This window comes from Fundulus heteroclitus, chromosome 16 (genome assembly GCF_011125445.2).
Source record: "Fundulus heteroclitus isolate FHET01 chromosome 16, MU-UCD_Fhet_4.1, whole genome shotgun sequence".
Lineage (NCBI taxonomy): Eukaryota > Metazoa > Chordata > Actinopteri > Cyprinodontiformes > Fundulidae > Fundulus > Fundulus heteroclitus.
Window position 1 is genome coordinate 15,278,977 of NC_046376.1, and position 72,089 is coordinate 15,351,065.

Consider the following 72,089-nt stretch of genomic DNA (forward strand, 5'->3'; position numbering starts at 1 on the left):
AAAAGAGGGATTTGATTGCTGTAAACCAAATAAAGTTTTTTTTTTTTTCCACTGATTTCTGAAAGGGGTATAATGTTTTTTTTTAAAATGTCATTTCATAAAAAAACAGCTTTTACTTGAAGAAAAAAAAAAAAACTAGAGAAACCCCTAGTGGAGAGATGCCTGTCTCATTTCCTAAAAGAAACACAGTTTTTGGTTGCATTAAATAATTTTAAATAATCTTTATCTTAGCTTTACCTTACTTTTGTGGTAATTTTAGCTCTTATTTTGCACTCTTTTATATAGCTTGATAATTTAGATTTGTAAAACAAAAAAACTATTGCCGTTAATTTCAAATAAACGCAGAAAAGACAATTAAATGGTAGGTTTAACGAGGGGAGTTAGGGATTAATAGTGTGGATCACATCCTAGTAATACTTATATTTGATTAAATATATACTAGCAAGTTGAAGCTTGACTACACACACCTTTGTCACCATAAAGAAGCTTTTTTGTATAAATGGCAAGTAGTTTGCCATCTAAATTCAACTTTTAACCACAACATCACTGTAGGTTAAACTGTAAGACTTGCATCATTATGAGCATGCCTGTATAACTGTATAATCAAGATCATGTTGATGTTCTGAAAACAGAACATTAACATCACGTTTATACCTATGCCAAATGTATAAAAGCTTCTCATGAGAACTGTATATATTATCTAAGACCTATAATAACTGTTAATTTTAAATGTGCCATCTAATATTTATTCATAGTAATCAGGTAGTACTCACTACTTCTGCAGAATTTCTTATCGCAGTAGACAATGTTTTTAAATCATTTTGAGTTTGGAATTCCCTAATCCAAGTTATAATGGATGGGTTTGTCAAAACACTGTGAAAAACAAAAAAATATTAGGCAATTTTTGCAATTTAAAATTATTCTAATTTGTGAATCTTGTTCCTCTTCACAACTGTTTGCCACGATAAGTGCTGACTGAATAGTACAGTTAGTAAAGAAGTTGGTAGGAAAAGGAGCCTGTATGCTTCCTATCGTAGTTCCTTTAACATAGGAACCTTGCAATGTCCCTTACTGGAGCTAAGGAGCTATAAAGAACCATACAATCTTTTTGCGTGACATTACATAAAAGCACAGCCCACATCACGGAAAATAACGAAAATGTCTGGAGAGAAGAGAGAAGTTGTAGTTCTTTTTTGGAAGGCTGCAGGCCCAGATTTGACTTGAATCATCCATGTGTAATTATCCATGTTAGTTCTCTAACATAAAGATCTTCACTGGATTCTTCAATTCCTTGAATCATTATTATGGTGATGGTTTTCAACCGTTTTTATTTGTCCTTTTTTGTGTACATAGTTCACTAGTATTTTTGATCTGTTTAGTTGTTTTGGTTACGTTTCACTAGCCTGGTAAAGATTGAAATATGTAACTAATTAAAGGTAAAAAAAAAAAAAAATTAACATTATTAATGGTGTTCTCTGGTGTTCTCGAATCACACTTTCACCAATCGTCCTAATGTCAAAGCCAATTGGGTTAATATTCACCAGACAACACCCAACAGACCGAGGGTTATTGGATTAAACATTAAATAACTTAAAAGCAAATTAAACCTTCCTCCATGCATTTAGGGAGCTGCTTGCATGCCTTTTGCCCTACTTAAAATGAGCCTTCCTATTTTTAACACAAAATAATGGCTCTTTTTTCCTAGCCACTCTTCCAATAAGCCCAGCTCTGTGAAGTGTATGTCTTTTTGTGGTCCTATGGACAGATCATCCAGTCTATGCTGTGGAGCTCTGCAACTCCTTCAGGTTACCTTTGGTCTCTGCACTGCCTCTCTGATAAATACTTTCCTTGCCAGGTCTGTAACTTTTTTCGTGGGCTGCTCTCTCTTGGCAGGTGTGTTGTGGTGCCGTGTGCTTTCCATTTGAAGATGATGGATTTAATAGTGCTCTGGGAGAACATTGGAGATTTTGATTTTTTTTTTCTAACTCCATCCTGACTTGTTCTTCTCAACGACTCTGTTCTTGACTTGTTTGGGGAGCCTCTTGGTCTTCAAGGTGTGACACCTCTGGCTTAGTGGTGCTGTAGCCTCTGGGGCCTTTCAGAAACGGTGTGTTTGTAGAGACAGATCATATGACACTTAGATAGCACACAGGTGGACTTAATTTATATAATTATGTTACTTTTAAAAGGTAATTGATCACATCAGAAGGTTTTTTTTAAGGCTTCATAGTAAAGAGGGTGGATCCATAGGCACATTTTCTTTTTTAATCTTCTTTTATTAAATTTTATCTATATTTTTCTTCATTTAACTTCACCAACTTAGACTATTTAATGCAGACTGATCACATAAAATGTAAGTAAAAAGATTAAAATTACAGCCACAGTTGGAATGTAACAAAATAAGTAAAAAGCCAAGGGTATAAACACTGTTGCTGTACTGTAACATTAATCTGTCTTCTGTTTTGGTGGCATCCTAAAAGAGAGGCTGTGGGGTCATGCCAAGATCAGACTTTGGTACAAATCAAACAACCTGTATCTTAATGTTTTGAAGGAGCTGTTGCTAATCAAATCCTGCAACACTTCTGCTCTACCATGCAAAAAACAATGAATCATTCAGCCATCAAGGTCCTTTTTTGTTTCTTCAGTATGCTTGAATTCGTATTGCTCTATTTGCAGAATCTTTTATATTTAAAATTAGTTTATATATTCAAAATTCCACGAAACTCTCATGAACATATCTGAATTGACAAAACTAATTTGTGGGAATTTGGTAAATGGGGCCTGATTGCAGTGACAGTAAAATGAAGCCAAAAAAACTTATTCAATTCCTCCACCGTGGCTTTAAGAATAAACGCATTGTTTCCGCTATCTGTTTTCCTCAGTCCTTGTCAATCACATCCCCTCTCAAATCCTCCCCCAAATCCCAATAAGAACTTTAATTGAGACTAGATTCCTCGAGGATAAAGGTGGTGTGTCTGCACGGATGACAGCAAATGAGATCTGAATATGTAGTGGGGACCAAGACGGATTTAAATATAAATTATGAATAGAGCAGAAATTCTGAGTGCTCTAAAAATTCCCCCTTACACTTCAATAATAGATACGGTTGAGTGCTCTGCCAGTCCATATGGATTCCCAGTTCAAACACTGGTGTTTGCAGGGATCTTATGGAATACTCTTTGTTCTTTTTCACATTAAATAAATCAAGTTTTTGATATAAATATTATTCCACAAAGAGGTGATGGTCTTCCAATGATGTGGTTTTGTACTCACAAGAAGAATATATACTTAATGAGATTTGGGAGCTCAGTGATGCACCTACTTTTTATGTATTGCAGGGTTATTTTTAGATAAACACATTTCCTGCAGTTTCTGTTTTTACAGTGAGATTCTCTGTAATAGCAAAGCCTCTTCCTTCTGCACTCACAGAACTCATAGCGCTGTGATGTCTGATGACCTGCAAGGCTTCTCAGGAAACTCTAAAATTACTGCTGAAGGAAGAGTGTGCTGTTGGGAAGTCTGTATCACATATCTTTAAAAATTCATGTACAGATAGGAACAGGTAGGTACTTTGCTCATCTCAATCACCTGGGTCATACCAGATGATATGCTCAGCATTTGAGATGGTAGGGTGCTGGTAAATTGTGCAAGGGAGAAAAAATTTGATGGACACACTCAGGGCTATCACTTATCTATTGAGGACACCTGATTAAAATGTATGCTGCCCGTAACCTTAGCTGCATGTACATTTTTGGATAAAAGTCATAAAATTAAACAATAAAATTCAGTGTCTATGTTTTGGTACAGTCTTTAAATTATTCTGCTCCCAGACTCATTTTGTCAAAACAAAACATACCTGACATGTTTCAAGTTGGATTCAGCTATGAAAAAAAAAATTATTCTGATTTGTTTTTATTTTTTTTATTTTATCTTAATGAATTGATTTTTTTCCCCTTTTGATGCTTTTTTGTTTCTGTCTTTGCTCAGACATTCTCACATCATGGGTGCTTTTGATTTTTTGTTTTTTTATCTTGGACTTTCAACAGTTTCCTGGTTATAATCTAAACAGGGTGGTTTACACCCTGTCTTTGCCCCATGCAGGTAAAAGGGACAGAGCTAAAATGTCTTATGTTCCAGCAATACCAACAACCAAAACTATGCCAACACATATACTATAAAAAGCAGGAATCAGAACCGGGCGTTATTTTTTATTTTTTTCTCTAGTGTCCTGTCTGGCAATGTGGCAGTAAGAATTATTGCCTTGATGCCAGAAAGAGCCCAACAGATGTTATTCTCACAAGTGGAGCATTATCGCTATTGCCATAGTACTCTGCTTGATTTATATATGTAAATAGTTTTATTATGATTTATGTAGGGAATAATTCATGTTATGTGGATACTACATTGAAATAGTAGAAGAGGAGAGAGAAATGAGAAAAAAAAGGGAGAAAAGGTGAAAGAAAGAGGAGACAGAAGAAAGAGATTGATTTGCCCCATGTATGTAAAGGGATAGAGCTTAAATGTCTTATGTTCCAGCAATACCAACAACCAAAAGTAATGCAAACACATGTACTAAAAAAAAAAGAAGCAGGAATCAGAACCGGGCGTTAATTATATACAAATGAATGCTTCTTTAAAAAAAATTTTATCAGTTGAGAAGTTGTCTTAGAATACCCTTAAACATGATGTTTCACAGGGCTCGTTTCCTGGCCACATTTAATTTGTACCTTGCATTATTTTCTTAGATCATATTTTATGGTCCTTTGTTAAGGTTTAAGGTTCATTGCTGGGAATATTGTATGTTAAAATCAAATATTTTTTTTAGCTGGATGGCGACAAAAGTGAGGCCCGTTGAAGTGTACCGGAACGGTTGACAACTCAGATAGTTGCTAAACATTTTTAAGCAGTTCTGTCATACCTAATGCTGACATAAAAATGTTTTTTATACCTTGATCTTATTCTGTATAGTTTGACAGTAATGCTATTTTTACTAGCCTCAGTTAAAGAAGTCTGCAGTGTCTGCAACTTGTCCAAAATGAAGCTGCTAAACTTTTGATTAAATCCTATAAGCGCTCCCATGTCACACCTTTGCTGATCTCTCTGCATTGGGTCTCTGTTTGATGCAGCATTCAGCACCAGGTTCTTATGTGAGCTTTTAAGACTCTCCGTGGTAACATGCTTTACACATTTGTGAACGTGTGCAGCCATAATTCACCCCCAGGCCTGCCAACTGTCCCTAATCAAAGGATTTTTTTTAAATTAAAAAGTGACAGAATCTTTGTGGTTGTAGTTGATTTATATGGCACATAAAAAAATAACAGAAGTAAATAAATAATATATAGACTAACAGAAAATTAAAATATAACCTTGTCTCAGACAATTTTGGAATTAAAGGCCAAAGAATGCAAATGAGTCTTGATCATCAGACTCAATGTTCTCATCTATCCTTATAAATATCCTTATCTTCCACAATTGGCCACCTGATTAAGCAAAAGCTTGATCAGCTTTACAGTCATATTCACTTAATTACAATATGCTTTTTTAGAGGATTGTTTGTCAGATTAAAAGTACCTTTTGAAGAAAACAACCTTTAAGCCAGCTTTAAACATACGTTTCATTAAGCCTCCATTTCTCCATGAACAACATTTTCTATTTTTATTAGTCTGATGCAATTTTCCCATCTTAAATGCTGGTCCTTGGGATATGAAGTTTAGACTAAATTTCAAACTGGAAGACTCACCCCCTGCACACCTGGTATCCACTGATTGCCTCGTCAAGCGCCCACCAGCCAGTCTGTGTCAAGTCCTCACCCTACCATCCCACAAGACTCTGCTTATAAGGCTCTCCACCTATGGATTCTCCTGCTCTACAGCTGAGCTTCAACTCTCCTCCACTACATCTCCTCCTTCAAGCTCATGAGCTTCACCTCACCATTTCTCCCCTACAGCCTCCACCATCAGTGTCTGGACCCCAGGGGGAAGACTTCACTAATCCTACAATGAATATCCAAGCTCATAGACATTCACAGCTTTCACGTCTACTGTTGGGGTCCGAGTGCCAAAGAACTTTCTCATTTTTGTCATTAGATCTCTCTAAATGCCTCTCTTGTCTGTGTCAGTCCCTCCAGGTTGAACTTGTATGGCTGTCTGTATGCAGTAGACAGTGTTGTCAAAATGAATGATTAATCGAAAAAAAGGGGGGGGGGAAATGAAAATAACATATAATCCTAAAACACTATGTTCTTCTACCTTTTGTTCTTATGTTTTTAGGGAAACAACTTGGTCCAGTACTGCCTCCAACCGCAATCAAAATCACTCTCTTTGGGTAGCACTATTTATCAGAATATGTTTTTTGTTTTTGGACAAGCCAGAATAAAAAAAGTTGAAATAAAATAAAAGACTATTGTGTAAGGAGTAAAAGTAAAGAGAGGCTAAATAATTACTCCACTAAAATATGACCAAAATTTCTACTTAAGTAAGGCAACAAAGTATTTGTACTTGGTTACTTGACACCTCTGAATGCAAATCCCCAGATTAAATAGTAATGGACCCTTGCACTGGCCAATACATAAGAGGAGCTGCAGAAGAGCAGCATAGACCAAGGACTGAAGAAACTTATGAGTCAAATTTGATTTTAACCGAGATTAAACTGTGTCCTTGACACTGAACCATCTGTTCAAGCTACCGTAACAAAGCATTATGGACAATGGAATCAAAGGCTGCAGAGAGGCCTAAAACCATTAAAACTGCAAAGTTTCCCAAATTAACATTTAAAAGAACGTTATTAAAATTCTCAAAAGGCCCGTCTCTGTTCTATAGCCAGATTGAAAACCAGACTGTAATTTTTCATTGATGCTGCTACCTTTCAAAATAATTCTTACCCTTAATCAAAACAAAATCTTGGAATAAAGAGGCTGTTTAAACATTGGTATATAGTGAGGCAAAAAGAACTTGGTCACTGCTCAGCACTCAGTGGTTTTCACACACACTTGTGTAAAGTATTAGCTCATACATATGTTGTTGCTACATCAGAAGAAACTCCTACTTGCATACTTTGAGTACTTTTATTCAAAGCTAATCTGTCACAGACAGGGGCGATCAGGAAGTTAATGTTGTCTCCTGTTTTATTCTCTTATCACTGTCCTTTCCTAAGATTATACCTTTCTAGGTCCAGAATAATGGAAGTTACTGTGCTTTGAAAATATAAAACTTCAGAAAATGTCTCATTCAACTAGGCGCTGGTTGACTCTAGAAACATTCTACAACTAATAATCAGCACTGACTGAATAAGGACATACTGCACTTCAGAGTCCTTGCTTTTCACCCCTATGATACACAAAGATGGACATTTTTCCCACCAAAGTCTGACATTTCAGACACATGAAATTCCTTTTGATTCCCCCCTGCTTAATATGCAGATTCGGATGACGGCATGATTAACAGAGGGACATTTGTAAATAAGCTCTGTTCATGTCCTCATGCTAATTTCTGTGAAAATTGAGTAATCTGCAGTTTTGCTCAAAGCGGAACATTGCCAAATTGAATATCCTCATCCTTGTTGGACATAAAAAGCTGCAAGACATTTCAATCAATATTTGTTGCTGTTAATTAACTCCTAGGGTCATAAATTAGACAAGAGGGAATGAAATATTGGAACATCCACGACAAGTGTGCTTTAAAGTACCAAGTCGTGTTTTAAGCAATTGATGGTTTTTATTTAACAGTGGGTTGTAAATATTCATTTAGACACAGTCAGTGTTGATTTATTAATTTTGAATTGGCTCACATCAAAGTCATAGTGGCAGCAACATGTTTATTTGCAAACAGATTTAAAAGGCCCAATGTCATTATGAGTGTTTTTTTCAGCCTTCCTTGGTTTGAGTGGTTTGGTATATACTGGCCTATAGACGAATAGAGAGGGTTCTCATTTCAGCTTGATTCAGGATTTGTGAGCTTATCGCTGTTTGTGTGTGTTTCTCAGAGTGGTGGCCATCTGGAACAAAGACGCCGTGATGCAATCAAAGAACACAAATCTGAGAGCCACTGAGAGGACATTGAAATCCACTTCACAGCCATCAATAAAATGTGTCGCATTTGGACCACAGGAACGGGGGTGTAGTCCTCTATATGCAGTGATCAATCATTGACCGACGAGACTCTTTGTTTGTGACACTGAGATCCAAATAAAACTCACAAAAATCCATCTGCCCTGTCGTTTGTCTAAATCAATAAGCAGCTGTGCTCCGAAGCGCCTGAAGAAAATAGATGTTTTTATTTTTAACAACACCAATGCTCTCCTCTAAAGGCAGCTGTCCATCATATGAGATGCTACATAAAAATAAGTTGGCTTTAAAGGAGTCACTAAAAATGTACTTATTGTATTTAGTCATTTAGTGTATACACAAAAACTTTAAAAACTGTAGTTTTTTAAAGTAATCCGGTCCATAATATGCTTACCTTTAAATTAATGTTTACTTTCTTTTGCTTTAATCAATATTACTGAATTTAATGCTGTTTATATTTGTGTTTTTTGTACAGCACGTTGGTCTCTGTGTGTTTAAAGTTCTTTCTAAATAAAATTGGATCAGGTTAGATATGTCGGAGAACGTGGCATTGTTTTTAAAAAATACTCTTCTTTGAAGTTACATTTATGTTAATTAGGCTGACCACTGTCAAAGCCAACTGTGCTTTAATTAGCTGATTGTTGTCAAATATTGAATGTTGCACCAGACAGTAAAAAAAATGACATTTTTGAATTTGAGTGCTGTGTTTTTTGAAAAAAAAAAAAAAAAAAGGAAATGAAACGCCAGACTAGTTTGGATAGGAAAAAACCCCAACACAGACAAAATGTCAGCAACAATTATCTGACACCATGGTTGACGAGGACACAGGTAACCTGCTGTTCAATGGCCTTTAGTCACTGTATGGCTTTTGTTCATCTTGTCTTTTCTGTACAGATCAGCAACTAACACACAGTGGGTACGAGAAGACTATGAAAGGAAGAAAACTGTGCCCGTTGAGCTTGCAGTGGCAATGTAATTCCTAAAAGAAACAATAGATATTCAAAAAAAGTATGGCATTTCAAAGCTTTCATAAGGGGAAAAAAATGTCTTGTCTTTCAATGATAAAAGCAAATGTTTTACTGCATCGTTAATTTTATTAAAATGAACACATAGTAAAATCCTGAGGCAACATTAATATGAGATGGTGTGGCAAAACACAATGATGGTTATCTGGACAGTTTTATTTTATTTCAATCATGTTCCTGCCACCATTCCAAGCCTGTGTCAATATACCTGATTTATTGGTCCATAATATATCAGGGAATGTGTTTACATTAAGTTTTGGTGGTTTATTTGGACTGGATTATTAATATATGACTTAACAAGATATGACCTGAATAAACATTGTGAGATTTCTTTAACCTGAACTTGATCTAAATTATGCACATACACCCATTAATATTTGGCTAAATGTGTCTTAGCAAACTGCACATAATCCATAGCCTTTTTGTACCCAATAACAGACTGGCAAAATTCTGGCAGTGTTTTTTTTTTTTTTTTTTTTTACTTTCTTGGCAGAATTAGAAATGTTAATCAAATTGGTTGATTTTGCGACACTGACATGCCTTGTAAAACATGTTACACTTATTTTCAGTATGATTGAGGTCTGGACTTTGGTCTTTCCAGAAGCTTAATTTTAGGCTGATTTCTCAATTCCCTAATATTTTTTATTGTATTTTAAAAATCATATTCCATCTTGTGTTAACCAGTTAATCCAGAATGTTGCCCTCAAAGACATAATATTTGTCTGGATCTTAAGGAACAACCCAGGAACCATCAACGCTCGTATCTATCATTAACTAGAAGCATGAAGTGCCTTTATGTTGTAGGGCTGCTCCCAATGCTATTATTGGACATTGTGGACATTTGGTCCACAAAGAGGAGTAAATAAGAAATACCTTCAAATTCTCCAATCTCATCTCAAATAAACAGCAAATGACTGAAACCAACAAGATTTGATGTTCCAAAATGGAATGTGATTCCAATAATTTATTTTCTAATGGATAAAACAGGCTACCATAAGTCAACAAGACTTTGACTTTGACAGTTCATACATTTTTGTTCAGAAATGAACTTGACCCAACTTTGCCAAGTAGAAGAGTGTAATGAAACATTTGGGGCTGCATGTGTATTTGTGATAGCCTCGTGAGACCATCCTGATCTCGCGAGCTTTCAAGGTTTCACTCGCAGATCAGTCTGGCTACTCTCCGTTAAAGAAAATTTGGAGCCGTTCACCAAACGAACGTCCAATCAGCGTTGGCTTTGAGGCGGGTTGAGGTGTGACGCAACGGGAAGCGCGTCAGTTCAGTCTAAAGAACATGGCGGCTTCAGCCGATGAAACTAGCGTTAGCGTGGCTATCGAGCAAGTTTTATCGGAATTACAGAGTATTTCTTTGCTGAGCTAACGAGCCTTTACCTGCAGCAGCAAGAGTAGCTTGGCTTGTGGTTGTGTTTTCGTCGTCGCTCGTAACAGAGCGACGACGAATCTGATTGGTTCATTTGGCCCGTCTATCACCAACATAGGCCAATCAGCTAACCAGTATTTTCGCCCCTTCCCAAAGTTACTTCAACGGAAGGTTTCCAGATGGATATGCGGAGCAAATCTATCTGGCGGAGTCAGGTAATATTTGTGAGCCTGCATGTGTGCCTTTGACCTTGTGAGGATTGGACACCAAATTCCTGTTACAGAAAGGCATGGCAGGTGTATGTGATGCAATCATTCCTCTCAGAGAGGGAACACTTCTAATAAATCACTAAAATTAGAAATCAATATAACATTTGGATTCATCATGAATTAATTTTAATGTTTTTATGATGTCATTCCAGCCCGATGTTAGAATGATAACCATGTTTGATTAAGTAAGCAACTTAAAAGAGTTCATTTTGAAAGGAGAAAAAAATAGATCTTTGTCAATGGATTTTGGGAGGCTTAGACTCACATGACTACTAGAACAAGATGGTGTTGTTTGTTCCAAAATGGTCTAAAACTATGCAGGAGAAGATTTTTGCAAAAAAAAAAGGAAAATCTCAATGCAACATAAAAGCTTGAAGGCACCAACATTTTTCGGAGCGCCTGTTTTATTCTGTTTTACACTGAACATTTTTACAGCTTTGACCGGTCTAAAAACATTTTAATCAGGTTTTTTTCCTACAAAAATATTTTCTCTATAATTTGAATCCATCTTTTTAATTCTGGTAAGTTTGTATTGACTTATAATAAAGGACATCTTTTTTGACACAAAATGTTATTGTCTTTCAGTTAACCTGCTTTTTTGTTTGTTGTTTTCTTGTTTGTTTGTCATGACAGACTTTTTATAAAAATTATAAAAAGAAATTTGCCATCTTTTAGTGTAAATAATATAAGAAATAAATTAAAATGTGTGGCCTGGAATTAGGGCTTCATTATCTCTCACATTTGTATTTTTCTCCAAGTTTATCTGCAAGCCCACACCTAAAATAATGCCAAATATTCTTCCCGTTGTGTCAGGTTTTCAAAACAGGGTGGGTGGAATAATTTAATGTTTTCAAGTTCTTAAATCACAGTGTAAATGTGATCCTACTGTCTTTTAGTAGCAATGAAGTAAACAAGAAGTGAAATATACTGATACTGATTTTGCTTTATTGGATGATGTGAAAAAGACATAAATATGCTTCCCAATGACAAAGTGCTCTGCTTGGCAGGGATGCTTATTCTCTGTGGTCCATAAGAACTTAAAAAGCCAAAGCATGTTCTCACAGGAAAAATTTCCCTGCAGGACACATGAGTTTTAGCTAATGCCCAGCTGACAGTAACGCCACACTAAAATGACAGTAAGCCGATGTGATCCTAATTAAAAAACAGCAGTCGGCGGTCAGCGCAAAAGGGTACCTATTTTTAAAGTTAGCTTTAAATACTGTTCTTATGCAGTATCTATTTAAACAAGTAGCTTTATTTAAGATGATGTTTAAATATGGATTTCTAATAGGTTTGCTTTTGCTGAAATGGGAACAAAAAGCAAAGCTTGAAAGTGGAAGTGATGCCCTGAAACTGTCATGTCTCATAAAAACGTCCTGCTGCAGAAACTATCACACATTGCAATGCAAACAGATATCAAACAAGCATTTCACTTTATCCATTAAACACTCCATCAAATAATACCATCTATTGTCATGCTTAATTCTTTTCACAGAATGCCATGATGGAGTACAACGGACCAAAGAAGCATACAGACCCTTATAATACCAGGTTCTGAATATGTAACCAAATGACATCATAAAGAATAATAAAAAGAAAATCTTCCCACCTTTTATATGGCATGTCTCATGTAATAAAGCGAACAATGTGCATATTTGATAGGAAGAAAAATCTAAAGCCTCTGTTTTTACAATTTCAACACTTATTCGGTAAACATATTAAATACAGTGAATTAGATTAACCAAACAACAGCGCTTGGCTATCTGTTTAAAATGTTCATGACATTTGCTGACTGAGATCTTTGTAAATATATCAGTAAATCTACTCAAATAAATAAGAACTTATTTTAAACGTATATAGCCACATAATATGCGTATAAAATGATCAAAAGCCGTTTGATCATGATAATATAAGGTTATATACAGCAAGCCTCCATCTTGATAGTGTTTTAATAGTCCTTTTTGAGCCAAAAAATAATTAGCTCTCGGGCACAATTTACAAATATAAACAGACGTGGCGAGGTCTAGCGACAGATATTGCAGAACTATCATAATACGGGTTTGCTTAATTTAAAAATCAATTGTAAATAATGCCAGACCAAGCCTGACCCTCTGCAATGCCTCACAATAAAGTGGCAGCTCGGCATGATGAAAGACCAACTGTTATTAATTAAATAAACCAATCTACAAAAACTTTAAGAGCGTCATATCAGAACGTTTACTCATGTCAGTCAACTCTGCGGTCACATCTGAGCCTCAGCAGGTTTGCCGTCCGCTTCAGCAAACACCAACGTTCATACTGAATTCCCAGCAACATCCTAATCTTTTCCCTCTTGGAATCATATTTATTGCTCAGGTGTAAAACTATTTTCAGGCTCAAAATGGACAAGTAAACACTACCAGGACAAACGCTTTGCAAATACTGTTTTATTTGAAGATTAATATATGTTTTTTTTTGTGTATTCTTATTATGCTCAAAATACGGACTAAGCCCCTTTAACCTATTTTTGTTCTTATTGATTATAAACTTCAACTAAGCAGCATCAAATTTCATATGTAGAAAGATTTTTCAGAATCAGTATCCTGTCAATTGGGCTTGACCGTGCCAAATCCTCTTTGCTTAAAATATAAATCAAGCTCAAGTGATTTAGAGCAGCACTGTGTCATCCCTCTATATTAAATCCTATATTAGAAAACCAAAAATATGCCTGATCAGGTAAGTGTTTTGTCTTGACCCTAGAATTCAGAGATGGATCCAACCTTCTCAAACTACATAGGTGAGTTTGTGAGGAAGGCAGCCCGCGGGGAGCATCAATATGTGCCAAGTTGTATACAAGCTGTATATTGACCTGAAAATAATTTATTATATCTCAAATTAAGTGAATACTTGGGTCAAAGCTCACACAGTAATGCTTTAAATATTTTGTATGAACTTTTTCTGTTGATGACTTGATACTCATATACATACACTGCCGTCTACAGAAATACAGTACATACCACTCAAACTATTTATTTTTCGAAACAAATCTCAAAGAAACAAAATTTATCTGAATACCATTTAATTTATTTCCAAAAAATGTATGACATTGTCAGAATAACCTTGTGGAATGAAGCTATAGATATAAACCATTCACACTAGAGAAAAAAGATAGCCAATATTCTTTCAGAGATTCAATTGTTTGGCCACATGTGTTAAAATCTTGGTTTGTCCTTAGCTGTGGCGTAAACATATTCATTAATAGCAGTTGCAACTGCAAACAAGGGCAAGCTTTTTACATGCACTTCTAAGTGACAGTAAATCTTTTAATTTTTCATTTCACTAACTTTTATTTTGGTTAGATCAGGGCTTAATATGTCTTATGAATATATAATGTGGTTATTATCCATAATCCATAATTGGCAACACTGATAAATACGTTTAAAGATTATAAACTAAAACGTGTGCTTTAAATTAGTAGCACAATCTGACATTTACCAAATAAAGAACAATATAACCATTGATGTGTGCACATTTAATCAATTAATTAATTAAACCGAAAAAATATTGAGTGACAACTGTTTTTGACAAAATGATCACTGCCACACCTATAAAACCATTAGTGTCACACGTATTTGAACTCTTGGCAATTCCTACAAAAGAAATTTAGCTAAAACATGTTCTTAATTTATATTTTACTTTTGAAGTTTAGCCTAAAAACTATAATCAAGGACTTTCTGTTTCTCTAGGGAGTAACTTTTGATCTTCAAAATGACAAGAGACCCAATCAAGCAAAACCGATGCATTTGATCTTCATAATAGAGGAAATTATCGAGCAATAATTTAAGAAATATCACAGAAGAAAAACAAAGTTGGACCTCGACAAAAGTTTATTTTATCACAACACATAGTGAAGGAGATAAACACATATCTCCAAAGCTCATTGCAGGAGAACAGCAACAAAGAGTGTCATCTGGGATCACCAGATCTCCATGGCAGCCATTGAATACCATCGCAAGACAACCAGTTGTTTGGCAGCATGCAAAGGAAAAGCCCTCTTGGTCTTAATACCTTTAAGGTTTACCTGTATAATGTGCAAAAAACTTTCAATACTTTAAAGCAGCACAGAGTAACCTTTAGCCACTAGGGAACATTAAACTTGTAACTTGCAGGTTTGGCGCCCCTGAAAGCCACTGACAACACTGCACTGTCTGTCACAAAATTAAAATGCCCTCCTCTGTGTTTTGGAATCTGATAGCAGACCACTTTGGACTAGCAGATTGAGAAGTCTGTGTTACTTGTAAAGAGAAAGCCACATTCACCCCTCTAGATTATTCTCATAGTTTCCCATTGAAACAGGGAGAGGGAGAGGATGAGGCAGAGCCCTGGGGGGAGGGAGAGGGAGGGAGGGCAAGCTCCAGGAGCCATGGGAGAGGAAGATGGAGCAGACCACAGGCTCATTCATCTGATTATGAAAGGCTGCGGGAACTTCAACAGAGGAGAAGAGCTGACATGCAGCTTTGTGAACAATATATAGGCTTCGGTATTTTGTAATAATAATCATGCCCATGAAAAACTTTGACTCGAGAGAAAAGTAGAAGCATGTAAGGTTAGCTCTTGTAATTAAGGGGAGCTCTGACTGCCGTAAACCAGCACTCTAAATCAGTGACGGATCCGACCCTCTCAAGTAACAGGTGAGTTTTTGATAAGGGCGTTCTGGAATGAGCATTACTGATGTGTGCCAAGTGCTATATATTTACCTGAAACATTATCTAATATATCTCAAATTAAGCTGATACTAGGATCAAAACCTACACGGTGCTGTTTGAAGTTGACATGACCGCTGAGACTAAGGCCTGTCCCCATGGAGACAAGATTATGTGTATCCACAAAGGTATTTTGTCATTAAGGATTTTCATCTGTATGGATGCAGCATTTTGGACGATCGTAAATTATAATTTTTGAAACCAGAGTTTATACATTTCAAATTGACAGTTTCATTTTTCAATGTGTTTGAGCAGCATCCTTTTTTAAAACAGTGACATTGTAGCTTTGCCTCCCTCTGTAACCCACGTGTGCCTCGCTCTCACAAACAACAACAAAGATAGCACCGTCAGGTGTTGGGGCTTGTTATGGCCGTTAGGAGCATCCTCGGCTTCTTCCTTTTTCTTTTCCTGAGTATTATACACAGTGTTATGTACGTAAGGAAGATGGATTTGGTTTACAGTAAATACAATATAACAATATGAACAATAAAATATAACAGCACTGAAATAAAGAATAATGGATATAAATAACTAGTAAATTGCAGGTAGTAAGCAGGTGGCTAAATAGTGAGTACTAGGTTATTGTACAGTTTATGTTTGTTTGTTTTGGATGTTTGGCAGTATGCTCATAAGCAATATGTCCTTGTGAAACATTATAGAAGGCCAACAACTGTTTTATGGGCAAATAATGCTTGTACAATAGGAAAGACTCCCAGACCCATTAGATTTTGCTTCAAAAAGCATACAAACTCAAGATACATTTTAGGGCTTTTTAAAAATCTTAACCAGGGTTTCCAATAAACTGCAAAGAGGGTCATGTAGGTGCTCCAAAAAACATAATATTCCCTCAAAACTAAATCTTAACTATGAAAGTAAAAGAGCTCAAAACTTTGTATTACAGTCTGCATCCACCTTGCATCATAGTAATACAGAAGATCAAATGTGATTTTGACTTTCTAAGGCTGCATAATGCCCATGAGTGTTAAGAAATTTTATCAGTAGGACACCTCCAAGCCTTGATGAATCATTCTGTTTCAAGTGAAAGGCAAACATACATTAAGCTACACAGCAGAAATTAGATAACAAAATAATCTGCAGTTTCATATTCTGCCCCCGAAAACAAGGGGTGAGGTATTTTGGGGTATCTAAACATTTTTGTGGGGGAAGACATGTAGGTAGTGACATCCATGGTCTCTCATGATCTACAGCAGTAAAGTGGGAGGGCAGCGGTAAATGGATTTTTTTATGGATGTTGATTTGCACAGTTTTAATATGACCTTTTGTTGAACTGAGAATGATGAACTCATGTTGTTATTGAATAATTATTATTTTACTAAGACCTTTTTAATGGCAATTGAGATTTGGTATGATGCAACTCATTGTATCCAAGGAAAACATATCCCAATAGAGACTAAATATACTTAGACAAATTATAGTGGTCTAACTTAAGGACACAATTTATCAAATGGTAAAAGGAAATTGATTAATTTTAAAATACAAACAATGATAATCAAACTGCTAACATTTCAATGTCACCATAATAAGAAAAGGGTTAATAAAAAGGTTGTTTTTACCATGTTTATTAGCTGTATAAACATCCCTGTTTACCCTTTTATAGCTGTGCTCACAGATGTGTTTAAAACTTGTCTGAGTTAAAGAAGCTTTTCTTTTAAAGTTTACAGATAGATGCAAATAGATGATTGACAAATAATGTTTCAAAAGGGCAAATTCCTGCTCTCTTTAGCAAGTAAATATTCCTTGTGTTTCTTAAAAAAAAGAAAAAAAAGACTTTACCACGGAGATCTATGGTCTTGTGCGTGACGTCAGAAGGTGGATTAAATATTAATAATAGGTAGTGAAAGACTTCTCAACTTAAGCATGAGAGAAAGAGGAGGGATGAGAACAGAAATCCCCCCGGAGGCGAACAGAAAGATTGTGCTGGTGAGAGTTCTGTGCGCACTGAGACGCAGTCGATCTTTTTCCTATTTACCTCTCAGCAAAGGGGTCTAGCAGGATTATGATAAACATTTTTTAAAAATCCTCGTAGGCTATGCGTTTCAAAACAGAAGCGACACCTCAAGTTTATCAAAGGGAACTCGAATTAGTGTGGACTGTTCCCCATTTCCTCAGCGGATCCAAGTTTTCCATCAGTTCATCAGCCAGTTGGGTTTAAGGGCGGCTGGTGCCACGGATAAAAATCACCCCTGTCCACATGGGCTGCTCTGTCTCACTTTGGGATCTGTACTATTCTCAGCTGGCTCTCACCGCAGACCGACAGGAGAGGAAAACTCCGATGGAAAATCATGCAGCACTTTGAACCCATGGAGACATGGCGCAAAGGCTCCTCACATCTGCGAACAGAGTCAGCGCTAGATTCGCCTTCATATTTACTTTGTCCCTATCCTGCGCGTACTTATGCTATAATATTATTTTTTATCGCGGCACAGTCATGACAAACCAGGCTTACGACGGGAAACGCTGCCCGCCGAGCAAAAACGCAGGAGGCAAAAAACTTCTTGGGAAACTGGACAATTGTGCTTCGCTGGATGTCAGGTCCTCGTTTCAGCGAGGATCGAGCGATCCACGAGAGCAGAGTAAAGCTCCAGCTTCGCCTGGTGCTCATGGGACTGACGATTATTTGAAAAACACGAGTGTTACGCAGAAATACGGGAACAAGAAGCTACCCAATGCGTTAATTGTCGGCGTAAAGAAAGGAGGAACCAGGGCGGTGCTGGAGTTCATCCGGATACATCCAGATGTGCGCGCACTCGGAACAGAGCCGCACTTTTTTGACAGAAACTATGACAGAGGGCTGGACTGGTACAGGTGAGGACAAATGTAAAAATATAAAAATATAACATTTTAGTCTTTTTGCATATATTACGTTCCGTCTTCCTCTCTATCCTGGCATTCTTTTGTGTTCTGATGCAGCTACTTAGAATGCGAAATGCTTCATCTGTAGAGCAAACGTGATAAATAACACTTCTTAAATTAATAAATAATTCTCCACTCCAAACATCATAAAGCTCACACTACACACAGAGTAACACAGTCATATGCACCCATGACAAAGTTTGATGTCACCTCATGGATGTCAGTGTGTTTGTTATGTCAGCAGAGCTTCGTGTACCTGGAGACATTGCCTCAAGGTTCATTTGGTGTGGCGTATTTAACATAAGAGAAATTCATAGCCAGTATCACAGATGACTAAATAATTACCCAATGATAATTAACCTTTAAATATACTACACCCAGGCCAAATGTTTTAGTTTTGGCCTTTTAAGTAAGGAGATTACAAAGTATAGATCCTCATCTCCATGTGCATTACTTCTTGTTTCGTATGTAGAATACTCAATAAAGTAGAATAACATTTATCATTGTCTAGTTAAAAAAAGTAGCACAACCAACAAAGATAGGAACCACCTTGAAAGGACTTTGAGGCGAAGCCCATTCTAGAGCATGAGGGAGATTAACAAGGTGTGGAATATTAGCCTGGCCAGCCAGACTGACTTACACCATATACACTGCTGTATCAGTCTGGTAAGGAGCTGGTAGAGCTTGATTTCAAAGGCGGGACTAACAGAGTCCGCATAATCAGGTTAGCACCAATCAGATAACTACAGATGTGACGCGAAAGACTCCAAGCGACGCGCCCTGTTTTTTAAATTTGCACTCTGTGAAACATGTCATGCCATCGAGCAAACTCTCCAGTGAACTATTTTTGTCGCTTTTGTCTAAACAACATAAATGTAAGAAAAAAAAAATGTTGTACTCACATGTACTTGATTTTCCAAGGGACCAATCAACATACATATCCATATGTTTCTTCTCTGTTATGGTAACAGAAAAGTGCTGCTGCATTATGGGTAATTCTGGCACTGAGAGTGACACATCATAATATCTCGCCTACCGTGCCGTGATTGGTCCAGTGTGTTTTAGGCCGGAGCATATGGAGCCTTACCAGACTGACTTATGCCCAGTGTGCATCAGTATGGCTGGCCAGGCTAGTAGAATAGTGAAGTTTTCAAAGTCAGGGATGGTTTTGGATCTAAACCTTTAACCTTAACCCTATAGAGGAACTATGGAGTATTTTCAAGAGGAGGTTGACACTAGATCCAAAAATCCATACCAGCTGAGGGCTGCTAATAAGGCAAACCCGGCTTCCTAAACATCATAGCAGTCACAGGCTGATTGCCCCGATGCTACACTGCATTGTATTGATGCAGTAACTAATAAAAAAAGGATCCCATACTGAGTGCAAATACTGTAAAGTTCCCAAAAATGTTCTTTGAGTGAATCAATATTTCAGTACCAAAAAGACATTCTTTGTTATGCTTATGTAGTATCTGATTCTTTCACACAAGTTTAAAATTAGTTTGTTCCTAAAAATACATACCATGGAGGCAGTCAAAACCAAGGACAAATTTCAATAGTATTAAAGTGTTCTTTTTAATGTATTTTGGATGTAAACGAAGTAGGAGGAAGGTTGTTGTAGTCATGCAGCTACAAGACAATCAGAATGACACACAAGTGCATGTTTTGCACAGACACCCGACCATTTATACCCTGATATAAAGCAAATTCGGCCTGTACAATATCAACTGAATGACCCACCAGTGAAAAATAAAGTCATGTTCTGTCATATTCATGTTCGTGAGGAATTTTTAGCTTTTCTGGTATGAATCTTAGTTCAGTATCAGGACAATCAACCTAAGAGATACAAGGCAGAAATTGCAGCAATTCAGTTCTGTGGGTGGGATTTCAAAATTGCACTGACTTAGAAACACATACTCAGCCAGCTCATTCCAATACTGACAGAGCAGCAGAAAAAGAAGTGCAAATCACTTATAGGCTTCAGACCTATTGTTAATCAGGACCTTTATTTCTCTCTTGTTGCATCTGAACGGATATCTGCTGTGTGTTTATTCACTGTTTTCTAAATTTAAATAGAGAACATAATAGTGGTACAGTAGCTATTCCAGGGGAGACAGCTTAAATATGAAAAAAAAAACACCTAATTATATTCTAAACATTTAACCAACATTATTATAAAGAAAGACATTTAAGCTCTCCCAAAAGCTAAGCAATCATTGAAGCCTACTTTTGGCTAAAAGAAGAATGCGGTTAATGGTATTTATAATATAAATTCTGGCATCTCCATGCATGACAAGATATAAGGTACAGCAAAGAGCCCAAAATCTCAGCCACTGACATTACATGAATCAAGGATATTCTAGGTGGCCACATTTTTTTTTCCTGCTTGATTTCTATCCACATGAACTGGCGACTGATGTTAACATAAACTTAATTAGGTAACACATATCAATGCCAAAAATAATCCCGGTTCCCAAGAAATGTCACAAGATTCCATGACCACAGACTTGTCTCCCTGATGTCTGTGGTCATGAAGTCTTGTGGTCATGAAACAGCCAGGACCTTGTTTGTGGACTTCAGCTTGGCCAAAAACACCATCAACCTGGGCATCTCCCACCAGACTTTCCCCCACCTCACAGTACCAACATCTACCCATCAGTGGATCAACAGTTTCCTGACTGACTGGTGGCCGGGGGTGAGCTGTCAGAATATCTTCTCCCGCACAACAACCTTTAGCATCGGCAACCCCCAGGGGCTTTGTTCTCTCCCCAGTCCTGTTCTTCCTGTACACAAATTACTGCACCTGTTATTTGACGGACTGATCTGTCAAAATCCTGAAGTTTGCAGATGAGACACTACTGCCATTGTTCTGATCCAGGAAAGTAATGAGTGCTCAACACGCTCAAGACTCTGGAGATGAACATGGACCTCCAGAGAACACCTTCACACTCCCTCCCCTTACCATCATCAACGACTGCTGTGGATCATTTGGGATTCTTAGGAACCGCCCTTTCTTGGGAACTGAGATGGTCCTCACACATAGATACTGTTCAGAAGAAGGCCCAGCAGAAACTTTACTTCCTGCAGCAACTCAACAAGCACCAGCTCCTGGTCATCTTCTACACTGACCTTATTCATACTGTCCTGTGCACAAACAGCACAGAGTGGTTTAACTAATCCACAAATCAGGATAGATCCAAACTACAAAAAATAGGTTTGCAGAATGAACCGGACTTCCCTCCATCCAGTTCTTGTACAGGTCTAGGATGAGGAAAAGGGCGGCTCACATCTCTCCAGACCTCACACATCCTGCACCCAAACTCATTAGACTTTTACTTCCAGGGTGTTACTACACGGTTGTTTTTACCAAATCCAGCCAGCACATAGACATTTTTTGCTTCAGACTGTCTCTATTATTAACACAATAAAAAATTAGCCGTCTGAAAAGCCAGCTAATCATCAGTGAAAGAAAAATAATAATGATAATATTTGCACTACCACGTCAAGTCTGTTTTTTTCTTTTTCTTTATATAAGAATGGCTGTACATAAGCATTTATCTACATACTGTTCATTTTACCCTTTATTTTATTTCCTTTATTTAAGTTTATATATTTATATCACCTGTCTGTATGGTGTGAGCGCCTGAAACAGAAGTCAGATTTGTTGTTTCTGCACACGATCTTGGCCAGTAAAGCTGTTTCTGATTCTGAAACTGAGAATCTTCTTGTTAAACAAATCTAATATCTTGGTAGTATTGGGCAACAACATTTAAATTAGTTGAAAAGTTGCCATGACTTTTAAAATGATGTGAACAACATAATATCTTGTAAAAGGTTATGTAGCACCTTATAGGTGCAAAATTTGTACCTATTTGTACCTTTTTCTTTATTATATTTTCACAGCCCAGAAAACATTATATTGTAATCAGAAAAAGAGGGATAAGCTGGACAGGCATGTTCCTCAAAGTGTGAGCCCAAGCTCCATTAATAGGACTCACTTTTAAATTTCACAGTCTGCTGGTTAGGTTTAGATATTATTACATGCCTGGGTACAGTTATATTTGAATCCATACAATTGTTGTATTGTGGATAAGTATCAAGACAATGGTTTATTATTAAGACTTTTATGATAACTGTTTGGTTATGATAACAATTGTCAGGCTTGTTTTTGTGCCTTTACAGCAGCACCACGTTACGGTAGGCCCCATGTTCTGAAGAGGTGGATACACTTGTTACATATTTGCTTGTGTGACTGGGCTGAGTAGAAGCTACAGCAAAACCTTCAAGATTTTTCTACACTTATAGAGGTTTTAAGGCAATAGAAAACAAGTACACAGAGGCATGATTAAATTCCTGAGGCATATCTGTGTGATCGAGTGGAGCATTGTGGTCACCATACGTACAAGTAGAAGGATTCCAGGTTTATCACACCTTGTATTTCCCTCTTCGTTGATCCATTCTCTTCTCCAGGAGTATTTTATCATTAAAACTATTCTTTTTGTACAGATTAGTGACAAACAGGGAACCCGTTTAGCTGTAAGCAAACAATTTACTTTTTATTTTCTGTCACTTATTAAGGTCTTATGGTAACAGCAAACAGGATTAAAATCGGAGGCAACCGGACTTTCGTTCAGTTCTTTCTGAAAACGTTTTGACACCTATCCAGGAGTTTTTCTCAATTCTGGTGGCTCGTGTTCGAGCAACCTACAGTTGGTGCGCTGCTGTTTTTAAAGACATGGAGGCCCATCCTCCTAGGCGTATACTAAGTCAGAGTCATGGCCGAGTGGTTAGAGCAGCGCGCTTGCACTCAGAGAAGGATGCAAGTACCCGGTTCGATCCCCAGTGCCGGCACTCTGGGTCCCTGAGCAAGACCCTTAACCCCAGATTGCTCCACGGGCGCTGCACATGGCAGCCCACTGCTCCCTCACGAGATGGGTTAAAAGCAGAGAACACATTTCGTTGCTTCTACTTGTGACAGTGCAATGACAATAGAGTTGTCATTCTATTCAAATCAATGACCCATCCGCCATTGTCCTGGGTCATTAGAAACTATTGCTTGGTGTGAGTGGAGTCCTTGGTCACCTGAATCATAATCAGACTGCTGATGTAATCTCTTCGGAACCTGTTGGAGGACCGAGCTGTAAACACTGGGGAGTTGGAAGCTCAGTCCTCCCCTTCTGTTTAGTGATGGCTTTCCTCTTTTGACCAAGATGGCTTCTTTCACCCCTCTTTCAAACCATCTGTTCTCCCTGTCCAAATCTGGACATCATTGTCGTCTAAAGAGCGCCTTTTGTTCTTAAGACTGCTGAGTCTAGCCTCAAGCTGCCATGCATTTATGTAGCTGTTGTGTAGTTTCTCCGATGTATGAGTCTGATCAGTCTTCGCTGCATTGGACCACATAAACAACGCCGCTCAGCTGTGGTCTGGGTGTTCTGTCTTCCTTTCTTTTAATAACATCGATCAGTCAGAATAACAATTGATTGCTGCATTCAATGTAGCAACAACCAAAACAATATATTTATCAGTTATTGAAGAAGTACTTGAAAATGCTGGAACAGTTTTAGTTATAATTACAGCTGTTATTGCTGCAGTGCATCTTCCTGGGCTTCTGGAGGAACATTTCTAAAGCCTCTGAATACGGGAACTCAGAGACTTTCAGCCCATTTATTGATAGCCTTATGCATGCTGTGAGATGATCTTCCTCCAGCCTGTTGGAATTGTTTCTTGTTCATCTAACTTTATCTCTTTTTCATCTGTTTCTGTCTCTCTCCACCTTTCAGTCTTTATCTACTGGATGTTTCTCTCTCTTTCTATCTAACTACCATGTATGTATTTACTTACCAACCTCAGTCTTAGAGAGCCAGTGGGAGTATTTCCCCTCCAACAGCCAAGCCGGGTCAAAACCTTTCATCCGTTGATGACTGTATTTCTGCTGCATGTCAGGGGCAGGGCATGAAGCACTTGGGCTATTTTGTAAATGTGTACCAGTATTATTAGAGGAACTCCTGCTGCTACTCGAAGGAGTGTTAGTACTAAGTTCTGCTATCATCATGAGATTCGGCGCATTAAAAAAAAAAAAGTCGCACATATTCTTGCCTGCTGGTTGCGACATAATTTTCTGCACCCTCTCTGTCTGCTTGTGGGAGCGTGTTTACCTGTGTGCGAGTTGCACATGACATAACGTGTGTCTGCGTCGGTGACACAGAGAGAGAGATGGCAGTAGAGGAGCGACCACGTAGGGACAGGAATGGCTCACGATGTGATCTAGCGTTTAGATAGGCCAATATATTTAAAGGCATTAGCGTTGACCATGTGTGTGATGGCCAAACCCATGGCCACACCTTAAAAGTCTGTACCACACATGCACTTTTCATTTACTAATCAGTATATGCATACTTTACTTTGCAATAAAACTTTATTCTTAGTTTAAGTACCTGTGTTCTATTTGTAAGCGCGGAAATTTAGTTCACTTTTGTACTTAATTTTCCATACCTTTTTTGTGTTTTGTTACTAATCTTTATTTCTTACCTTCCATGGTGCCTGGGAGTTTTGCCAGACAAAAGATGGCTGCCAGGGCTGAGATCAACTAAATACCGGGGAGGGTAAATTGGACTGTTCCACCTGCTTTTGCTGGAAGGGGGGATTTGTATTTTTCTTTCTTTGTTTTGTATTTCACTTAGGGTTTGTATTTAGAGGTTGTGTGTTTTGCATTGTTCTTAGATTAGTTTAGTGCCAAACATAACTGTACTGCTTTGTTTTGTCATTTGTGAGTGTTTGTTTGGTTTTAATTACCCCAATTGTGTTAATTGGTCTGATCAGCCAGAGTGTATATATACCCTTGTGTGTCATTTGTTTGTAGGTCAGTTATGTTTGGTTGTGCAGTCAGTTAGTTTGGGCACAGGTTGCTTCAGTTAAAGTTCGTTTTTCTTTTTTTGACCTCTTTTATGACTCCGGAACCCACCATTTTTGTACTTTTGGGTTAAAAATAAAAACCCCAACTTTTGAATAATTTCCTGTGACTCCTCATGCGTTTTTACCTCGGTCCATCACAATGTGCAATTACTATTACCAGATTCAACGATTACGAGATAGAGGACTATCAACCAACTAGAAAAGATAAACAGAGATCCACAAAAAAAATAGTATCCAAATGTACAGAGAACAGAACACAAAAAATATATAACAAAGTAATATGGCACGACATACATGGCACTACATAAATAAACAAGTTACTGACAACTACAAACACAAAAGAAACTAAATCCAAATACATAAAATTTCTTTGTTGCCTCTATGTCCCTGATCAATTAAATGATTTCGGGTGTAATATTTGACTAAACTTCTCTTATTTTTGATTTTATGACATTTATGTCTTCAACCTCCAAATACAAACTAACCATCACTGTAATTAGTTAATATAGCCAACTTAACAAAGTGACTCATTTATGATTTTCAGGATACATAACTGTATATGTCCTTTATAGTCAGGCCGACACCTACTAACTGGAACACCAAATTAACTCGCCTAGAGTTTCAGTGTACTGTCCAGTTGTTCTGCACAGTCTGTCTTGTTACATTAAGCGTGTGACAGACCATTTAGGCTCAGAAGAAAAATGGCCCAGTGTTCATTACAGTGGATCCTGAAGAGAACACACGCATGGCCTCATTTATTTTGTGTGCGGGTATTCACACAACGATAAAGGACCTGATGAAAAAGACATTGCGCTGCCACCAATTTCCTGACTCTTTTCCCTCCACTTTTTCCATTCTCTGCAGAATCATAAAGATCAAACAAAAACACATCGCTATACAGCGTCAAAACTTAAAAGGGCATCTCAGCTCTATTGATTTTACAGAAGTCTAAAGCACTTGCAGTTACTTCTCAGAGAAGTGTTGAAATTGTATGAGAGGCTGCAGCTACAAATATTCTCCACATCCACATTAATTGGCTTGGGGAGGCAGGGAGCTCTGGAACAGTAGCATCAGAAGGTTGATGAGGATAGAAAGCTGGATGGTTCTCATTTAACGTAGAAAACAACACATTATAGAATGAGCGATGGTGAGACATAGCTCCGCATTCTTAATGAGCTGTCCTCACTCCATTACAGTCTTTGGCATGCACTCATTTTCATTAATTACAAAACAACTTGTTTTAAGACATCTCCCCAGAGAATCAAGTCTGAGACATTGTGATCGTCGTTCAGTGATAACACCCTTGTATCTCCAGTTAAACCATCCACTGAGTTAATTTAATCTGAGATTTTCAATAACGTCTTCTGATTTTATAATCTCTGTCTGTTTGCATTCTGCTTAATTCGGCAGTTCTTTCCTATGTCTATATAATAAGTTTATGAGTAATGTTGTAGTTTATGTTTTAGATCCAACAGAATGTATTAATAACTGAACTCAGTGCTAAAGAAAATAAAAAATGACAAACTCAAAACAGGTATTTTATCTGAAAATAAAATTAAAACAGTCACAGCTAAACACCAACATGTTATAATAACATTAAGTTGTTTTTGAATTATGCTCCCAGTATTTTTATATTGAGCCATTTTTGTTGTAAAACAAAGTCCTAATAGTTTCATAATAGGCTGTAGCTTATGCTGATTGAATTCAACAATATGAAGCTAGTAGTAAATAAAAATGTTCTATCTTAAAGTTTGTATGTAGTAGAGCTTTTTAATGATTTTAACATTCCAGAGATATTCGATGACATCACCAGATCTTTCTTGGCTTTAATAACCATTTTTTGTTGCTCCTTTACCTGTTGGAGCAAACTGTTAACTTTTTAACTGTTGTTTAAAGTAATATTTCTGTTATGCAACATACTGCTGATTCACTACATGGGCAGATAAAATGCAAATTGACAAAACTGAATAATATCTTGCGCAATAAGCTAATTCAACTAAAATCTTCTACTAAATTTAGTGCTTGATTATGCTACATTGCCTTAGAGTCTTCCATGCCAGTTTACATCTGAAAAATATACAATAGAATGCTAAACAATTAAAAAATGTACAGTTTTAACTCAAAACTGGCTTTAAATTTGTCTTTCAACTTTTGACTGAAGTGTAATATCCTTGTCTTTTCAAAATTGTTAGCAGATTGATAGATCATTGTTGAGTATGTGAAAAGGTCACCTTGATAATATATATACTGTCAAGACAGTAAAGAGTGTTCTTGTCATATCTCTGTCAGTGTATCAAAATACAAATAACAAAGAAACACTGTTATAGAAAGGAGTACTAAAACCTCAATAATAACCATATTTTAGCTGCAGGAAGGAATAAGTGTAATATAACTTGTAACTGTTTTAAGATAAGATACTCATTAGATTTTTCATAATTTTCATATACAGATGTGGTTTATTGTATATTGTCAATTACTTTGTCACCCAATTCAGTTATTGTGTTAGTGGATATTAAAAAGGAGTAACATTTAAAATGTGTTACAAAATGTTTAAGCATTATGAAATCAAATTATGATATTATGTGTCTTTGACCAATGTGTAAAAGAATTTCAAGAATCAAGAGTCTTGATTACTATTATGTAAACATAATGACATTTTGGTAATACACCGGCTCAGAATTCACATATAACACACGGTCGCAAACGCATATTCAGATAAAAAATAAAATGCTCAAGTTGAATGTACCAAACAGCACTTCTTAACCAAATAAAAAGTGCAGAAATCATCTTAACATCTAATAAAATTTAAATACTCAATTTAAAAAAACAGATAGCAGTAAATTTACGGAACAATGTAAAATACCGCATGAATGTACCAAACACTCCCTGAGAAGCTAAAAAAGTGGGCTTGGCTTTGATTTAACCCCAGATCTAAACGTTCTGTCCAGAGATTTGCATATGTGTAGTTGTTTATGCTACTTTAACACGTCTCAGCCACCAATGATAGACAGCTTGCTAGAAATGGGTTTGACCCACTTTTGTATTCAGAACTGCAATTATTCTTGACATAGATTCAAGGAATTGTTGAAAGCAATTCTCAGAGATTTTGGTCTGTTTTGACACACTTCCTGCCATGGTCAAATAATCTATTTGACCATGTCCCAAGGCTCAACTTTCGGGATGTGCTAGCACCTTTGAAAGGTGCTTTGTTGGATAGAGTTCAGGTCATTGAAGTAAAGCATCAGTCTCAAACTACAGTCCTTGAGGGTCGTTGCCTTGCAACTTTTAGGGCCGGTGTCCTGCTTTACCATACCTGACTCCAAAATGAGCTCATTAGCAGAGCTTGACTGCATGCTAGTGAGGTAGCTTAACCATTTGATTCAAGTGTGTAGGGCAAGGGACACATCTAAAAGTTGCAGGACACCGACCCTCAAGGATGTGAGTTTGACACCCCTGGAGTAAAGTTACTTTATTGTTATGTTCAAGAAATCAATTTTAGATGACCTAAAACTTAATATGATCCTGCTGGAAGTTGTCAAAGATGCACACACTTTGGTCATAAAGGTATGACATGGTTTAAAACAATACTCAAGTAAACTGTGTTGTTTAAACAATGCCTAATTGGTTCTAAGGAGCCAGGAAAATATACCCCACACCATTACTCAGCCACTACCAGCCTAACCCATTGATGCGCAAAAGCATGGGTGGATCCATACCTTGAATTCTGTTTACGCCAAATTCCCAATTTTATAACTTAAATTGACATTTATGAGACTAAGCAAAGTTTTTTTTTTTTTTTTTTTCCCCAATTTCATATTGCCTTATTTTGGTGGGCATGTGCAAACTGTATTCTCAGCTTCCTGTTCTTAGCTGACAGAATTGGCCCCCGTTGTGGCCGTCTGTTGCTGTAGTCCATCTGCTTCAAGGTTTTACTTCCAGAAATTGTATTCCACTCATAATGAGTGGTGAGTGCCTTTTGAGGGGCAACTATGGCTTTTTGGGTGAAACAGTTGTCTTGCAATGAAAAAATTGGTGGAAATGATTCAAGGTTCCTTCTGCTGCATTTCTCCCATGTGAAAATAAAATGAACTAAACTAAAAACTGCATGCCCACATGACCTGGGCAAGGCACTTACTCCTAAATTGCCCAAGTTGGAGTTATGCACATTTTGAGAGCCAATGGGTGAATGTGGCTCTAGTGTAAACTGCTTTGAGGTGTCAGTTTGACTAGAAACGCATTAGATGAATTCAGTCCATGTCCCATTCTCCTTCGATATCAACAAGGCAGGTTATTTTTATATTTCTGTATGGATATTTTTCCATTAACCATTCTTAGCTCACTTTAAGAGATCTACAGCATGTTAACATTCCCCTCTCGATACACTCAGAGTGTGTCTATTGACCAAGGATCAAATCATGTCTGAGTTGCTCCTCTTCTACCTCAACTTTTTCCTTCCAAGAGTGAAAAGTTCTAAAGATATGCAATGTGTCTGCTCCCCATTTAGAAATATCCTTGACTGTCACATTGCTGGAGGCTTTACTATAAAACCTGAAAGAGCTGCTGAAGACTTTTCTATGTTTATCTTTCCATTTGTATCAGCTAAGATCCTGCAGTAAAGCTCCACACACAAGTCAGGAACCAAAGGGAAACGAGTTGGTATAAAAGGCAATTTGCTCATCATTATTATTGACTTAGACCGTCACACCATTCAAATTAATTCATTGAGAATATAAAACTGTGAATTGTCGGTTTAATGTTAGTTACTACAAAAATAAATCCATTGCTAAAAAGCTGTTTCAAAATGAATCCTGTTTTCATCCAGCAGGATATTTCTGTTAAGTGCCATTATCTGATGGGTTCATTATTGCAAAAAAAAAGAGTCATAATGGAGGGAATTCTCAGAAGGAGCACTAACACTAATTTGCAAATGTTTGGGATTTCAAAGGCTCCTCTGTCTTTCATATTGTCTATATTTCAGTATCTTTGAATATTTTGCCTTGCCACATGTTAATGTGACAGCTCAAAGCTCAGTTCAATTGAACGTGTTATTGCTCAAGGAGAGCAAGTGTCAGTCATTTCCCTTTGCAGGCCAACGAGCAACTGTTATTTCAAGGAACACAAGAGCCCTAAGCTGAAATGACAGCAGTTAAATAGGATTGTGTTCGAGGTTGATTTTTTTAAACAGCTTTTTTTCTTTACTTTTTTGCTTCTCCATCACTGTGTTGTCAGATTTCGTATGCTTTTGATTTAGGTATTTGACTTAGAAGATCTCTGATGGCAAAAGGAAAATCCCTTGCAACATCAGGCTCATCCAGCCTTCTCTTTTCAGCCAATTTGTCTCCAATTAAATTAGAGAAATAAATGTGTTGCTCTCATGACGCTAAATTGCCATTCACCTCTGTTCCTCATTGAGCTGAAATGGGCACAGGATTGCTGTAATCACCTGGACTGCTGGACTGTTAACTCTTAATAGACTTTTGGAGGTGACAGGTTTCTGTTGCTGGTGATTAATGATCAGATATCACATCTGTAATCAAAGTGAGTGATAGTTTAATAATGGAGCGGCCTCAACGGTGAAGATTTATGCTGTCGTATCAAGAGAGAGGACGATGTCTTTTTTAGGAAGTACAGCGTCACAGACATGACAGTCACACTGCACAACATTTTCTCTGCTCTGTGGATCTCTGTAATAGATGTTGTCGATAAGTTTGGACAGCAGATTGTCCCTCTGTGTTTGAGACTGTCTTTTCGTGACACATCGTGATAAAACGTTTGTACTATTACATTGATTAAGAAGGAAAAGCACATCAACCAAACACATTTAATAATTGTTAGATCTGTAATTGATTAAAAAATGTACATTCAAATAGGATCATCAGATAAAAATATTGTACCTAAATGATTTATAATTTATAGTGAATAAAAAAAAATGTTTTTGCGGTTTCAGAAAACTTGATTTTCAAATTCCAGTTTAAATCATATTACCTAGATCCTTATTCACTAGATGTAAAACATTTGTAAATATGCTAATTTCTTTATATAACTTCATTCCATGTAAAGCGTGAACTGGTACCATTAGTTCTCTCTATGGTATGGTATGGTACATATTGGTTAAATAAACCCAGGGGATTTTCTTTCTCTTTAAACTAAATTGTGCTCCTGTTTTGTTGCTAAATGACCCTAGAGAGTGGAAAACCTCACAATGTAATGAATACTTTGAAAGCATATTTTTTTCAATGGGTAAGGTTATGAGACCATTTTAATGGTAAACATTTATTTTTTTGTCCCATGAGAGGTTATGGGTATTGACTAAAGCCCACTGCCCAAGGAAACTTTTACATTTGTGATTAACAGACTGAGGTAAATCTGGTGATCAATGTGTGCCTACAATTCCTTCTCATTAAATGTTAATATGAGTAATAAAATATGTATTTCTAGGACCCAAATTCAGGCAAATAAACATAAAGTTGACAGTAAAGTCTTATAATAATACAAATGTATGTACAGTCCAGAATAGAAAGAAATCCATAAAAAAGTAGATGAAGAAACAGTAGGATCTAGCAATGACTGAATTAAACCAGGGAGGAATATATACTGGGAAGAGTAATCACTTTGACAAGCGACTAATGACCAATGTGAAAACAGATCAGTGGGAAACCCAAACACTAGGTAAACTGAGGGACTCAAATTGTCAGGAACCAGAGACAGAGGACCCAGTATTCAACCAGACCAAAGTTATGTTTTAAGAAGGTTTATTTAAAAAAAATAGATGTGAGCAGGAACCAAGACAGGCAGGCAAAAATGAAGGGCAGAACAAAAACAAAGCTTGTGGTAATAAACAGTCCAAGGCAAAAAAGCAGGAGAAACACAATACAGGGAACAGGGAGCGCTGGCAAAACTCACCCATACGCATGGAAAAAACAATTATGTAGCAAATTGCAGTGGGCAGAGGCAGGTATAAGTAAGGGAGTGATCAGGTGAATATAGTGAAACTAATGACTGGCATGGGTGGAGCTAATCAGGAACAGGGAAGTGCTTGGGAGTAAACTGAAGCTGATACAATGGTAACTGGAGAAGGGGAGTGACAGGGTGAAAAAATGCTGGCAGGTGAACTGAATTAAGACTGGTAACAGAAATGATCGGAGTAGGCCAGATAAACTTATAACATAAAACAAAATCAAACCATAATAAAACCCTAACTATTCCAAAACTGGTACGGAACCTAAAACTAACTTAACAGAACACAAGCAATAATAGAAACCAAACAAACAGATTTCACTCAGGACCATTCAGGTATCAGACCTGATCTCTCAAAAGGGGAAGGTTGAGGGGAAATCCTAAACAGATGTGCTACTTCCTGTTTTTTTAACAGAAACACAAACTCTCTGTTTACAGAACTCCAAGTTACCAGCCTGACAACGTTCCCCCTGCCACAGAGGAGAAAGAAAAAGAACACGAGCAACTCAGGAAATCACTGCAAGCTTGTGGTTACCCAAAATGGGCCTTTGTCAAATCAGCCTATAAAGCTGGCAGAAAAAACAACAACACAGCATCAAACACAGAGGAGAGAACAGAGAGATGCAAAAACACTGTCATTCCATATGTGTCAGGAGTTTCTGAGAAACTCAGGAGAATTTTCTCCAAACACAAAATTCCAGTAAATTTCAAATCTAATAACACTCTCAGACAAAACTGGGTTACCCTAAAGACAGAACACCCAAACCACAGCTGGGTGGCATTGTGTATGTGGCCCAATGCAGCAAGGACAGCTCAGACTCTTACATTGGAGAAACTAACAGCTACATAAATGCATGAAGCAGCTCGGAGCAGGATTCAGCAGTCCACTTGCTCCTCAAGAACAAAGGGCACTCTTTTGACGACAATGATGTCCAGATTTTGGACAGGGAGAACAGATGGTTTGAAAGAGGGTGAAAGAAGCCATCTTGGTCAAAAGAGAAAAGCCATCACTAAACAGAGGGGGAGGACTGAGCTTCCAACTCCCCAGTGTTTACAGCTCGGTCCTCCAACACATTCCAAAGAGATAACATCAGCAGTCTCGTCATGATTAAGGTGACCAAGGACTCCACTCACACCAAGCAATAGTTTCTAATGACCCAGGACAATGGCGGGTGGGTCATTGATTTGAATCTGACTTAGTATACGCTTAGGAGGATGGGCCTCCATGTTCTTAAAAACAGCAGCGCACCAACTGCTCGCTTGCTCAAGTTCGAGCCACCAGAATTGAGAAAGACTCCTGGATAGGAGTCAAATTGTTTTCAGAAAGAACTGAACATAAGTCCAGTTGCCTCCGATTTAAGCGTATTGGTGGCATGGAGCTGGCTGCAACAGCACATATGCAGTTGGGAGCCATCTTTTCATCGTGTACCGCAGCGGAGAACTCGCTGCCAACATAGCGGCGACACAGAGACGTCATGCAGCTCTTCACCACGGTGACTGTGGCACAAAGATATGCTAGGTCTTTTTTAACCTTATACTTTTAAAACATGTTTCAGGTCTTTGTCTTTGTTGGCCAAAGTTCCAAAGAGCCACTATGGAGGACATAAAGAGCCACATGTGGCATTGGAGCTGCAGGTTACAGAACCCTGGCAAATAATTCACATGTTCTCCCTGTGCATGTGTGGGTTCTCTCTGAGTTCTGAAGCTTTCTCCCACAGTTCTGAGACATGCCTGTTAATTTGTATTTCTAAATTGTATGAGTCTGTGTGTGCATGGATTCAATGAAAGGAACTGCTTATGTTTATATTTTTTAATGGCCTTCATCTTTTAGCAGGCCATTTATAGTGGCTGTCTGTGGTGTCCTTGGTATATAAGAGATTCAGTTGTTATTTTTTGTTGTTCCTTGTTTAGGTTTTAAGAACAACTCTCTGCAGCAACAGCAGCAATTGCAGTAGTAAAGGATCCTGCACAAATTAGCTTTCAACCATGTCCTCAAGGAGAATGTTTCATTTACAGTATTGAGCAGATCTTTCACACTTGAGTTCATTTTCCCAGAGTGATTAAAATGTCAGGGCCAAGCCTGTAATGCATGCTGACTTAAAGTTTGACCAAGAATTGTGAAGAAGATTGTAAATTACCCAAAAGGAATTTGCTGTTGATTCTGAGTGAGAAGGAGGTAATCAATTGAGGCACTTCGAAATTTCTGTTAATCAAGATGTGTGTCTGGACACGTGAGTGTGAATGACTTTTCCCATTTGTCAAGGCAGAAAAAGAGATTTTCTCATTTCATTTCAAGTGTTTCCAAGTTCCATAAACTTTAGTAACCCTCGGAGCTAGTCCACGGGAATACCTATGTGGGTGTTTTTAATTGCTTATAATTATTATCTTCTAACAGCCTAGGAACTTGGAGAATTTGGAACTGGTTTTTATCTTTTCATTTCAGATACCATGTGCAGCGTTATTAATTTCTTGAGGGTGCAGTGAAAGAAAAAAAAATAAATGAAAGGAAAATGTCTGATGGTTGATTTAGAACTCTGCCTCAGGTGTAACATGTTCTCCCTCTGACTCTGGCTATCTCAATAACCAGTAGACACATAAATGGGGCTATGCTGTCATGCAATTTAGACATTTTAGCTTGAAAATAATTCACAGTTTGCCTGTGCACTACTTCAATCAATAAACATTGTTAGTTTATTCAATAAATATCTAATAAATTCATATCATACAAAGCCATCTGACTTATGGATGCTTATATTTGTAAAACTAGACAAATTAACCTAAACATGAGCCTTCACTGCAAATACTAGATTAGAAAAGATTTTTTTTAGATGTTAAAGGCACCCCTTAGTGTTCCTCATTACTATTACAGCAACATGGTACCATTACAACATGGCCAAGACTGCTCCCGCTGACATGAAAGCATCCCTGATTTCAATACAAAAATAAAGGCCAATGCTCTTTGATCACTTGATTGCACCATCTTCTCCTTTCCTGTGGCGACATGCAACTAATCATTTTAACATACAACTGGCAGGTGAAGCATTAGTGCCTAGTGGGCTGGATGCATTTGGTATCCTTTTTAATGAGGGATAGAGAATAATTGTTGCTTTCACTAAACACAAAGCAAAGGACGTGTCATTTCTTGTTATTGTACTACATTCAAAATACTTAAAAGAAGAACAATAAATTGATCTAATTCTACCGAGTTTCCTAATAGACAAACTCTAAAGAGAGTTTGAGTGTGGGATCAATTATCATCAAGCAATTAGGAAAATGCTTTTAAATTTAAATTGTTCATAACCATTCAAATACTTAAATACATAAACTGGCATGTCCCACAACCAGACATGTGAAATTCAGTTAACTGGTGTTTACTTGTGTAAACAAGTAAACAGTGCATTGCCTGGCTGAGTGGGATCAGTGGAGATGCGTCTGGCCCTTCTTTAGACTCGTTCTGCCTAAATATGCAGAACAGAAACAGTGAATGCTGCTTGTCGGGACTTTGGAGCAATCAACTGGTTCCCTTATATAGGAAATCTTTGACCAATCTGTATAATATGATTGATTTTGACTTTGTAAACTGCCTCGAGATGACATGTTTCATGAATTGGCGCTATATAAATAAAATTGAATTGAATTGAATTGAAAAATAGAGTCTAGATCCTGCAGATGCCATCCCACAATCCCCTGCAATGTTGTCACCACCTGTGCTATGTCCTTCTTCTACTGGACTGTGCAGCTGCCATACCATATAGTTATGCTTATACATAAAACAGTCTCAATAGTAGCTTTATATAAGTTCTTTAGCAGCCTAGTGGAATGACCAGTCCTTTTCAGTTTTCTGAGGGAAAATAGCTGTTGTTGGACCTTCTTCACCAGGTGGGAGGTATTTGAAGTCCAAGAGAAGTCAGAGGAGATTTGAATGCCCAGGAACCTATTGCTGTCCACGCGCTCCACTATCTCCCCCTGTATGTAGAGAGGAGCAGGTTCAGTCCTCCTGGACCTCCTGTAGTCTATTATTACCTCCTTGGTCTTACTGGTGTTCAGGATCAGGTTGTTCCTGCAGCACCACTGTGTAAGATTGCTGACCTCATCACTGTTGTGTGACTACTCATTGTTGGAGATGAGACCCACTACAATGGTGTCGTCCGCAAACTTCTCCACCATGTTTGTGGGGTGAACAGAGGAGAAAACAGTCCTGGGTGAAATGAGTGAAGAGGGCTGGGCTAAGGACACAGCCCTGTGGTGTTCCTGTGTTGAGGATCAGTGAGGCAGATGTGTGTTTCCCTATCCTCACCACCTGGGGTCTGTTGGTGAGGAAGACACTGATCCAGGAGCAGATAATCCCATGTTGTGGAGCTTCAGAGCCAGCATGTCTGGTAGCACGGAGTTAAATGCTGAGCCGAAGTCCATGAAGAGCATCCTAACATAGGTGTTGGGCTGCTGCAGATGAGTCAGAGCTGAGTACAGTGCTAACGAGACAGCGTCCTCTGTGGAGCGATTCTCCCTGTAGCTCCCTGTGGCTGTCCTGGCCAGCAGGGATGCCGACCTTGATGTACTTTAGGGGGATCCTCTCAAAGCACTTCATGATGACGGGGGTCAGATCGATGGGACGATAATCATTGAGGCAGGTGTTGATTGGTTTCTTGGGGGCAGGCACGATAACAGATGATTTCAGACAGGCAGGGACCGTGGAGAGCTGCAGCGAGAAGTTGAAGATGTCTAGAAAGACCCCTGCTAGCTGGTCGGCACACTTGGTGGAGCTGCAGGACGAGAGGCTGATGGTGCTGCTCTGGCTGGGGAAGATGTTGAGGCTCCTGCTGCTTGGAGAGTCAAAGCGTACAAAGAAGCTGTTTAAGGTGTCAGGGAGAGCTGGGTCATTGCTGGGATGCTTGTAGTCCGTGATGTTTCTGATCCCTCTCCACATGTCGCGTGGATTGTTGCTGCTGAAGTGGTCCTCGATGTGCTGCTTGTACCTTTGCTTGGCCTTCTGGATGCCTTTTTTAAGCTCGCTTCTAGACCTCCTGTAGCCCAGTCTGTCTCCAGATCTGAACACTGCATCCTGGGCCTTCATCAGAGACCGCACCAAGCTGTCCACTCAAAATTTCTGGTTAGGAAACATTATAAACTTTGTGATGTAATTCGTCACTAATCATGTTGATTACTGGTGAATTTGTAACCTGACCATTGCCAACTGATTTATATGTTTTATTTTCTCATATAGTATTTGCTTACATAAACTTCATTTTATTATTTTATTACTCTCTTTTTAAAATATTTCTCAAAATCAGCTTCTCTCTTCGACATATTTTACCACCATCCTCTTCAGAAGTAACAACAACATAAGTGAATTTTTTGCTAAAATTCATTCCATTTTGACTAAGTTTGCAATTGCGGTAACTTTGCTTCTCTTTGTTAAAACCACAGTTAGGTTCAGAGTTGTCACAAAAGTTAGTTTCTTCACTTTCAAGCACAACTCTAGAAAATGCTTTTGGAAATTGTTAATTTGGATCATTTAAAATTTGGTTTTCGGTTTCAGAGCACCCCGTGACATAAGCTGGCTAAAGCACATCAAAGATTAATAATTCTGGGTAAGAAAGTATTTTCATTGCCAGCATACCAAAGAACGGTACTGGGGCAGCTAAACAACATGTGCTTTTGGGATTAAACTTCCCAGATAAATATGAAAGTAAGTAATCTTCCATGTTATCTTTATATATCTAGTATCTAACCAACAATTGATTATGCTAAATATGGAGGTGGGGGTGGCACCTAAGACAAAAACACACCAGCACAGCCACTAGCATTGCCACTACAAGGTGCTTTTTGGGTGCTTATTTATCCCAATTACCACACATTGGAAATGTAAGAAAGTTCCAAGACAAAACAGAGCACTGGATATTAGCCAGGGGTAAGTCCATCCATTGTAGTGATGCCTAGCAAATTAGCAAAACCAAGAACCCGTTGATGACCATTGACGTTTATTACTTTGTAGAATACAAGATGTCTAATACAAATTTTCTAAGTAGCACTGTCGGTCGAAACCTTATGGGCTGCATTTGACATTTCCTGTTTCTGCAATTTTGGCTTCATCTAGCTCACATCATAAAAAAACAACTGCATAAGTTACCATAACTATGCAGACGACACACAGCTCTACATCTCACTGTCACCAGGTGACTATGAACCCATTCAAGCGCTAAGTAAATACTTAGAAGAAATCAATGCATGGATGTGCCAACATTTTCTTCAATAGAATAAAAACAAAACTGAGCGACCAAGAGTTAGCACACAGCTTCAGTTGCTTAAGCCGGTAATCACTTATCAGGCCCAAAATGTAGGTGTAGTGATGGACTCAGACCTAAATCTTCAAAGGCAACTAAAGACCGTTACAAAGTAGACCTTCTGTCACATGGAGAACATTTCCAAGATTAAAGGACTAATGTCTCAGCAGGATATGGAAAAACTAATCTATGAGTTTATCTTTAGTTGAATTGATTACTGCAACAGTGTTTTCACAGGTCTGCCAAAAAAGTGGATCAGACAGCCGCAGTTGATCCAGAACGCTGCTGCCCGCGTCCTCACTAAGACTAAGAAATTAGAGCACATCACCCCAGTTCTAAAGTCCTTACACTGGCTCCCTGTATCTCAGAGAATAGACTTTAAAATACTTCTGTTAGTCTATAAATCACTGAATGGCTTAGCACCAACATACATTACAGACTTGTTATCAGTGTATCAACCTTCCAGACCACTCAGATATTATGGCTCAAATCTACTCTGCATAAACAGAACCAGAACCAGACATGGAGAAGCAACATTTAGAAAAATGCCTTTGAATGTTAAACTGTTGTAGTTAACTGAAACATCATTAGATTAAGTTTGCAGTCCAATTCCTTTTGATTTTACTGCAATGTTCTTTCTTCTGTATGTTTTGTTTTCTTACGTTCTCTTCATGAGAACATTTCTTGTTACTGAAATGTGCTATACAAATAAACTTGCCTTGCCAAGCTGCCATATGTATTCACTCTTAGATTGTTACTGTCTACTGATTATTCTGCGACAAATCTGGTGTCATAATTATAATAAAGCCATAACCTCTTATTCAATATTAAAAGGTTACCTACAATTTATTGCTGTTTTGTAGTGATAAGAGTGCCATTTATAATTTTGTCATGAAGTAGTGTATCTATATTTTTATTTAAACATATTTTTAGCCTTTTCTTAAAAATGAAAGACTAACTTTGACAGACCAAGCTTGACGTCATCTCTTCAAAGTGAATCAGTCCGCCTCCAGATCCAATCCAGATGCATTTTTATTCCAAATGTGTCATCCATACTTTAACACCTTTCCAAATGTGTTTTGCTAGATCTCATCTTATTACCAAATGCAAATGGCTTTTTTACAAGGGACTGACTTTGACAAAGTGCATTGAGGAAATTATCTACTTTTAAAATGAAAGTTTTTCTATTAAACAGAATGCTGTTAAATCATTCCTACAAACAAATAAAACAGAAATGGCTTTCTTTATTGTATCAAAATATCAAATAATGTCTCACTGGCTTTCAACCTTGAAGAGTATTCGTCTTTTCTATCAGCTCCATCAGTGCTTTATATCTTCTGTGTAACAGTCGTTTAATCTATATGGCACTAAGACTCCATGGGAGTAAACAAACAGAACAGCTGTAAAAATCAATAACTCCAGACAAGTTAGGTTCTGCAGTCTTATCTGATGGACAGGCTCGTCTTTAGAGTTTGTATTCAAACAAAACCAGCAAACTGAGTGAAGTATTTCTTTATGAATTATTATTCACATTGAATATCTTTTTTTGCTGCATGTTCCAGCATCTTCATGTGGCATGCATAAACATGTAGCCAAGACTAGTGTTGCAAACTGTCATGAAACCATCTAGTAGTACTATTCTAAGGAGCGCCATTTGGGAACTTTCAGTGTGTGTTTCAGTTCAGAGTTAAAATATGTCAAGTTGCAGTTTTGAACTAGTACATACAGATCTTTTTTTGTCTAGAGATGGCAACAATGTATGGAACTGACAAGTAAGAAATCAAAGCTCCTCCCTTCAGCAGAAATAAGGGCTCTGAAGATTATCCAGCATCTTGGATATAGCTGCAACATTTTTGTTTTTTTTGTTTTTGGTGTTTTGGTGTGCATGTGTATGTGTGTGTAGCAAAGCTGTTTGCTCAGAAAGGTGTCGTTCTCATAAAAGATTAATAGTTCCCTGGTGGCCCTGAGGCACCCAAGCCAACAACTCGGGGATCATAAATAAAACTAAATGGATCAATATTTCCAAGACTTTAGCAGTAACCTATGGCTACCCCTACCTTGAGAGAGAAAGCTCTGAGAAAGGTTAGGTTTTAATCGAAGCCTTCCTCTGGTAATAATAAAGAAAGTGTGCTATTTATCATCAGCACTGTGTCGTAATGTACCTGAAATCAAGAAACTGCTCTGCATACTGTGACAGTAACCACAGAAATTTAGACACTATATCTTCTGAAATCATCCGTTCAATAACCATTTTCAAAAGAACTGTCATGAGATTATTTCTCCCAAATTGCTGAGTTTGAGGGCTGATGATGCAACCGAGTCACACTTCTATCTGGAGAAAACAGACAGCCATAAATGTGCGGCTGATGTCTGAATTGTAAATGAAGCATTCTGTCTCCAAACTGCCAGCCACACTTTATTAATCAACTTTTATTGACCAAAATGCCAAAGCAAAATGAAAGATTTCAGCTGGACGGAAACCTCTCCTTGATGAACATGACAAATGCAGTCATTTGCCCGAAGCCTGCAAACCCATTATTGTTGCAGTATGATGATGGTAATTATGATGTATGTTTTGGTTATACAACCTGACCTGTCACTGCAGATTATAGAACAAATGTATCCAAACTTTTAATATTTGGGTGTTTCATGTCAGTGGCAAATTTGAGACTCACGTTTATTTTATTGACCATATTTTTTATTGAAAGTTTAAAATGTTAAAAAGGGTATTGTCTTCATTGTATTCCTATCTGTTCCCGATTTATGGCAAATACTTGAGTAAAGTATTAGATAACGGACGATACCAGCAATATTGATTATGAAAATATGCTACATTGATGATTATAATTGTAGATAATCATAATCATTCTCAACAAGAACAATAAATGAAAACAGTAAAAAAAAGTAAATATAATAATATTAAGCATAAAAACAATAATGGCTTAGTGACATGTAACTTATAAAAAGAAGATGTAAATTATCATATCGCAACCATGTAATGTATGCAGAAATAGGGGATGGGATTAAATAAATGTGTCTTCTCCCCGCTCCCTTTTGAGCACAATTGTTGGTTTTGTTTGTATGTATAGTATGCAAGTAATATTTTTAATAATCATCTTGTGATCTGGATTATATCGATACTGTATATATATATATATATATATATATATATATATATATATATATATATATATATGTAGAAAATATTCTCTCATTCCTTTTCTTCAACCCAGTGTGGGTTGTGGTTCAAAGAACAATGTATTTATTTCTGCATGGCTGGAACAAAAACAGAAAATCAATCATTCAAAGTACTTTGAGTTTATCAATATAAATAATGAATAGATTCAACCCTGAAGCATAAACAGATTAATTAAATGTTTTTCTCCATTAAATGTTTCGTGATGCAATGATCCAACATCATTTGAAATGGGGGAGAAGTGGACTAAATACACTGACAAAAACAAAACAGATAAAAAAAAAAACATCTGGACTGGGTGATATTCTTAAAAAAAGGTTATCACAACCTGACGATCCCCCCCCCCCCTTTTTTTCAGATCATTCAGCTGAAAGCAACCTCTATTGAATTTAATAAGGAGATACTTTGCACAGAGCGATAGCAGGCTTTCTTGCAATAGTGTTATGGAACAGCAAAGTTATGCAGACATTTTCCACTCTGATCAATGCTGTGGAGAAAGCCTTCAATATAATGTTTGTAATGAATTCAACGGGATATCATTGGGTAAGTTTGGTTACCACTCATTTCAGAAGTGAATGCGGCCAGAAGGCCCCCTTTTGTTTTGTTTTTTGTTTTATTTCTTGATTTTAACTTTTAATACCTATTCTACTACTCTTAGACTTAGATTTCAACTTATCTTTATGTTAACAGCTGTCAGTTTATTAACTTACTTTGCTACACATGCAAGTTTCAGGCACCGTTTTTGTATTCCATTTGAATAATTCCACAGACATCCATGTCCAGCAAAAGAAAAGCATCCTGAAGTTTTCCTGAAAAGGAAAATAAAAGCTCTTTCCAACTTATTCATGTGTTTTATTCTTCTTCTTTTTTTCTCACTAGGGGATTAATGCCACGCACACTCGACAGTCAGATAACCTTAGAGAAGACTCCCAGCTATTTCGTGACCAGAGAGGCGCCACGCCGCATTTCCAGCATGTCTCACGATACCAAGCTGATTGTGGTGGTACGAAACCCTGTCACCAGAGCTATCTCGGACTACACTCAGACTCTTTCTAAGAAGCCTGACATCCCTACGTTTGAAGAGCTGGCCTTTAAGAACAGAAGCTTGGGTCTTGTGGACACATCTTGGAACGCCATTCGGATTGGGATGTATATTCTCCACCTGGAAAACTGGCTGCAGTACTTTCGCCTGTCGCAGATGCATTTCGTGAGCGGAGAGCGGCTGATAACGGATCCAGCGGGGGAAATGGGCCGTGTCCAGGACTTTCTAGGGCTCAAACGGATAATCACGGACAAGCACTTCTACTTCAATCGAACCAAAGGTTTCCCCTGTTTAAAAAAGCCGGAGAGCAGCAGCCAACCTCGATGCCTTGGCAAATCCAAGGGCAGGACTCATGTACAGATTGAGCAGGAGGTCATAGAGCAGCTGCAGGAGTTTTATAGACCTTTTAACATAAAATTCTATGAAACTGTGGGACAAGACTTCAAGTGGGATTGAATGTACAATTAAAAAGTGAGAACTGTTTATAAAATGCCTACCTCTAAAAACAAGTTAATTGAGGATACCTTTAAAATATATTTAACTGAGTGGTATGCAGAGTTTATACAAATATAAAATGAAAAGTATTCTAAATATAATTCTATAAATATGTTTTTTTTTTTCTGTGGGTCATTCTAGAGAGAAGTGTAATTTATTTATTGATAAAAAAGATATATACCAAACTCTGTTTTTGTTCCCATCAACATGCCAATTAAATGATCCATAACCCATTTTAATGCATCAACTTATTTACCAAATAACCATCACAGAGCTTTCCTGCCATTTAAAGTCACCAGCCATACAATCATGACACACCTTAAATATTTATTATCAAGAGTGCTTATTTATTCATTATTTTCCGAGAAAATGATCTGCTGTCTTTTACCATTAAAATGAGCACTCCACATGAAGTCGCCTCAAAATGTCAGATGAATAATAAAATCAGCCTGTCTGCTTTTCTGACGTTAAACCTGTTTTTGTTGCAGACATAAACTGTGGGGAACAGAGCTGAAAAATACTGTGAGAATAACAAAATAAAAGGTTTAATGAAAAATATGCTTAAACTTTCATATATGTTTCCTTTTTGGTAGACGACTTAAAGCTTTTCTGTGTTTGTATTCTTATTGTGATCATCAGAATAAAAGTCCTAAATACAAAAAAAAAGATTTATTGGAGATACATTTTTTTCCAGTAAATATACATTAAAAAGACACGTTTTATGGTGTTAAATGGTCAGAAATCAGAATTTTTACACACATTTGCATACAGAGTTTAATATATCCCGCTCTGGCCAAGACTGTTAATACCATGTTTATGACTGAAGTTATCACGATAAACTGTTTATTTATGTTCATGTCAATAAATGTCAAAGTAATTATCTTTTTCTCTGAGTTTAAAACTCAGTGTCTTTTGCTACTTAGAATATCTCAGACACTTTGCAATATTAAGGCAATGTTTTGAAACCTCAAAGTATTACTTCAAAGGTTTAAAAAAAAGTATTTTTCAACCTTGGTAATGATAACGTGCAATAAACCGAAATAATTATAGCAAGCCACTTTTTAATTTCATTTAATAAGCAGACTGAACATGTAATCCAGAAATTTAGAAATCAATTCTTCTTAGTAAAAAATAGCATTTGAAATAACCATAACATCATTCTTACTATCCAAAATTAACATTTGAGCAATCTGAAAATAAAAATGTTCCCAGGACAGTTGATGTTAAATGTCCCATGCATGTGAATTGGGTTTGCTGTTTCACCTATTCACACATATATTCTTCCTGTCTAGAATGAACATTGTGAATAGCTAAAATGTAATTCTTATTTCTATACAACTCAGTTATTTCTAGTAATAATCTAAAACGAAAATATTATCCCAGCTATCTCTAATTTATTGTTGCACATCCACAAATACTTTTTAACAAGTAGGATATTATTTAAAATATCCCTTATCCACATCTTAACTTGGTAAAAAGAAAGAAAAAAACTTTAAGATATAGGTAATTATGTCAATTATGAGTGATAATCTATTTAAACATGACCAAAAATATTTTTGGGATGTCTGTTTGAAATTTCTTATGGAGGTTATTTTAACATAAAATACACCAATAGACTATCTAATTACCTGTAAGGTGTCAGTAGTTACATTTACATGGACAAAGCTAATCGGAATGAAGGGCTGATCGGAATATTTTGATTGGATTAAGCTCCATCAGGATTAAATTGTATTCCGAATGAGAGGGCTGGTTTATGCTGAACTGATAATCTGATCAGTATGCATGGAAATTGTTGTCGGGATCAAGTTATTCTGAATGTAGCAGACTGACCTGAGTGCACATGTGTGCCCCAAGTCAATGTGACTTATTTCTGCTTTGAGTAGCAGAAATAAATCAGGGAGCAGCAAAACTGTCTGTGCTCCTGATACAACCTTTCTATTAGAAACATTAAGAGAGTTTAGAATTATGTATTCATTATTTATTCAGTAACATTTCAACAGATATTAGAAACTGGTGCAAGTGCAGCCTGCTTGGAAGACAAACGAACTCTTACACTACTGCTTTGTTTGTATTATTTTTTTTATCAGCAAATACAGAAATACTTTATCATTTTTTTTCCTTTTGTTTTTTTGATAAATGCACATCAGAGTGGTTCTTTTCTGATTTAAGCCAGGTGCATATAAACACACGTCATGATCGTATTAATTGATTGTGTTCCCATATAGACCGTACAATCTGATTATTATTTTCTTTTTTAATACAAATACATTTCAATCTAAATAAATAATAAATAAATTGAGTATTTTTGAATTGAAATTAATTGAATTTGAATCTGATCATGAAATTTTGTGAATGTATACATAGCTACTACCATCATTCTTCCTCGTCAAAATGTCATTCCCAAAGTAAATCTCTAAAAAGTTAACATTGTCATTTTAACATTTAATAATTCTTTACAGGACAAATGATGTGACATTTTCGGTTCATTTGTATTGGGTTTGCAGCCGCACCTATTCACAAATACATTGTTCCTATCTAGACTGAACACTGTGGATAGTTGAAACTGAGGTCTTACTTGGAGAAACTGTCATTTTAAATAGCTATAATTCCTTGGTTACTAGTTATAATGTTATTCTGGGTAGGAAAAATAAACTAAAAAAACTGATAGAAAGTTTACTATTAAGAATTAGGGTGCTGTGTTTTTAATTCTCAGGTCATGTGCAAAACAACTTCTGGTGTCGAAGGCACTCAGGAATACCCAATATAATTAATCTTTCTTTTCATCTGCCTCCAGATTCTGCCTAAATTAACATCGGCAGTGTAGAAAGCTGACATGAAGGTAGTTTGTTTGTGAGAAGAAGATGCAAATAATAGGTTTAGATAGAGACAAATGACCCTCTGTGCCAACCCCTGAAAGGGAAAAGTCCAGAGAAGAAGAAGAAGAAGAAGTGTTGATTGGGTTGTACCCTAGATCAGTTCAGCCCTGAAACGCTGAACTGAATCACATTCACAACTTTTTTTTTGGTATATAAAACTATAGCAACTAGCCATAAGCAGGCTCACGTGTGTGTCTTACAACATTTAAGAGTGAGGGGCAACCCGTAACTGGTAACTGATCAAGATGGTTCGATTCCCCGCTTGGACCGTCTCAGTCGTTGTGTCCTTGGGCAAGACATGTCACCCGAATTGCCCGCTGGCGGTGGTCAGAGGGCCCGGTGGCTCCGATGTATGGCAGCCTCACTTCTTTCAGTCTGCTCCAGGGCAGCTGTGGCTACTAACATAGCTCACCACCATCAGGGGATGATTGACTGTAGTGTAAAGCGCTTTGAGATCGTCAGCCTTGATAAAGCGCTGTACAAGCCATTTACCATATGATTAAAATGTAAGGTAGTTTTACTTAAAATTGATTGTCAATATGAAAACTATAGCAATGCTCAAAAATTATTATTTTTTTAATGAGGCGGACTGGGCATCAGGGCTATCTGTTACAGATAGAAGAGATTGAAAAACCTCATGATCTGAGGGTAAAGTGTTCATCAGTGTGTTCACAGCCTCAATCAGCTCCATGTGCTGGGTTTTACTGATACCCTGCTGCCGTGATACAAATCCTATTTTGTGCAGTGCTGAACTTCTGCATCAGTGTGTGTAACAACAGCACAACCTATCTGTTGGTTTATTTCGCCTTCATGAATATGCATGATAAAATCTATATAGTCCATAGTTGATAATATCCAAAATGCGAGAAGAGAAAGTCTGAATAATTCAACCAGATGCGCACAACAGCAGCAATTCACTCCTGTCTGTTCTGCATACTGCTCCAACATGGTTATGCACACCTAACACACAACCTATGCAGCAATTATAAAGCTAATTCCTGGTGAACCTAGGTTAAAAAGGCTGGTCTGCAAGCGAAAAACTGCAAAGGCACAACAACAGATTGGAAATAACATATTTCTGTAAAACGAGAGAAGAAAGAAAGTAATTAAAAGCCCCAAAACCCTCTGCAAAGGCTGTTGTTTATTACTGCAGATTAAATATCATTTATACATTTCCCTATTGTAGGAAAGCTGTAATTATAAACCATGGTATGCTGTTTAGTGTTTAACACTAAAAACTGTGATAAGTGAAGAACACTCAATATTGAATTTTACTGCACTCTTTGCTTTATTTCTCTTTTATCTGTAATTATCTCATCTAGTTTATGTCTATTATCAGATTTACAGTATGTTTTACCCCAGAAGCCTCTTCTTTGTCTTTCCACACTGCGGCACCTCAACCTTGGTGCTGCACCGCATGTCCTGAGCTGCAGAGAAACTGAGCAGAGCTGGCACAGCCCTGGAAACACAGTAAGAATCTGCTCAGAATTAAATCACAGTTGCATACATCACTTATTGCATAAGCGCATTATTCTGAACTGTTCTTACTCCCGTATTTAAAGAGTGTTCAACCAGGTTGAAGGAGCGACAAGTTTATCTCAGCCAAAATGCGGTTCAGTGTCTGATGGACTGAGGTAACTTCTCTTTTTGCAGCTGAATAACTGCACGCCTTTTGAATTGCTGCTTGAATGTAGAAATGTTTATTTGATAGTCTTAAATGTAACTTACATTTCTTCAGTGGAGTAGATGAAACAAAGCAGTAAGGGATGAGTGGCCTGATCTTAGTGTCAATAGTTAGGTACATTTGTATTGTTCTATGATTAAGAATATTTCTGGCATCAGAATCTGTCGAACTCTTCCAAATGTTCCCTGAGACTTAAATCTGGTATTTAGCATCTAAAGTATGCATGCAAACTTGAAATTTACTCCAAAATTGCTTTCGGAATTCCTCTTTGATTAACTAGATTTTAAATCTGTTTTGTTTCTTCACTTAATTAATCATTAAAATATATATTAAGGTGAACAGTAACAAGATAATTATTGCTTATATTAGTGAGTAGGTCCAACATAATAATTAAATTTCTAGTTAAAGTGCCAGTGTTGTGATTCTGGATAAAAAGACATTTCCCTAATACATATAATAATCTCATTCCACATAAAAATCAGGGCTTGATGATTAAAAATGAACTTGAAGGGTAAATTATTTGACTTAAAGACTTAAGCGTGAAAAGAAATATATTTTAATTCGTAAGACTAGTATTATATTGGGTCACCCATGGCTGCTTTCTAATGATGCACTGTTTTGAGAATTTATCATTCTCAACAGTTATACATCATCCGGAAGATGAATATGCTTTTTTTGTGTGTGTTTGCTTTCTTGTTTTGTTTTTGTTTTAGATTTGTAGGTTGTTGTTTTTTGGGGTTGTTTTTTGTCTGAAATATACCAAAATATTACCTTATCCAGTTGTGTATGCTAAAGGATGGCTTGAGAATGCAATTGTTTCTATAGGACGTTTTGCTTGGGAGAAAGTGTGAGTGGTTACGTGTAAAGGAACACATTTGATCGGGAAAAACTCTGTAACGTAACTCTTTAGCACACAACAAAACAATGTTCTATGCATCTGGGGAATCTCTCCAGGTTCTCTGGTTTCCTCCCACTGTCCAATTAACTGTTAAGTTAATTGGTCTCACTAAATTCCCTTTGGGGAATGAATGTTTGCATGCATGGTTGTTGGTCTCGTGTGTCTCTGTGTTGGCCGATAACTAGACAGTGATGGACTCTTTCCCCTTGACCACCAGAGATAGGTTCTAGCCCCCTATAAGAATAGACCAAGGGAACCCAAGTCCAGTACTCGAGCGCTACTATCCGGCATTTTTATGTGGATCCCTTCTCCAACACACTGGAATATAATGATATATGACTTAGCTAAACATGTACTTTACTGAGTTTGACAGTTTGCAGTGATCCTGTCAAAAGATACAATTATCCTACCCAAATTATTCTCTGCATGTCACTAATCTCATTTTCATTCACAATCCTTTTTTGATAGATTTGATGGTGTCGCTACCATGAATTGGCTTTCCATGCTGAGCAGCCGCATTGACCTCTTGACTTTTCACCCAGAAGCCAATCAGAGTTGTCATTAATGATTTTTGCAGATGCATCCTTGACAAGAAAGAGATGGGGAATTTTGAAAGGGGGTTAAAATGCATTCAGTTTTTGAAAAAAGGCTGTAATTATTCAATAATAGACTCAAACTATTTGTATGTAAATTTGCTTGATAAACTCAAAACCAAAAGACCTTTCAGTGAGGTTAGACTTTTCAGCATGTGGGTTTTATGTAAAACCGGAATCTCTAATATTATGAAATGTTGATAATCCTCATGTGTCAAGACCCTAAACTGAGGGCCATGTTTTTATAGTGATTTGCATTAGCTTTAGAATTCATTATGGTCTAAACGCAAGCATGTGTCTCTTTAAAATAGGTCAACAAAACAACCAAGAATTTTGATATCAGCTTTTAATTAATGGGAAATCAAAGCATAATTCTACTTATGTCACGGAACAAGGCGATAAACAAACTTCCAAAACAAAAATGGTACCTCTGAAGAGTTAAATACATTTATCAATAGTTTCAATGTTGTTAAGGTGTGTATTCAATTTTAAATACTACAGGATGCAGTTACCAACATTTGGTGTATTTATCAAAATTATGTTGATGGTAGTTTGGGTAGGCAAAAACCGCAAGTTTGCAACTCAGCTTTTAATTCACTATTGATGTAGTTCTTATGATTGCATTAAAAAAAAATTCAAAATGGGGCATTTTTTTTTATTTATTTATTTTTTTTTGTGGTAGAGGGATCGTATTCTCCATTCTCCTTGGCTTTAACACAGTAGGTGCCTGCTGAACTTGACAGGCTGTGGAGATATTTTCAATGATTTGATTCGGATGCGGACAAATCATGATTGCCCTGCTCTGAATGTTAGAGACTGTTAGTTTGGGATACTTATCTGTAATGTAGTTACATAAAAAATAACACACACTACGTAATATCGCTCTACACATTGACAGCACATTGTAAGAACTACATCAGTTTCTGTATGCCCGGACCACAGCAGGAAAGATTCCTATGAATTTCTCCATTGATGTTTCATTTTTACTGCGTAATCCCCTGCTGCATGCCGGTGAGTCCATTTGCTTTATCCAGGCACGGTCAGACTAATGTGTTAATGCGACAATGTGACCCTCCATATTAAGGAAATTGGATATTCACTTGCTTTCCAACTGATGAGCTCATGTCTGTTAGCCAACAGTGGTATTTAAACTGTCATTTGGCACATTCTTTATTAATATTTGATTAACCTGCCAGTGCTGTCTGCAGCTGTCTGCTACTTAGTGAGCCATCAGCAGACGTACCAGTTTAGCAATAAGCTCAACTTTATCTCTGTTCAGTTAATTATAAAGTTTCCCCCAAGAATGCTTAGGGCTGGATGACATGGCACTAAGGAAGCTTGTCTCCCCCCACAAACTATGCGGGACTTCATGTACACTTTGAGCTTGCCTTAGTCTTATACGTGGCTTCTTTCTGTGTGGGTTTAGTCATAAAACATCAGAAGAATGTTTTGGGCATTGTTTTTTAACTCCCTGTAGAAGATCCTGCGTAAGAAACATGTATTTTATAAATATAGTTTTTCATATTTTCTTAGGGCATCAAATCCAAGACCTGCAATGCCACCTGTGTATATATTGTAATAACTCCTCATTATAAAGAAACAAAGGTTCACTGGAAAACTAAAAGCTGTCTGACAGACCATTCTAACCTTCAACGTAAATACCAAAGAAGCTGTTGTAAATGTCATGAACTTTGAAAGACTCTAAGGTAAAAAAAAAAAAAAAAAACCTTTGCCGCTCATCAGAAATGTCTAACAGTTCACACTGGAATCCATTAAGTGAGAGTGCATTTATTTTCCACTTCAGTAAATGAAAATATAATGAGCCCAAAAGGCTTTTATAGCTGCTGCTGTTAAAGCTTTTGAATTCAATCTGAAACATCAAGTTTGAAACGCCAAACATCCTTAAGAGAAACAGCTGTGCAATATGAGATGTTATTAACATCACGAAATGAAAGAATGACACAAAACAAAGATCAATAAAAGGAGCATATCATCAGATTTTAGAACTGAAAAAACTATAAATCTTGAATGTATAAAATGCTCATATCTTAAGATGAGCTTTCCCACTTTGTCAAAGCAAGTAAGTATTTTTAAAATGCCATTTTCTGACACCAAAAGAGAAAAAGTACTTGATATTTACTTCCACACAGAAACGGTGACACAGGCTCTGCAACCAAGCTTGTCAGTCATTATAGTTGTAAACAACAAATAGATTGTTTTCTTGACAAAAAATGTCTTCTTAACATATGTTGAATGGCTGAGTGGGCACTTATTGATGACACAAGATAAAGTGGGCACTTTTGCTTTCAAGAATATCAATGTGATTGGAGCTCACCCATCAGAAACAGTCTATCTGTTGAAAACACATTTTGCTTTTATTTAAGAAAAAAACAACCCTGGGCTAACAGCAGATGATAAAACACAGTTCATAACACGGCTGGGACGGGTAGCCTAAGCAGGGATTCAACAGCCAATACAGCGAGGTGACCCCTGGAGTTGTTTGTGAGTCTAAAGTCAATCGGGTAAGAAAATGTGTTGTTTTAAAACAGTTGTATGTGTTCCCTGTCAATATGTCTGCTGAACTCTGTAAATCTCATTAGATCAATACCTGTGCTCTCCAAACCTTCCCCTGGTACGTTTATCAGTGGCAAACGGACAACCAAGGAATGGTCCACTAACATGAATTAGACTTTTCTAGACAGACCGTTCAGAGAAAAATGATTCCTGACCAGTGGCAGCTGGTGATGAAATATTTTTAATTTTTCATGTGGGGGGTGCACTAGAGGTTGGAGATTACCACACAGATGAACTGTGCCTGAACATAATTCTCTCCACGGCCACTAGCCTGCTGCTGGAGTTTTAGGTCTGATCGGTCTAATCCAAGTTCCTTTATCCCATTTTTTATTCTTTTTCAGCAAAAGCCTCATGAAATCATTATTTTGTAAATAAATGTCCACATTTTCTTTTGCCGTGCCATTCTCTCCTGACATGTAGACTGACTCTTCCGTTTGCATTTGTGATTTTGAGTGACTGTCGGGCATCTAAGCTACCAGGGGTGTGACTTAGATTGACGGGTACAATGAATTAATCTGCCTGGAAGAAAAACGACACAAAAAGCGCTGATTGGCCACTAGCGCCCCAAGAAGAATGTTTAAGTAATCAAGAGACCAGCATGAAGTCACATGGAAACCAAAAGGTAACATAGACACATTCACACTCTTTTGTCCGGCGCCCATCAATGTTGGAGCGTTAAATATAGGAGGCCCATACAACATATATAAACAAATGGGAATGCTGCAAAAATCAAAAGTCTGACACATTTTGTAAGAGAACAGAAGTGATAATTACTTTATATTTTGTGATTTATGGTCACTGTATCTACACTTTTTGTAATTTTGTTGGGAGCAGAGTCATTGGCCTCAGACCCACATGCAGCAAAATAACAATTCTGGTCAAAACTGGAGCAGAAATGATGTCTACATGAATGTTGCCAGATTTTTACGTCAGTTTCACAGACAAGACTTAAAGGCTCCCACATACTCTGGCGTACTGGGTGCATACTGTGAGCTACGCGGACTCTGCACTGTTCCACCGTGCCGCCAGTATGTGGGGGCCTTTAGGTTACTCCCAGACTATGATGTTGTGTGAGCTGGTTTAACTCTAAGCCTCTTTTATGGCCTCATCTTAAAATAGTCACAGATTTAGTGTGTTCTGTATTAAACAAAGCTATTAGCAAAACTGGACCAAAGCTACTCTGTGACTAAGTTGAAGCTTTAATCAATCTATGAAAGAGCCAGGTTTAACTTGTTTGTGAAAGGGAGCACAGACAATTTGGCAGCATGGGGTATTTAAATATCTAAATGAAGACCCATTTACACTACAGAGGCCAGCCAGAAGAGTACTTGTGGATAGGCGTAATCCATTAAATCTCTTTGAATGACATAACATTCAAGGTTTTTATGAGCAAAACTAGACAAACAGGCTGTGCTCTCACTTAGGCTAGTGAGGTCTGCACAGGTGTTTCAATTAGGCTTACTCCAGGACTCCATAATTTCAGACTAACTAAAACAAATTTAAGTCATATTTATGCAAGCTGCTTAAATGCCCAACTTTAACAAATCCAGATTTGGCCTACTCCTGTCTGTGAGTTTATTGCCATAAGCGGTCATTTATCACTGTGGTGAATAAAAGTGAACCTGGGGTCATCATGCAGTGCTTTTAAATTCCTGGGTAGGGTGCCTGTCTATCAGGTCACCCAGCTGGTGCTCTTAGACAGCATTTCTCCTGAACCCCCCCCCCCTCCCCCACCGCAAAAACATGTCATGTATGCCCTTTAAGAATATTAAATTGATCAAAACAGAATTTCATTTTCAAACAATCTATTAGAATATTTGAAGGGCATGTTGAGTATAATTTTCCAGGTAGACTTAAAAAAATTTCTTGCATCACTTGACATTTCCAGTTGTAACAGATACCTGCCTTGTTTCTCGCTGAGATGTTCACTTTCTCCGATATGACTTCCTACATTTGTGGGACAGATTTGAAGTATTTATATCGAGACATCTTCTTGTCCGCCTTAATGAGCCAAAACCATGGCAGATAATGAGCGAGTTTCCTTTTTTCAAATGGACAATGAGGGGAACAGACTATCTGTTGGATGATTCGAAACCTGGCAGCCTGTAACCCCTCCAGAGGAAATCTCATTAAATACTAAAATAGCATGCAAGCTAACCTCTATCTGCATCGATGCACCTTTTGAATATGTCATCAGTACCCAGGGTTTTTCCCTGAAACTGTCGCTGTGCCTCGTAGGGTACTTTGAGCCGCTCCTCAGAATTAAAAGATGTAAAAAAATAAATAAATAAATAAAAACAGTTATCTCCTGTGCTGATGGATCTTGGTGCTCTAATCAAAATAAATCAGTGTGTCTCTAGTTTCATCATGCCGGATGAAATGCAAATGACAAAATCTGCTATGAATTAAGAAAAGTTCCCCATTAAAGAAGAACATGCATCATTACTGTAAGCAGACACACAAACATGCACACCACCAGCCATTGCAAACCTTTTCCATTCACCTCATTTCGCGTGGTCTGTTCAACATGCCTTACCTTCAGAAAAGGTCAAATCGAGAACAGTTCTCTGGGGAGAAAGATGCCTAATTAACCAGTAGCAGAGGTGGATGAGTACCAGCTCCTAGGATTCCGCTCTCTGAGGCAACAAATGTTTTTATTTCTTTATTTTTTCTCACATGCAAAGTTGGGATGTTGTCCTGTGAAACGGTTACTAAGAAAGCAAGAAATCTTTAAAACATCATTTTATTATGGTTACCAGATAGTTGTAACATAATTAATGCAAAGAGACTTGTAAAAATGGTACAGCCAGTATAGTTTATCTGTGTTTTTTTTTTTTTTTTTTTTTTTTTTGGAGTCCATGGGTTCCTTTGCCCCTAAATGAGATGTTGTGTTTCTGTATGTGGGCTATATGGCCTTCGAGCCAGGGTGACATGGGCACCAGGGCATGGGAGGGGGGGGGGGGGGGGGGTCGCAATTAAAAATGTAAAATAAAACCCTACCAGTAGTTTGCATGGCATAAGTTATCTGGGAAAATATTGATTTTCAGTGCAGGTGGCTAACAATACTGAAGTTGCCATTTGATTTGCAGCATATGATTCCATGCAACAATATGGAGCTATTTCAGTGCTTTTAAAGGAGCCTTAATTGGATTTTATCATCTCCAGTTGCAAATTTTTGGTATTTAGATAGTCTGTGTATTTACTCTGTTTGACATTTTTTTTATGTCTCTAATAGTTTTATGTCTGTCCTTCTGTAACGTCTGTAAAACTCTCTGTGATACACTTGGTTCCATGAAAAGTACCAAATAAAAAATTTTCAAAGTTAAAGTTTGATGGTTGGATTGGTCAAACCTCAACTTAATATCCTCCATTCATGTTTTGCGATGCAGATAAATTGTTCAGTAAATTATATAAAACTCTAGTGAAGACTTGCAGGTCCTCACCAGAAACAAAAGTTGCGAGTTATGGTTTCAGGCTTGAAAATGTGTAAAATAACGAGTCAGTGTGTCTTACAAATAAATCCGAAGCAGATATTCCAAAGGTTGAAGTATCGTCTAGGAGTGCTTCACAATTCAGTTCAATTTAATTAATTTTGTATTGCATAAATTAAAAACCAAAAGTCATGTCAGGTTATTCCTTTCTCCTCAGAAATGTTACACCAATTGAAAAAAAACTATCCTGTTTCATAATTATATTTCAGAGCAGCTACACAGGTAAACAACTATGGAATAAATTAAATATATGGTTTATGTTCTTATTAAAATAACGACATGACCCCAATTAATAGTAAATACTCTTGCATTGGTAATGATACATTTTCCCCAGTCAAAATATCAATACTTCTGTTCAGTGTACTGAGTACATCATAATAGATTTTCTTTTTTGTATTGATTTGCTACCAAACATCAAATTATGTAAGTGTATCCAAACATTGCCCTAAAATATAACAACGGAAATGATTTGGTAACAGAAACACCTAATTTCTGGGAGAAAGGGTTGCTACGATGCCACCGGTGTTTGTGCACAACTGCTTGATTTTTGTCTTCTGTTCCAGTTGCCAGGAAACAAGAGGAGACTCCAAGATGTTACCGGTGCTGGCCACGAGACACTTTTCAAACTCTCCACTTCAGCAAAAGGGTTTTTCCTTTTTGATTTCTAAACCTTAACTATACAGTATCTCATTCTAATACCTCATAATTGCAAAGCATGTAAAAAAAAAATCCTCACAAACACAACTGAAAGACAAGATTTTAGGGCAGTAGACACTGTTACCCTCAACTGCCTCCCAAGTACTTATTTTTAAGAAAATGTTTTTGCTCAAGAGAAGCACATTTCAACAGAAGGTTTTACCAACTGTTTTGGAGGCAGCCGTTTTGCAAGTTAAAATAATCATTTTGTTTTGGCAGAGGAGAACCATATTCCGACCTCTGCCTTCCATTTAAATGTGAGATCGCGGAAGAAGTCAATTCACTCCACAGAATAACACCCAAGGGACTCCTGAAGGAAAAGAAGGGAGCGTAGTGATAACAGACATCCTCTTCAGGAGGCCCGATAAACGCAGGCAGCCTGCGTCTGTGAGATAATTAAAGCGCTTAACTAAGCAAACGCGGCTGGCAGCTTGTTCAGAAGAGAGGACCACACTAAGGAACTTTGCCAAATGACCAACATTTGCTGAAACTTTTACCACATACAGCTCAAAACCAAACATTTGCATGCACTGTATGAAGAGATACATACGTCCATGTGAAAAAAACACGAAATGTTCAGATTAAATGTCAGACAGTGTGAGATTAAGGTTGTACGTCTTTTTATACAGTGTCTAAACTATTCCCAACAAACTTTAAAGTCTAACTTTTGGACTGAATGTATTTTAATGCAGATGCATTCAAATAGTCATCAGAGTAAAGAAATGTATATCATGTGTGACTTGTGTGCGCCGTTTGGAAGTAATTTCGATAAAACTTGCCGTTTAAACGAAAGAGCCAAACATTGCTCAATCGGGCTGCTCCGGAATGTGACATCACAAACTAGTACCGTGCATCCGGCTGCTAACATTACGACTTTCGCTACCGATTTATTAAATTTAATTAATAACTCTTACTCTACATACAAAAAAATTATAAAAAAATGTCTGATACATCTACAAACTTCACCTCAAGCATCGGCGACTCCGATACCGAATATATATACGAAGAAACGGAGTTTGAACAAGGTGAACCTGAGGAGACTATATCTAACGTTGCCAAGACATAGAGACCATGCTCCATTGTAAGTACCCCTCAAAATCCTCGCTCGTGAAGTGTGAATTGCATAAAAAACTTTTGTCACTGCCGGCAATCCAGTCCTTTCGCGTTTCTTTTACGAATTTATCCCATTTCTTTCGGACCTTTTGATCCTTCGGCCAAGTAGCGCTACTTTCTGGCCTGCACTATACCGCGGTGAAGTTGGTTTGACATTGGACATTCAAGCTCCGCGGAGTCAGCAGAGCATTATTGACAAACAAAAATCAAGTCAGATTTGTTGACGGTCCCACCGCGTATGGGAGAAGGGAGCAGCTGAGAGACGCTGGCCGAAATCGGAGTCCTTCAACCGGATCAACCGTGAGCTAGATCCCGCTGACTCCGCGGAGCTTGAATGTCCAATGTCAAACCAACTTCACAGCGGTCTGCAACGCCACCAACTACACACCTAGAAGGCATTTTATTGTGGACTTAGTTCGCCGATTTTTTTTAAAAGTGCTTGCTCAAAGTAGACGTGGATCAGCAGATTTGGTGTGTGAAAGAAGATACTGGAAAACATGCATATATATCCTGGGTCGCCGTAACAGTTGTACAATGTAAACAATTTGTGTTTCTATGAAAGTTCGCTTCGTGCATTCTCGGTGTTCTTGAACTGTCGTCACACGTCGGAAATGGCCGATCGTAAACGGAGGCAGCACTCAAAGGCGGAATCCCATAATCGGTGTAAAAAATGCGCAATATTTCATATTTAAACTTAATTTGAACACTTTTGATACATGAATATTCAAAGTTTACCTTGTTCTGGAAGTTATTCAACGGTTTTTAGGATTTTTTTCAGTCCAAGAGTTAGACTTTAAGCAATGTATTGACTAATTACTCCTTTTTTTAAGCTCCACATAGAGATTGGATCAATTTGTTGCATATTTGTATACATTTATACTCTGAAAATATCTCCATAATGAATGTCTTCTAGCTGCCCTTCGTGACCGTATTGTGAGATGCCTGGCTTTTCTCTAAACGCTCCAAATTCAGTGCATATTAGATTAAATTTGCTATTTCTAAAGTTGCTTTGTGAGGGAGGGGGGGTAGGTAATTGTACAGTTATACAAAATTTCACACTAAACTATTGTTGTATCTTTGACACAGCGTCAAAATTATCATGCATTAGTTTGACTTGCTGATCAATACTGTAAATTTGTATACCTTGTTTGGATGTAATTTGTCGTTCTCAGGTGGGGATTTATGAAAGCGCCTTTAATAAAACAGAACCATAAAGCTGTCGTGGTTGTTTTCAAGGTGTGAGTTAATGCCATTAGTCTCATACACACGAATGGAGAATGAGCACAGCTGATGTATTGCCTCATTGACCGTTAATGTGTCGGCATTTTGAAAGGAAAGAAAAAAAGGCTAAATCGTTCTTGAATATAACTCTCTGTAATTGTGTAACTAATGGCCTCACTCTGGAGAACAGGAGACAATAATCGAAGCAAAGCCAAAGCCACTGAGATTGCCTCTGCCTGCCTGGGATAACGTCTCAGAGGGAAATTATCGTAGATTGTGGCAAAGCTTTTAGCAATCACACTTGCTGGGCTCTGGTGTAATGTGACTTATTAAAGCATTTCCATTGTGTCATTAGTTTCACGCTTTCAATGAAATTGGGCTCACTCAGTCAGTATCAGTCCATCTCATTCTTTTATCTGTTATCATCTCCCTTTTCAGCAACCCCCACACTCCTCCCCATTACATTTTTTAAGATATTTGCTCTTCAGCAGCTCTCTGCTCTAATGACAATTTTTTTTTAAACAGAGTTTCACAGATTTAATTTGCAGCAAAGTTCTTTAATGTTCAATTTTTACTGAAAAATCTGATACTTTGGCTCTGAACTTTATTCGCACTGGATGTCCACAGATCCTAGATCTAATAGATAGTTTGACTTTGGATGATTCTTTAGTCAAAACTTTGGTAGAGGCTTTTTGTGCCAGATTCAGTATTCCTGAAGCCAAATAGTAAAATTAGCAGTCCCTTGGTTTATTTAGTACTTTAGATCTACGGTTAGACTTACAGCATATGTTCAAACCCACCTTAAGATACCGTAAGTCATTTGGGTCATTCGTGTATTGAACCAACCAGTTCAATGAATGCCTCAAGGCATATTAACGAGAATTTGACAAAAATTAGTTTGAGAAGCCGACAACTACCATACTTAGAAATGTATGTCATCACTTTGAAAACATTTAGATTTCTGGTCTAGGGTTGAAGAAAACATATAGGTTTGTAGAAGTCTGGTTTGCAAGTTGATCGAAGCCAAATAGCCTTAATTGTATTCCCACTTATGTCATTTGGCTAAATCTAAAGTATTTTTATTGATTTATTTAGATTTATTGCTTCAGGTCTAGGCTTTGACTGGGTTTACGAAGCAGATAATTATTTCTTAATTTAAACCCTTCCATTGTAGCTTGTGTTGTATGATTGATAAACCACTAAACCACTAAAGAGAAACCACCATGTTTTGTCAGTCACTGTGGCCTCACACCTAGTTTTGCTGTTTTGAATGAATGCCAAAAAGTTCAATTTCTCATTCTTCAAAATGTTATGCAGTCACAGTGCACTTATTGTTAATGATACAGTACTCTCAAATTTCGGTTGCACTGGATTTTACTTAGCCATATCAGAATAAAGGGAGCTGAGTACAAATGCATTCTACTTTCAGATTTATGTTTTGTGGGTGAATCATGAGAATATTGCTCATTTAGCTGCCACCAAATAAGCCCATGATACATCTGGTTTTAAATTAAATGGCCCTATAGATGTATAGTCACCTTAAAAGTGTTTTTGAAACTGATCCTAAAGAAAGACTCAGTGTGCATTAGTTATCCCATGTTTGCAAGCCTTTTTTGCTAAGATTAAAGGCAGAAGACCTGAGGATTAGCCATGCTATTGTCTTTCCAGTTATTTTATTATTTTAATGTTATTATGATAGGGAAAACAAATATAATCTCATTCTCAGATAATAAAGTGAAACGAGCATTTAAAAACATGTCTAATGGGCGTGCTTGTGGTGCAGCAGGTAGCGCGACCCATGTACAGAGGCCTTTAGTCCTCGACGCGGTCGACCCAGGTTCGAATCCGACCCACGGTCCTTTGCCGCATGTCTCTCCCCCTCCTCCACCCCCCTTCCTGTCAGCCTACTTTCAGAAAAAGCGAGCCACTAGAGCCACAAACCCCCCCCCCCCCCCCCCCCCCCCCCCCAAAAAAAAAGACATGTCTAAGAGCTGGACAAATCTCAACAGCTCTGCAGTTTAAAGAAAAGAAACTGCAGAAACGAGAACAATCTTCCATTGTACAAGAAGCCCTCATAGATCTACGTGTTAGGGTATTATCTGCAACTCGTTTGGAAAATAATCTAAAAATTGAGTTATGCTAAGATTGGTTTTTAATTCATTAGGATTGATTGTGATAATTACATGCATGGTTTAATTGTTTTGTTGATGAATTTGTGCATTTGATGAGAGTTGGACCTCTGTTCATCCCATGGATATTGGTTTTATAACACATTTCAACATTTAAAAGCAACGTTGCTGTAACTAAACGATGAATATTATGATGAATAAATGCATCATTTTGGCATCTCTTAAAATGATGTGCTAAGAGCTGAAAAGTGTGTTTCAAAACAATGCATGAATATCTCATTTTCTTGCTAAGCTTCAAAAACAGATTGACTTGGAATCAAGTCATTTCGGATTGAAAGACTTCACACAAACTCTCTAGGGAAAACAGTTCGAAAACACAATTTGTCCTCCAAGCTTGTAAAAAAAAAGGCACAGCTTAATGGTTTGTGCTTGACAGATAAATCTTTTAGCTATACGCAGAATACAACGAATCAGTCTGTGAGGCCTGACAAGTTGCAGTACAAGAGCGCAAAGAATGCAGGCGGATAAGTAACATTTGCTGACATAACTGGGACTTAACATTGAGCTCCACTGGAACCGTCAGCCTTTGTGTCTTACATCATCAAAGATGTTTCATCGCTGAAATATTAAAAGTGCTCCATCAACATTACTCAGAATGAAACAATGCAAGTTAAAAAGTCTTCCCAGACGTGAAATAACAAGAAAACAAAAGAAAGCTTGCATCTAATGTTTTTGGCAGGCCAAAAAATGTGAAGCATTTTAATCCCGAGAAATGGCGATGAAATAACAAACCTGTAAAGACCTTTTTTGACCTCTTCGGTAAGTGAATCCTTTTCTTCCAAGAAAAAACACAAAGCACCAGAAAACTGCAATGCTGGAGATTTGCATTTGAGTTTGTTCAACTAAAACAGTCATTTCTAACACTACCTTTGGACCACTGTAAGCTATCTGTAAAAGTGGAGTGACGATTCGCCTCAACTCTAAAGACCAAGTACATGCAGTGCTTTTTACTTTTGTTCTTTCTTTCAGTTTCTGAAAGTTGTGATGGCACTCTACACACCCCAAAATGACTGGTTGACTTTGAAGTGAATTTCTTTTTATTTAAACATGCCATTGCTTTCACATCTGCAGTTGAAGGTTTCTGAAAGTTCCCTTATTTTGCACAGAATAAAAAACTTTGGTTCAAAATTCAACAGCAGGTGCTGGTATAAAAGAAGGATGTGAAAGCATTCCAAAATTCAAGGACTGTATGGGTATTATATTTTAAGGTCACGCGTATTGTGTGGATTTTACCAACTATCTGTTCCAAAGAGCTGGAGTATGAATTTATGTGAAAAAAAGTCTATCTATCTATCTATCTATCTATCTATCTATATATATATATATATATATATATATATATATATATATATATATATATATATATATATATATATGTATATATATAATATAAATATAAATCTTCCTTGAACATACTTGAAGATTACAGATTTCTAGCGCTGCTTTTTCTGGCATAATGAATGTTTTTGTTCACAAAACTTCAGCATTTTTTTGGAAAAAAAAAAAAAAAAAAAGAATCCAACCATTTAATTTTGGGCATAACTTTTCAGAAAGCATATCTGGTCAGACTAAACTTCATGTGGATTTTCAACATTTGCTGTTTCTGTTTGCAGTTTTTTGTGCTGAGCTAGATAATTTCTATTTCTAAACAAAAGCATTAGCATTGCATCAGGTTAAGCACTTCAGTTGCGTCAGTCCAACATCCTGTTCACAGACACATCATATACCTGTCGAAATGCTGCAGCAATGACAACATTTGATTAGTTGTAAGCAGCACAGCCACTCAATAAAAAATATAACTGGATCGAGAGATGACCAGATTGGCAAACTAGATGTTAAATGTTCCTCAGTTTAGGCAGAATAATTGGGACAGTGTTTCGATATTTGAACCTAAACTTTGAAAGAAACTGGCATTTACCTAAAGACAACTGATATAAACTATATATAAGTCTTGACCTTCAGTGTGCGGTGGAGGAGCCGGAGAAGCAGCCATGACTGGAGTCAGCTCCAAGACTGAGGATATTCTAGAATTAGAGCGGGTGCTCTTCTGCATCAAAAGGAGACACCTTGGAGTCTGTCTGGAGGGATGGAGAGATAAACTTTTTTGGTTTGATAAAGGTCAAAATATGAGATTTCTTGTTTTGTGTGTCCTGTCACAGCATTTCAGGCATACCATATAAAAAAGCTGTTTGCCCACATGTGCCAGGGCAGTTTTTCCTCTACAAAAAGGATATCTCAAGACGGTGTCCTAATTGCGTGATTGACTTTATTAAATCCATGTTTGATCCAGCATAAACGCAGGCTGGCCGCATCGATGCAATAGTAACCTGTATTTGTATGACCTTCAAACATTTGGGTTGTTTGTGTGTCGGCACTGGAGTGGGTGTGTGTGTGTGTGTGTGTGTGTGTGTGGGTGGGTGGGTGCGTGGGTGAGTGAATACATAGAAATAAGTGTGTGTTTGTGCTGAATGGGCACATATGAGCGAGGTTAACCCACTGAAAAACACGTCATAGGCACGTTGGTCCACAAATGGAGCATTGTCACAATTTGGCTCCCCCGATACGTTTCAATCATACATTTGATTTGGCCTTTTCATTTACATTGGCTTGCAACCCGGGTCAGTGACTATCAAGTTTCTCCCAGCAATAAAAAAGAAAATGACTGACATTCCCCATACTTTGTGGAGAGCTAAACATTTAAAGAATAACTCACCCCGACGTAAAGGCCTAACTCTGCGTTACAGACACAAAGTCAGGATTTGAACAAACATGCAGTAATTTATCAAGATAATGACCGGTACATGTAAACAGCACTATAAGGCCACCATGTAAACAGTTCAATAGCAAAAAAGTAAACTTGGGGTGAATTACCCTTTGAACAAAAAATCTGCATTCATATTCATTTCGATGATATTTCTAGTGAGAAGTATGCCAAATATTTTTAGAATCTTTGTTAGGGGAATGTAGATGATCTTTTGTTTATTAGTTTTGTCTAAGATTCCAGTGTCTCCTCAGAAAAATGTCAAAATGTCACATAGCAGGTGCTATGGAGGCTGCTGGCGACATAATAGGGCTGCGTTTCATTTAGTCTTTGATCAATCCTCATATTTGCAGCAGGAAATGCATTTTTTCTTTTATATCCCCAATAATTAATTAGAGGACCAGATTTTTTTAATAATGTGAAAAGAAGTCTTTCATCTATGAAAAAAAAGAATACATTTATACCTTGCCAACCATATTGTTGGTAAAACAGTTTGGTCTGTTTTCCAACACCTAAAACTGCTAGCAGGCAGAGCTTTGGCAACTTAGTAGAGGAGCTGTGTGTATAAAGCACAAATAACTGACTTCCAGTAAGTAGCTACTTATAACCAAAAACATGTGACAAATTTTATTTAGAGCAAATGACAGCAGATCGAAAAGAAAGAGAGCGAAACAACAAAAGCACACATAAAGTCAAAATCATGATTTGACTATAACTGAATTATTTGACTGGATACTTTTTAATTCTGGTTTGGATGCTAATAATTACCCTCTGGGGACATGTGGCATTTTAAGTAAATACCAATCATTCAACACAATGTATAAAGTACTGACAAGGTTTTATCTGTATATTTTCTAACTGTGCTTTTCACTGTACCTTTGCCAACAACAATTAAAGGGAATATCTGCCCTTGATAACGGCATGTTATCAAGCATGGCATATTGCCAGCTGCCACCATGCTACACCAGAAAGTCCTATGGATCATGCTCGTTGTCTGATTTAGTCACAGTTTACTGACATACATCTTAATACTGGGTCATGTAAAAAAAGCTCTTAACTGTCTCCAGTACACTGTAGTGTGAAGAAACAAGCATTTAAAAAAACACCTTCGTTGTCCCCTAATAGACCTTAGAGCAGCCATGTGTATTAAAGAAAACAAACGAAAAAATTAGCACCAAACACAAAGACAACTCCGCATCATCATTGAGACACCCAAACGTTTCTTTTGTCCCCTCTTCCCCACGGCTGAAAATCCATTTGAGCAAATAAAAGGGAATGATGTGGGTGAGCAGATATGATTCATGGGGCCAAACAAACAGCGCGTCCTATGGCTGCTTGTTAAATGTTCTGAAAATGGATAGTGGCATTTCAAAAATCCCAGACCTCTGTCATGCATTCTTGCACAGAAGAGACCTGAGCCTACGTGCCATAGACTGCCAAGACAAAGTGATATGTCAGAACTGTAGCGCCACACGGTTCATCATGTAAAGGTCACACCTATCTCCGCAGAGACGGCCTGATCAGCACCCTAAAAGAAACACTGTGTTAAGTCGACAGGAACTTCATTTTATCTCACTGCAATTTGATGTGGATTAGCGTAAGAAGGAGCACAGGTTGAAATTCTCACTGACTCTTTTTTTGTGCAGGAAAGTGTTGTTGGATCCCTTCTTTAAACAACCGCCAGTTTAAGTTCCCCGTTGAGCTGACCAGCCATTGCTGTCACATGCAATACAGTAGATTTAAACCCAGAATAATAAAATGTTGTTTTTTTTTTTTTTTGCATTGCATTGCATTGCATCCTGTAGTTCTTGTTTTAGCTAAGCTTTTTGGTTTGTGATTTGCAAATGGTGCAGCGCTCTCATAAAAGGCAATCATTTCTAGGAAAAAAGGGTTTGAGTTGCTTTAAATGCCAATGTTTTTCTCTGATAAAATCTAAATATTTTAGTTAGAAATATCTGTTTTTTTTAGGGCACAAAACATTCTTTTTAATCATTTAAATTTTAAAAAAGCACAAAGACTGTGAAGAAGTTACACACGACCTCAAAACTAAAAAAGAACAGAAAACACATTACTATGAATAAATGCATGATTTTGCCATTTTTTAAAATCATGTGCTGACAGCTGTTTATGCTTTTTCAAAAACAAAAACACATACACCTATTGATGTCTTGCGAAAATTCAAATTTTGAGCCATTTCAAATTGAATCACTTCATAGAAACTCTGTAAGAAAAAAGTTGGGAAACACAATTTGTCCTCCAAGCTTGTAAAGATGGGCACAGCTTAATGGCTTGTGCTTGACAGATAAATCTTATAGCTATATACAGAACACAACTGATCCGTCTGTGAGCCATGACAAGTTGTAGTACAAGGGTGCAAAGAATCCAGAAGGATTAGTAATGTTTGCTGACATATCTGGGACTTACATTGAGCTCCATTGGAGTTGCCAGCCCTGAAATATTAAAAGTGTTCCATAAACATTACTCAACAGAAGGCATTTCATTTCTCTAATGACAATGCTCAAATTTGTTTTGTTTTTTTTTCCTTTCTTTAACAAAATATCACAATAATGTGCTTAAGAGGAATCAAAAAGAAAAGATGAATCTCCCCCAAAGACTGAAAAGGTTCTTGGCATAATGCAGTTAAACTCCTTCCATGAGGGCTCGCACTGATATAATCCCAGAATCCTGCAATATGGCTAAAATGTTCAACATTATTAAAACTGCAATCCAATTGAGAATTTTAATACACAAAAGATGTGAAGTACATCTTTGTTCATGGTATCCCCTTCTATCATTGTATAAAGTCACAGAAAAGACATAGAAAAGACAAACCCTCCCAAATGTGTGGATTGATATTAAAAAGACACAAAGCCAGATTAACAGCAACACACATGATACTGCATTGGCGTGCACTGAAAATATCAACAATGATAAGAGTAAATCAATTTGTCCACTTGACTGTTCTATAAATTTGTTTTGTGTATGATTTCAACATTTTTGAATTTCAATGCATTCCCTGCTCAAATACATGGGAGAAGGGCGATGTGAAGCAGTGGTGAGCTATGCCTCAACTCAGATGGCGCTATGTCACACTGACTGATGCAGGCAGTTGGTGCATGACAATTGCTGTATTGTTTTATATCACCAATGTTTGATTACAAAAGTACTAAACATGGTGATGTTCCACAATCTGTCTAAGATATTCAATGAATGCGTGTCAAATATTTACTTTGTCTGACTGGCCATAAATGTGCAATGAAAATGCTCATAGGGAGGCAAAAATATCTCATTTACATTCATTTAAATGAATAAATGGAAGGTGAAAGGATTTTGCAAAATAGAACTTTTGCCAAAAAATCTTACATAAAAAAGCCAGATATTCTAAAAAAAGGTGTGGAGCTTCACATATTGACTTGTCATTGAATAAGCAACACTGAATGAACATCGGCGGCCACAACGTCAAGGTGAGAGATAACTGAGAAATTTTAAAAGATTTAATGCAATCTGCCTCTATGGACTTCATGTACAAATAAACATGATATTCAAAAAACAGAGCTCAGCCATTAAAAAAAAAAAAACATTTTTAAAATGTTTACTAATTTAATCTGTCTGATATCATTACGGGGCTTGAAAGGGTGACCAAACAACCGTACCACATTGTGGGGTAGCCGTGCATCTGGAAACCGGCTTCTGTCTGTTTACATACCGTTCATCCACATCTCTGTTTATATTATCAGTTCTTTTGATTTTAAAACATTAAAAACGTGGTGCAAATATGCTGTGTCATAAACTTTCACACTTGTTTGCACGATCGCTTCGGGAAAAAGAACTTTTAACTTTACCAACATGGAATCAAAGCCAAGGAGCTTGGATCTCTGAACTAACAATTAGATGGCAAATGGACCCTCGACTGGTAAATTTGAATCAAAGCTTGTTGAGCTGTTTTACACTGAGCTTTTAGCAGGCTGCTATGCCATGCTCAGTGTAAAAGCTCAGCGCTAGCCTAATCAGCTAAGGGTAGCAAACAAAGTAAAAGTAAAGGAGACCCTTTGTAAATATGCCCTGCTTCATAAATAAGTTGACTGTTAAGCCCCTAAATATACCATACCATCCATATTTATCAAGTGCCTTATAATAACAAAGGTCAAGAAAGTGCTGTACAGATACAGCTGAAAATAACAGTAAAATTAAAATAGACAAGTAAAACGCAGACAAGCTAAAATAGAAAAAACAAGATAGTTAAAACGGTTGATAATTAAAATTTATCAAAATAATTAAAAATTAAAAAAAATAGAGTCAACCTCTCAGGATGTGCAAAATGCTTACATAAACAGGTGTGTTTTAAGAAGTCTTAATCTCTGAAAGATAGGAGGCCTGCCTGACATGCCATGGCAGATCATTCCACAGCTGTGGAGCCGCTACAGCGAAACCACGATCTCCTCTTAGTTTCCGCTTGGATTTAGGGACAAAAAGGAGATGCTGGCTGGCAGACCTAATGGAGCGGGCAGGTGTATGGGAGTGCAGCAGCTCAGAAAGGTAGCGGGGGCAAACCATTAAGAGATTTAAAACCAAATAAGAGAACTTTAAAACGGATCCATAAATGTACAGGCAACCAATGAAGAGAAGTCAGAACGGGGGTAATGTGCTCAGACCTTCTTGTTCAACTTAAAAGTCATGCTGCAGCATTTTTGCACAACCTGCAGGCGCCTGACGGTTGCATCACAAGTAATCCCTAGATAAAGAGTGCTACAGTAATCCAGCCTAGATGTAAAAAGAAATGCATGAATCACTGTTTCGAATGATTTAAATATTTAAACTTAAATGCCAGGTGGATGCCAAGCTTAAAATAATTTGAAACAAATTTGTCCGGCAGACCCCAGAGCGGAGGATGAGCATTGTGGGACGTAGGAGTGTTGTTTACGTACCTTTGAAATGATGAACAATTCTGAGATCCTGGATTCAAAGTTGCTTTGTCCATGAACATTTCTGGAATATTCACTGATATCAGGAGAAGTTAGGGCCTTAAAAGTCAGGCACATCCCTGTACCTTACTGTCACACCACTTGCTTCTAACGGTTTCGTGCATGGTGCTCATTACAGGAGACAGCTATTTAAGGGCAGTTTTCTATTGTTTATAAATTTGCATAAAAGCCAGTTCCTTGTACTCTAGGCTGACACGCTAAGCTCTGCCTCTTACTGAGCAGCCAGCATAAGCAAGCAGTGAGTGAGTAAAATTTATGAAGCACCTTTCTCCGACATGGTGTCAGAAAGCATTGTACAGCCTGAGTGAAATGAAGTTACAAACATTATAAGCCAAATAAAAAAAAAAATCGCAATTAAATCATGATATATAAGCCAGACAAAAAAAAAAAAAAAGATTGTCAAGACTTTTTTGGCACTACAAGGTGTCATCTTCCTTATTTTCTAGATGAAGTAAATCTGGCTGATTACATATCAATGCAATGGAGTTGTGAAATAAATGTGCCTAGCCTAGTAAACAGGGCATTACAATCAGTGTGATAAAAAAAATTATAAATTTATCTCCATCTGCAGGGGAAATCGTACCATATTTTAGGAGTGCTTCCTAATTGAAAGACACTGGAATATGAAATGGGTCTAACATGTAAGTTAAAGTATAAACAAGAAGTATAATTTCTACATTTCTCACACTGGACCTGGCTATTAAAACAAAAATAGACTTGAACTTAAAGTGTAGGTTCACCAAAAAAAATAAATAAAAAAATTCCCCAAACCCACACAGAGTCAACCATGCAGAGCACTTCACTGATGGATTAAATTATTTTACACCATGACTCACCCACAGTCAAGAAAGAGCGTTAACATCAATTAGCAGCTAAGAACTAATTGATTAATAAAACTGCTCAGATTCTGAAGTTTGAAAATATGTTGGGGGCAGTTTACAATTAATTATCCATCCTTTAAATTGGACATCAAGCATCAGTGGCTGTGTTTTATCTTGACTTTTAAGGTGACCGTACTGTTCTTGAAATACTTCAACAATAGAAATGTTTCTGTCGTGAATATATATAATCTTGTTATTGACTGTAATGACACATAAGGGTATATATAGTGGCTGATCAGAACATCAAAACACAATAGGGGTAACTAAACACAATGCAACCACTAAAATAAAGAAAGAAAACAAAGTACAGTTTTGTTGATAAACTAAACACCAAGGGAAGAAATCAAAAACATTAAACTTTAAATACGAATCATTACTTAAATACAAAAAGCTACTTGAACTACAGAAAATACATCTTCCCCTTCTCCAGCAACAGCTTGTGGTGCAGTCCAATCATCCCCTCCGTGTATTTAGGCATTCTGAGCCCTGACCACCATCTTTTGCAAGAAGGAAATAAAGCGGTAAAACACACATTAGTCGCAATCCAAAGGTGAGAAATGAGATGATAAAAATATACAAGTGACCCAAATGTGTGTGCTTGCAAATAAAATAGATATATTTAAACCAATCAATAAACTTATACTGCAATCTAAAGTGTGTCGTTGTGTTTGGATGAATAAATCCATACCTTTATGGATTTATTCATCCAAACACAACGACACAAAAACAATAAACGAAGTAGCCGGAGAGTTTATGGCTTTCTTGCTTTGTGGCCATAGGTTCATCACAAGGGCTAAAGCGTGAAAACTTTAGCAGGAGGTCGATGAGCTAACGCAGCATCTAAGTCAAAATGAGGATGATCATGGTTCCTGTGCCATGTTGACTGTCCCTTAGAAAATTGGGGATTGGGACCAGTAGATATAGTCATATTATAGTTGAGGATACAAATGGATACAAGGATGAGGCTTAGGAGATACCCACTTCACATGCTTATGGACAGAATAAAGTAAAATACATGTTTTTGAACCCCATATGTTGGGGTTCAAAAAGGACCTGTTTCGGTGCAGGAGCATTGTTTCTGTTTTTTCTTATTTACAGATTTTGGTATCATTCAGTTCATTCAGTTCAGCCAGTTCTTGCGTTCTCTTTGTTATAGTACCATGAACAATAATTTGCAGTTTTTGTGGAAAAGTTCACAAGGTTCAACAAGGGGGAAGCAGGAGGGGTCTTAAGAGACAAGGCTATAAGAGCTAAATGTGGGAGGGATGAGAGAAGAGCACGTACAGAAAAGAGGCTAAGAAGTCATGCTAAAAAAAACTGTTCTCATTGCATTGAACACCAGTGTAAATTTTAAAAATGTGACCACTTTATACAATTTAACTGTTTTCACTATCTGTCTCTCTCTAGATAGATAGATAGATAGATAGATAGATAGATAGATAGATAGATAGATAGATAGATAGATAGATAGATAGATAGATAGATAGATAGATAGATAGATAGATAGATAGATAGATAGATAGATAGATAGATAGATAGATAGATAGATAGATAGATAGATAGATAGATAGATAGATAGATAGATAGATAGATAGATAGATAGATAGATAGCATGTTTGTGAAAAGAAACTGGGCAGGCAGGACTCAAATGATAACTCGGACAGCTTCCAAAATTCTGTTGTTTAATGACAATCCAAAGGTCAGTACACAGAGAATCAGTCGAGAGGGCAGAGACATCCAAAAAACACTGGGCTGAGACAGAGACGAAGCACAAAAAAGGTCCAAAAATCACTAGAGACCAGAAAGCTTGGGGAAAAGGGCTGGAATGCTTGCTGGAAGAAATCAAGAGGAACTGGCATGGAAGGAAGGGAACATACTGATTAAATACATACAGGAGGAGATGACTGAGAGCAGGTATGTTCAATCAGGCTGGCTGGGGAAGTGCAGGCAGCAGAGGTGGGGCAAAACAATGCTGCCACGTCACTATGTTGCTATATGTCCTATGCAATGACATTGGATTATTATTGAATAGTCAGAATTAAAAGATCAAATGTCCAAAACTAATTTATAAAAAAAAAAGAGTAACACCTAATAGCTTTCACAACATAAAAGAAAAGTGACAGTAAGTACATAATATATATATATATATATATATATATATATATATATATATATATATATATATATACTGAAAAAAAATTTGCAAGCTGCCTTAAAATACTGAAGGTAGCTTTCCAGATTGACTGTTTGAAAGTAATGTCATCTTTATTGTGATTGAAACATACATTACAATGTGTGAAATATGAAATTTGTTCTGTGCTTTTAACCCATCACCCTTGGGGAGCAGTGGGCTGGCATGTGCGGCGCCCGGGGAGCAATCTGGGGTTAAGGGTCTTGCTCAGGGACCCAGAGTACAGGCGCGCTGCTCTAACCACAAGGCCACCACTCTCCATACACGGATATGCAGCTCAGTAGGCAACTTGGAGTTAAGTGCCTTGCCCAGTGGCACATCAACATGGGCCAAGGGGAAGCTGGAATTGAACCCACAACCTTCTGATTGCTAGACAACTACTCAATCCATCAAGCCACAGTCGCCCTGATCAAGCCTTAGTCACCCACAGTATTTAATGCTGGGCAATGCTTATGATAAAAAATCCTGAAAGCTACATTTCAAACTCTTTGCATGCTCCCCTGTTTAAAAGTAAAATACTGCAATGGCTTTGTGTGGAGCATTGCCACAGAAACAGGTGTTCTCGATAAAAAGATAAACTCATTAAATCAAACAATGTCATTGGTTTTTAGGATAATTTCCTTTCGATGAACCAGACCAAAGACGATACATAAACTGAGCACCTTGGACACTGAGTTGAGTGTGAATTCCTTTATACAACT

General features: G+C 37.4%; 1 protein-coding gene across 1 annotated transcript; it reads left to right on the plus strand.

Moving 5' to 3' along the window:
* The first annotated feature begins 17,373 nt into the window (after nucleotides 1–17,373).
* hs3st2 (heparan sulfate (glucosamine) 3-O-sulfotransferase 2) lies at nucleotides 17,374–43,990 on the plus strand. The gene is made up of 2 exons (XM_012858102.3): nucleotides 17,374–18,304; nucleotides 42,581–43,990. The coding sequence occupies exons 1-2, from the start codon at nucleotides 17,808–17,810 to the stop codon at nucleotides 43,197–43,199; spliced, it is 1,116 nt and encodes a 371-aa protein (XP_012713556.1). The 5' UTR covers nucleotides 17,374–17,807; the 3' UTR covers nucleotides 43,200–43,990.
* The last annotated feature ends 28,099 nt before the right edge of the window (nucleotides 43,991–72,089 follow it).

Coding starts and splice junctions, on each gene's coding strand:
- hs3st2 (XM_012858102.3), top strand. CDS start 17,808: ATGGCGCAAAGGCTCCTCACATCTGCGAACAGAGTCAGCGCTAGATTC. Junction 18,305..42,580: donor AGAGGGCTGGACTGGTACAG/GTGAGGACAAAT, acceptor TTTTCTCACTAG/GGGATTAATGCCACGCACAC.